This window comes from Lactuca saligna, chromosome 9 (genome assembly GCF_052625555.1).
Source record: "Lactuca saligna cultivar CGN05327 chromosome 9, ASM5262555v1, whole genome shotgun sequence".
NCBI classification, from domain to species: domain Eukaryota; kingdom Viridiplantae; phylum Streptophyta; class Magnoliopsida; order Asterales; family Asteraceae; genus Lactuca; species Lactuca saligna.
Window position 1 is genome coordinate 50,831,171 of NC_136425.1, and position 72,089 is coordinate 50,903,259.

Below are 72,089 nucleotides of genomic sequence, written 5' to 3' on the forward strand. Positions count from 1 at the left end.
GTACCTGAAATCAAACTGCAAACCGTAAGCACAAAGCTTAGTGAGTTCCCGGAAAATACCCCATACCATGCAAGCATATAACAAACAACATTCAACTATGAGATACGGGCCCTGCCTACACTTCGCGCTATCTGGGAGATACGGGCCACACCCACACTCGTGGAGATACGGGCCCTACCCACACTTCACTATTTGGGAGATACGGGCCTAGCCCACACTCCACTGTCGGAGAGATACGGGCCTAGCCCACACTCAACCGCCAACTCATATCATACAAGTATCACACAGACAACAAGTATAGACAGCTCTATCATACTATCATATATCGTAATCACTCAATTAAAAGATACGGGCTCGGCCCACACTCTAATACTAACGTCTCGTCTATACGGGCCGGCCTTGGTGCGTTAGACCCATTACTACTGAAAGGAAACTCACCTCGAAATGGTTGCTGGTGTGTGTGGGAACCGACTGTCTGCTGCTGCTGCTACTCCGGGAATCCTCCAGCTGTATTTCCCACACATACTCAATCAATCACTATTTACTGCCTTTTTGGGTAAAATGACCCTCCCCCCCCCCCCCTGCGACCATGCCCTAAGTCAAAGTCAGAGTCAACTTCCAGTTGTCCCGACTCGCCGAGTTGGCTATCCAACTCGTCGAGTCCATGTCCAAACGACTATCCAGGGTTTTGTTCCTACTCGTCGAGTTAGGCGTTGACTCGAAGAGTTCTCCATCCAAACTGATGTTCAAGTCCTTCATCCTACCCGCCGAGTTGTATGAACAACTCGTCGAGTTGATCTTCATCCGATGAACACTCATTCTTAGACTCGCCGAGTTGTATGAACAACTCGCCGAGTCTGTTCTTGATTATGAAGATTGCCTTGGACTCGCCGAGCCAGGCCATGACTCGCCGAGTCCTACCATGGGTGAGTTCAGCTTCCAACTCACCGAGTCACACCCTGTGACTCACTGCTCAAACTCGATGCAGCAAAAAGGGACAAATTCGGTGACTCGCCGAGTCACATGAACGACTCGCCGAGTCGTCGCCATGCATCCATTAATTATACCGACACATGGGTTCATAAAGCTAACAGATATGAGCTCCTGGAGCTCAATCTTGCCTAGATCTAGAGGCCAAACAACTTATTACGAAACATTATGCACATACTAGCTTGGGGAATGGCTCAAGAATGTCTTAAATGAAACCTTAAGCATAGAAACAGGGGAAAATAGGGTATACCTCAATGAAACCGCTGAAAGAACACAATGATGCTTGGATGGCTCTCCTTCCTCTTGATCTACTTCTCCTTCTTGCCTCAAAGCCTTCAAGAACACGCACAATAGCCTCAAACTCTCAAGGAACAAGCTTAGAACGGGGGTTGGGAGCTCTGGGGGTGAATGGGGGCTGGCAAGGGGCGGATATGAGGTTTAAATAGGGTGCAAACCCCTGAAACTTAGGGTTTCATCCAACAGCGGTGACTCGCCGAGTCCAGGATATGGACTCGCCGAGTCGCCAACTTAAACGTGTCCCGGGTCTCGTCCCTACTCGGCGAGTCGGATCTATGACTCGCCGAGTCCAAGGCTAAAAATGGAAAATACTCAAATAAGATTTACATACCAGGAACCAGGTGCTACAAATCTCCCCCACTTATTTTAAACTTCATCCTCAAAGTCTGCTGCTCGATCCTGAAACAACTCGGGGTAATGCTCCATCATCTCGTCCATCGGCTCCCAAGTCCATTCCGAACCCCTGCGGTGCTGCCATGGCACCTTCACTAGCTCCACCCTCTTGTTCCTCAAATCCTTCGACTTCCTGTCAAGGATTGCGACTGGGCGCTCAATGTAATTCAGACTGTCATCAAGCAGAATATCCTCTAACGGCACTACCGCTGAATCGTCCACTAGGCACTTCCGCAGCTGAGAAACATGGAAAGTGTTGTGGATCTGGCTGAGCTCGACTGGCAGCTCCAATCTATACGCCACTTTGCCCACCCGGGCTACCACCCTGAACGGTCCGATAAATCTCGGGACCAATTTGTCCCGCTTCCTGAATAGAATGACGCCTTTCCAAGGCGACACCTTCAGGAGAACCACATCCCCGACTTGGAACTCCAATTCGGATCGACGCTTGTCGGCGTAACTTTTCTGTTGACTCTGAGCAGTCTGAAGTCTGATCCGAACCTGTTGGATCCTCTCGGTCCTCTCGAGCACCACCTCGGTGCTTCCCATGACTCTCTGGCCAACTTCACCCCAACATATCAGGGTTCTGCACCTCCGCCCGTACAACATCTCGAATGGTGGTCGGTCAATACTCGCGTGGTAGCTGTTGTTGTATGAGAACTCAGCCAAGGGAAGATAGGTATCCCAGCTACCACCGAAATCTAACACACACGCCCGCAACATGTCCTCCAAGGGGTCTGGATGGTCCGCTCACTCTGACCATCCGTCTGCGGGTGAAAGGCGGTGCTAAATTGCAAGCGAGTGCCCAACTCGTCGTGAAACTTCTTCCAAAATCTGGAAGTGAATCGCACATCTCGGTCTGATATTACTGACACCGGCACCCCGTGCCGTGATACTATCTCCCTGATGTAGATATCGGCCAACTTCTTGGCCGAGATGCTCTCCTGGATCGTAATAAAATGGGCGCTCTTGGTCAATCGATCCACGATGACCCAAATCGAATCTACTCTGCGCGCAGTCCTGGGAAGTTTTGTGATAAAATCCATCGTGATGTCTTCCCATTTCCACAACAGGATGTCCAACGGCTGCACCTTACCATGCGGCCTTTGATGTTCGGCCTTGACCTTCCTGCAGGTCAAGCACCGCTCAACGTACCATGCCACATCCCGCTTCATGCAAGGCCACCAATAATCCAGACGAAGATCCCTATACATCTTCGTCGCCCCGGGATGAATAGAGAACCGGGACTTGTGCGCCTCCTCCATCAAAATCTGGCGCACGCCCCCGTGATACGACACCCACACCCTGCGGTGCAGTGTCAATAGTCCTCGGCTATCATAATCGAAGGAGGAAACCTGACCCACCATACGTTCTCTCTTTCGATGTTCCTCCTTGATAGCCTCCTGTTGAGCCTCCCGGATCTACTCCAACAGGGGAGTCACCACAGTCATCCTCATGCACATGCCACTGATCGGCGCCGCCTTGCAGCTAAGTGCATCGACCACCACGTTGGCCTTTCCCGGGTGGTAAAGGATCTCACAATCATAATCCTTCACCACATCCAACCATCGACGCTGCCTCATGTTTAGATTTGGCTGATCCATGAGGTACCTCTAACTCTTGTGGTCCGTGTAAATGGTACAACGAACCCCATAGAGGTAATGTCGCCAAATTATGAGGGCGAAGACCACAACCTCCAACTCCAAATCATGTGTCGGGTAGTTCGCCTCGTGAGGCTTGAGTTGCCTCGAAGCGTAGGCAATGACATGACCCCTCTGCATCAGAACTGCGCCCAACCCTGAAATGGACGCATCACAGTAAACCACAAAATCCTCTACGCCCTCCGGCACGGCTAAGATCGACGCCTCACAAAATCTCTGTCTCAATGTCTCGAATGCAGCCTGCTGCTCGGGTCCCCACCAAAAGACCACGACTTTCTTCATCAGCCGCGTCAGGGGTACGGCTATCTTGGAGAAATCCTGGATAAATCTCCGATAGTAGCCCGCTAATCCCTGGAAACTCTGAATCTCAGATGGAGACTTCGGAATCTCCCATCTCATCACGGCCTCGACCTTGGCCAGATTGACCAGAATCCCGTTCTGGTTGACGAGGTGCCCAAGAAATTGCACCTCGCGCAACCAGAACTCACACTTGGAGAACTTGGCATACAAGCTCTCCCTCCTCAGGGCCTCCAACACCTCTCTCAGATGCTCCTCATGCTCCTCCTGAGTCTTGGAATAAACCAATATGTCATCGATAAAGACTATCACAGACCGATCCAACATCGGTCTGCAAACGCGGTTCATGAGGTCCATGAACGCGGCAGGAGCATTGGTGAGCCCAAACGGCATCACCACAAACCCATAGTGGCCATAACGTGTTCAAAACACGGTCTTCTGTGTATCCTCCTCCCTGACTCTCATCTGATGATAACCCGAATGCAAGTCAATCTTGGAGAACCAAGATGCTCCCTGAAGCTGGTCAAAGAGGTCATCAATCCTCGGGAGTGGGTAACGGTTCTTCACCGTCACCTTGTTCAACTCCCGGTAATCTATACACATCCGATGCGACCCATCCTTCTTCTTCACAAATAGAATCAGAACTCCCCAGGGCGAACTACTTGGACGAATGAATCCCTTGTCTAACAGCTCCTGCAGCTGCGTAGACAACTCCTGCATCTCGGGAGGAGCCAACCGATACGGTGCTTTGGCTATCGGAGCCGCACCGGGGATCAGGTCAATCCTGAACTCCACCTGTCGCTCCGGAGGTATCCCAGGTAGCTCCTTCGGGAAAACATCTGCAAAATCTCGAACCACCGGAACCTTGCTCACTGTCGCCTTACCCGCCTCCCGGGTATCTATCACATACGCGACATATCCTGCGCATCCCTGCTGAAGATAGCGCCTAGCCCTCGCTGCTGAACACACAGTGGGTCCACACTGCAGCCTTTCGCCATGAATCACTAACTCTCCCCCGCTTGGGGTCCTGACCCGCACTAGCTGCTGCGCGCAGTCTATCACCGCCCCATTAGGGCTCAACTAATTCATGCCAATAATCACCTTGTTCCCACGCAATGGAATGGGAACCAAGTCCACCAGGTAACGCTCCTCAAACAGTCGCAGAACGCAATCTCGAAACACCATCGATGCTCGCACCGATCGATCATCAGCAATCTCTACCTCTAAAGGGCAATCTAACTCGCCTGAAGTCTCATGAAACTGATGGGTTTTGGTCATAAGACATCATATGTGCTCATACAAACCCTAATGCTTGGATCTAGGTTTCTCTATTGTACATGCTTTGAATCCAAGACTATAAACCCTAATTCTAGCATTCAAATAATCATATTAACATGAGAATAAGTTTATAATGTTACCTTGATTGTTATGTAGCAATAACAATCACAAATCTCCTTGAATTGACTTTGGAATGCTTAGAGTCACAAGTGTCACTCCTCTAATGGCTTACAAACACCAATAGCAAATGGAGAAGGTATAAAGAGAGAGGAGAGAGGTAGGAATTCGTCCTTAGGACTTCTTGGGAAGGGATACTCGAATTCATGAGCCTTAGGGGGGTTTATATAGGTGTAAAGATTAGGGTTTTAGTCCTTATCCTTATCTAGTTGCTTGCCCACCAAGTAACCATAAGATAAGTCTTATAAACCCTTATCCTAGACGAATTTTAAGGCATTATCTCCTTAAATTCGTTCACCCTATATTTAAGATAATCCTTACCTTATTTTGTAACTATCACATAATTACAAATCAACCCCTATTGTTTAATTAATTACACTAGATTAAAAAAGTTAATTCCTAATTAATTATTGACCAATATTAATTAAACAAATATGATTTCTCCTTTAATATATTATTCTTATAACATATTAATAAATCATATTATCCTCTCTCTCTCTCTCTCTCTATATATATATATATATATATATATATATATATATATATTTCTCCAATCAAGTTGCTTTGGTGAAGGCAACCCAAAAGGACCATGCACCATCGGGTCAAGTACATACCAAAAATAGTTATGGACTTAGACACTAATCCAACAGTCTCCCACTTGGATGAGTCTAATAACTATTATGCGTATGACTTCAGATCCTGATCTGCAATCGTAACTTTCCAAAGCCGCTGTCAACTCTGATCCTATCAGATACGCGTGTCCTTAGATAAGGGATCATATATTTCTCCATTCTAGATATCGTATGAGATATGATTTCTAATCATTCTCTTTGTACTATTTCTCGATTCCCGGTTTATGACGACTGACTAATTGAACAAATCAAATTAGCCCTAGCCCGGCCGAGCATTTACGTTTGTCATCGCTAAATCATCGAGGGGCCCAAAGATATCGCTTTTATTCTACTTTGAATAAAAGGAACGGATAAACTTTGATACAATGCTTGCTTGCACTCACCAACCAAATCACACACAACAATATGTTTTATAACACCAAGTTACTAGTGCGTTTACATATTATCAATGTGCAACCGATTAGCAAGATACAACTCACACATCTCGGTTTCAAGAATATAAGATGTTATCGTCTCACCAATCACTCGTGATACAATTCATGGAGTGATCCAAGTGAGCGTGGGTTTAATCCAATGCTCAAATTCATATTCATAAGCACTCATGAACGTTGCAGCAAACATTTGCTTATGTCTAATACTATTTTAGACAATCCAAACACCAATTCACGACAGTCTTCATTCATACCTACTTCCAACATATGAACGACTGTGGCCCGTTCGAATAATTTAACTATTCTTAATCAATTAAATTATTCAGGAAGTCAAAACATGCAAAGTGAAACACAAGAATAATACTAATCCCATATGGCCTCAAACCTTTGAGTATAAATAAAACTCCTTTTATTTATCACCATATCGATTACTCATTATTTGTCGTTTCGGATAATCAACTTCTTACTTGAATTTCTACACTTATCCCATGCTCATAGCATGCACACAATATTTACCTATGGTTCTTACTTATTGAAATAGATCAAATTGAACACATTTCCAATCATTCTCATTTCACAACTCCAAATCCTTATTCATAAGTAAAAGAATATCAAATTCTCGCTACTTGTAGAATATGCTAGATTCTAACATTCTATGCAACAATCCTTTCGTAATATCACTGCACCAAAGTCACAAAGACTATTGCCAATGATATTACAAAATCTTTTATCGGAGAATGTTACAAGACAATTCCTTAGATATGATGTCTCTCACTCAAAGTACATTCCTTTGAACATCCGTTTGCATAAAAGTTTCTATTCTAGTCAGAGATTTTTCAATATTCAATTTCCCAATATGGACACGCTTCCATATTTTCCATATGACAACTTATTCTTAATAAAATCTTATCTATTCATAATAATGTCGATATGGTCCATTCAATACCATGCTTCCAACTACTCACAAGCAACCAATCCTCGTCAAACTTTGGATTGTCCTTTGATAGTTGTTTAATTATTTTAGTCAAAACCGATTCTAGTCCCTTTTCCCTCTAAATGCGCTAGATATTTGGAAAATTTTAGAATGGTCAAACATTAAAGCATTTGCAATCGATCCTACACCCGAAGCGTATGGGACACGACACATAATGTTTTATTTGCTATGTTCTCAAAATTCGAATTGTGAAGAAGAATGCCGTAATCATAATCGAAATTTTAAGAACACACTATGTACCTTTGACTAAATTTATCAACATTTCTCAACCTAATTCTTTAGATTTGAAATAAAGCATAATATTCTCTCCCTTAATTATAGCAAAACAACTATTCCATCGTTACAACTTTACAAAGAATGACTCTTGTTTTCTATAATTAATATTGCCAACTTGCAATACTCGCCTTAATAATTATACAATCATAACATTTATGCTCCCACTATCATTATGATTATTATAAAACATAACACTTATGCTCCCACTAGCTTCGACATGTATTCATAAACATCTTAACTTTTAGAAAAACAATACCTATTGAATTTCTTAAGTCCATGTTTCTAATACTTAATGCTTTGATAATCTTTTATCAAGGCTTCTTAAGCTTATACACCTTTGCTTTAGATAGTTCATATGTGTGTTTAAACTATTAAGGCTAAATGTCAAACCTCACAATTCAAATCATGGAAAGGGATACCGTAACCATAATTGAATTCAAGAATGCAACTTTACAATCACTATCTTCTTAAAATCTTTCTTAGTGAAAGCATTTCCTCACAATCATTTTCATGAAGGGGGAAATCTTATGACACTTAGATTTTAATGGTGTATATGTTCCTATCCATGTGAATTTGTTAAAAATAAAGTTTATGACAAATTCAAACTCATATGGACCGAACTTTCTTAATCTTGATTTCTTGCCTTATGGTAGCACAGCTGCCACCACGTCTTCCAAGTAGTTAAGCATCTCACCTTTTTCCTATCAATGTACATTTCATTGATCAAGGTGCCTTGCCTTTTATGCGTTCAAAATGAGAACTCATAGAACTCACATACATAATTAACTCAATTGGAAACAACACATAAACAAAATAACCTCAACTCGTGTGCTAGTGATGATCAATAAGGTTTATTTGACTTGTTCTTGAAACCTTTCAAGACCATTAAGGCTCCCACTGACTCCTTGACGTATAAGATTCTTTTGTCAATAACCATTTCTTGACAAACAAATATTCAAGAGTTAGTATAGTTTTTATCAAAACACTTCATAAATTGGTTATAGTCGGTCTTTGTCTTATTCAAGACATCACAACTTTCCACATTTGATGAATGTTATAAACCTTTAATACTTTTCACTCATTGTCACAATCTTAACTTTAAGACTTGTTATTGGAACGAAGTATGATAGACTTCTTGATTTAACCATTTCTTCAATCCTTTATTCCTCTTCTTAGACTCACTTAGAGGATCAATTGAGATATGGTTCTTAATCATTAAGATCTATCATAAAGCATAAGAGCTACTCTCCCTTCTTCTTAGATTGGAGAAACTTTTATTTTTCTGCCTACTTGATTCTTCTTATTTGTTCTACTACTGATCTAAACCCTTTAATCAATTCAGAATTACACTTAATCTTGTAAGTATAATCATATTTACTAAACCTTTAGTAAATCATGACGAATATCTTTGTTACTCTTATGGTGAACTTGATCAACACACAACTTTATGTACTCGATCTCCTAGTCCTTCACTTGACACTTTGTCAACGAATTAGTCTAATTATCAAATATGAAATTTCTCATTCATCATGCAACCAAGTTGCGTGATTCCAAATTTCTGTCCAATTGAAACTTTGGGCGATGAGAAACTCTCCCTATTTGGTAAATTCTCGACATTTCCATAAATAACATAACTAAGAATCATATCTATTCATTGTAGAAATATGCAAACATCAATTTTCATAACGATTTCATTGCAAGGAAGTGAACAAATAAATAAATAAGTCAAAATTTATTTTATTTATAAAAGCAGCGGAAAAACATTTGTCCTTACAATGCAAAATCTATTGAAAACTATGTAAAAGGAAAATTTCTAACAAATCTATCATAACTATCTAAGCTCAAAATCCAATCTTCAAGTCCATGCGATTGAGATCCATCTCTTGTGATTAGATTTATCTTGCTCTCTTATCAAGCTTCCTTTCTTTTCACCGATCCTACAAAAACATTCAAATGCAATCTTATCACATCATGTATTTTAAATCAATGAATAGGAGCTTAACGAAGTTAGATAGTGGATTTTACCTGAAGCGTAGTCATACTTTTGACTCTCCCATCTCTTAGATCTCTTAGGTAAATTGGGCAACTTCGTCTCCAATGCCCCTTCTCTTGGCAATAAAAGCAAATTGACTCTTTTGGAACAACACATGGAACTACTTCAGACATCGCCTTTCTCTTATGATCAAACTTTTTGATCATTGCATTCATTGCCATTGTATACATCCATAGAGGTCTTGAAGGCAGATTCAGCAATCAACATTGCTTTTCTATTGCGCCAAACCATTGCTGATTCAACAGCAATAAGCATATAGGTGAGATCAATAAGGGTCACGTCGTGGTTCATCATATACTACTCTCTTACGAACTCACTATACGAGTTAGGAAGTGACTGAAGAACCCAATCAACAACCATCTCTTCACCGACAACGAATCCCATCATTCTTAACCTATCAATGTGTGAATAACCATGCAAACTTACATGGTGCCCTCACATGTTACAATCACTTATTCGATGTGCCGGTAAACCACACACGCTCCACCTAACTATGACAAACATTGAGTCACCCTTTACTACCTTTGCTTAGAACCATTTAGTGTGCCGGTAAACCACACACGCTCCACTAACGTCTTCGCAAGGGCACAAAGTGTAATTTCATGGAATTTCATCAATTCACTTTTGCCTAAGTAACTAAGATTGGGAATTAGAAAAACATTTAGTTACTTTGTATTTCATTATACTTATAATGGAAGGTTTCGTCCAATCCTACCCGTTCGGCTAACGACTCTCCACTAGTCAAAAGTGCGGTGGGTAAAAGTGGATACCCATTCAATCGCCATTTTATAGGCAATTTCCTTAAACACCCCTTATAGACTAGCTTCGTGAATGAGGCCTACTAACGGTAAGACTGACTTTTACTCATACATATATATAATGTTAGACTTTTAATGTTATATATATATATATATATATATATATATATATATATATATATATATATATATATATATATATATATATATATATACTATAGGGTGTATTTTACACTTTTAAAATACTAGGTGGTCAAATTTAACAATTATACTTTTAATTCAATTAAATTGCGAACCTAAACTTTTATTGATTTATTAAACTTCTTTTAATTATACACCTTAATTAATTAATAAAACCATAAGGGTGTATTTGAACTTTTCAAAACTTGGGTCTTAGAATTTAACATTCCTAATTAACTTTTAATCAACTTTTAAATTCCAAAACTTGAGGGCAAGTTTTGAGACATTTCAAAACGTTAGGGTTAGAATTTAAATATCTATCAAAATTAAACTGATAATTCAAAATTTAAATTCCAAAACTTGAGGACAAGTTTTTAAACCTTTTTCAAAACATTAGGGTTTTAACTATTTAAATTTTAAAGCAACAAAACTTTTGGGTTCAAATTTAAACTATAAAACCTAAAGGGCAAAATATGAAACTTTTCATAACAACAAGGATCAAATAACAAATAATCTAAACTAACATTTAATTACATAATTATCCATATTTGATTTGTTTAATGATTTCTTGCAAAACAATTTATCAATTTACTCAAAATAATTAATCAATTATCTTACAAGGAAACAATTATCTTATTAATTGATAATTATCTTTAATTAGATCAAGAATATAGTCATATATATCATAAAATCGGATTTATATTGATCTAATATAATAAGGTAACTATCCTAATGCAAAAACAGCAAGAAATCCCGAGATAAGCACTATCTGATGAGTTGACTCGTCGAGTCACCCTGGACTCGGCGAGTTCAGCTATGGACTCGGTGAGTCCAGCCTCTAGAACACCAAAAATCGAATTTTTTAGATATGCAATGCATCAATACAATTGAAACCAATCAAGGCTCTGATACCACTTATGGGTTTTGGTCATAAGACATCATATGTGCTCATACAAACCCTAATGCTTGGATCTAGGGTTCTCTATTGTACATGCTTTGAATCCAAGACTATAAACCCTAATTCTAGCATTCAAATAATCATATTAACATGAGAATAAGTTTATAATGTTACCTTGATTGTTATGTAGCAATAACAATCACAAATCTCCTTGAATTGACTTTGGAATGCTTAGAGTCACAAGTGTCACTCCTCTAATGGCTTACAAACACCAAGAGCAAATGGAGAAGGTATAAAGAGAGAGGAGAGAGGTAGGAATTCGTCCTTAGGACTTCTTGGGAAGGGATACTCGAATTCATGAGCCTTAGGGGGGTTTATATAGGTGTAAAGATTAGGGTTTTAGTCCTTATCCTTATCTAGTTGCTTGCCCACCAAGTAACCATAAGATAAGTCTTATAAACCCTTATCCTAGACGAATTTTAAGGCATTATCTCCTTAAATTCGTTCACCCTATATTTAAGATAATCCTTACCTTATTTTGTAACTATCACATAATTACAAATCAACCCCTATTGTTTAATTAATTACACTTGATCAAAAAATTAATTCCTAATTAATTATTGACCAATATTAATTAAACAAATATGATTTCTCCTTTAATATATTATTCTTATAACATATTAATAAATCATATTATCCTCTCTCTCTCTCTCTCTCTATATATATATATATATATATATATATATATATATATATATATATATATATATATATATATATATATTCTCCAATCAAGTTGCTTTGGTGAAGGCAACCCAAAAGGACCATGCACCATCGGGTCAAGTACATACCAAAAATAGTTATAGACTTAGACACTAATCCAACAGAAACCTCTTGCTAAGCGCAAGAGAAACGAACGATCGGGATGCACCCGAGTCGAACAATACCTGAACTGGGATGTCGTTCACATGGAACGATCCTAATTCATATATATATATATATATATATATACACACACACACACACACGGAGCACATATCAATATCATAACATCATAAAACAAAAGATAGAGGGAAAGAATCATACCCGTCACCACATCGGGTGTTGCGCGTGCCTCCTCGGTGGTCAGCTGGAATGCTCGGATCCTCACCACTGGAGCCTCTGCCTTGCCCTATCGGCCATCTGTGATCCGTAGGGTCGCTGGGGCTGGCGCCTTTACCGGCGCTGAACCTGTCAACTGGGGGCAATCGGCCTTCTTGTGGCCCCTCAGGTTGCAGTGGAAACACAGTAACTCAGATGTCCGTATCGCCGCAACGGGAGTAGTACAATCCCTGCTAAAGTGCCCTGTCTTGCCACACTTGTAGCAGCCTTCTGATCCCCGCCGACATGCTCCCTCATGTGTCATGCCGCATTTCCCGCAGCGGCCCGGTTCCCCTTGGCCCTTCGGCCTCCCATCTGATCCCTGGGACTTCTTTCCTGAAGTCCCAATCACTTGACCCGCCTTTGCTTTCCTCTTCCGAAAGTGCTCTAAATCAATCTCCCTCTCCCTCGCCCTGGCGATCATGGACTCCAGGGTAGGGCAAGCTGAAAAACTAACATGCTCTCGGATGTCGGCCCGGAGCATATCATGGTAACGGGTCCTCCTCATATACTCGTCACCTGCATACTGGGGCACCAACAAGGCCCTCTCTCGGAACTTGGCGGTGATCTCCGCCACAGTCTCAGTCGTCTGCCTCATATCCAAAAACTCCCTGGCCAGCTGCTGAAGCTCGACCGTCGGTGCAAACTCTGCCCTGAACCTGGTCACAAAGTCCGACCAGGTCATAGCCTCGATAGCTGAGGCTCCCAACGAGTCATCCACTGACTCCCACCAGTCTCGGGTTCGATCCCACAAACACCCTGCTGCATACCTCACCTTCGACCCCTCGGGGCAGAAACTAGTCAGCTGTGCAGACTCGATGTCTGCAATCCATCGTCTGGCGGCAATGGGGTCTTTCACCCCGTGGAAATCCGGCGCACCACTGCCCCTGAAGTCCTTAAAGGACAATGTGCGAGGTCTCGACTGGCTGGATGCCATGTCGCTCCTAAACGCCCTGAGGCAATCCTCCATCAGCTCGATGATCCCTTCCTTGATCGACCCGAAGATAACGGGGGTCGACTCAAGGATACCCCTGGTGATCTCAGACGCGATGAACTCGCGCAGCCTCTCATCAACTGGCTCGGAACCTGATCCCGAACCCGACCCCTCTCCTGAACTGCCAACCGCTGGCCTCGGGCGTAGTACCACCATTCTGAAATGCAAGAAATAACAATTGTTAGCGATACTAATACCCTTGGAGGGATCCTACTCACTACAAGTTTCCCGGTCTCATCTTGGCCTTCCTTGGTTCGGGTACGGATCCTCTGCTTTCAGTAGTACGGGCCCATACTACCTTCCACATCTATCCGTACCTTCTTCAATGACTGCCTTAGCTCCACCAGGTCCCTTACACTATGGCTGGTCACTACTATACTCATCCCAGGCTCGCCTTAGGGAAATCTCCGGCTCTACTCGATCCAGTCCTCAGCTGCTGCAGGCCTCCTTGTAATGCCAATTAGCCATCACCCGAATACCATCACATGCGACGAGACTCAGATAAGCATTCGAATACCCGACTCGCCCCTACAACGATTGGACTCAAACAAGAGTTGCGCAGTAGGATCAAATCCGGTACTCTAAGATTATTCAATTCTGATCACATGTGATGTGACGTATTCGCCTAATGGCTAATTTCCATTATTCGGAGTCCCATGTAACGCCCCAAAATTTACCGGTTAAAAATTTCATTTTTAATTTAGATGAAAACGTAAAATATCATTACAAACATTCATGATAAAAATCCATGTCTGAAAAACCGGTGACATCATAATCAGAATTTAGAGCACATCCCAGAAAATCTGTAATGCGGAAACAAAAGGCGTATGTGTGATATGCTGCTACCGCACCGGCTCCTTTCCCCTAGCTGAAGAGGTACCTGAAATCAAACTGCAAACCGTAAGCACAAATCTTAGTGAGTTCCCCCAAAATACCCCATACCATGCAAGCATATAACAAACAACATTCAACTATGAGATACGGGCCCTGCCCACACTTCGCGCTATCTGGGAGATACGGGCCACACCCACACTCGTGGAGATACGGGCACTGACCACACTTCACTATTTGGGAGATACGGGCCTAGCCCACACTCCACTCTCGGAGAGATACGGGCCTAGCCCACCCTCAACCGCCAACTCATATCATACAAGTATCACACAGACAACAAGTATAGACAGCTCTATCATACTAGCATATATCGTAATCACTCAATTAAGAGATATGGGCTCGGCCCACACTCTAATACTAACGTCTCGTCTATACGGGCCGACCTTGGTGCCTTAGACCCGTTACTACTGAAAGGAAACTCACCTCGAAATGGCTGCTGGTGTGTGTGGGAACCGACTGTCTGCTGCTGCTGCTACTCCGGGAATCCTCCGGCTGTAATTCCCACACATACTCAATCAATCACTATTTACTGCCTTTTTGGGTAAAATGACCCTCCCCCCTCCCCCCGCGACCATGCCTTAAGTCAAAGTCAGAGTCAACTTCCAGTTGACCCGACTCGCCGAGTTGGCTATCCAACTCGTCGAGTCCATGTCCAAACGACTATCCAGGGTTCTGTTCCTACTCGTCGAGTTAGGCGTTGACTCGACGAGTTCTCCATCCAAACTGATGTTCAAGTCCTTCATCCTACTCGCTGAGTTGTATAAACAACTCGTCGAGTTCATCTTCATCCGATGAACACTCATTCTTAGACTCACCGATTCTGTTCTTGATCTATGAAGATTGCCTTGGACTCGCCGAGCCAGTCCTTGACTCGCCGAGTCCTACCATGGGTGAGTTCAGCTTCCAACTCACCGAGTCACACCCTGTGACTCACTGCTCAAACTCGATACAGCAAAAAGGGACAAATTCGGTGACTCGCCGAGTCACATGAACGACTCGCCGAGTCGTCGCCATGCATCCATTAATTACACCGATTTGTTCGATTCCAGTCCATGCCATTCATAGATCTGAGCTTCTAAGACACGAATCACACGTAAAGTTTCCAACTTTACGTGTAGATATTCACCAATATGGATTTTAGGGTTCAAAATGCCTCAAAAGGGTAGATCTAGGGTGAACAAGCCACATGGGTCCATAAAGCTAACAGATCTGAGCTCCTGGAGCTCAATCTTGCCTAGATCTAGAGGCCAAACAACTTATTACGAAACATTATGCACATACTAGCTTGGGGAATGGCTCAAGAATGTCTTAAATGAAACCTTAAGCATAGAAACAGGGGAAAATAGGGTATACCTCAATGAAACCGCTGAAAGAACACAATGATGCTTGGATGGCTCTCCTTCCTCTTGATCTATTTCTCCTTCTTGCCTCAAAGCCTTCAAGAACGCACACAATAGCCTCAAACTCTCAAGGAACAAACTTAGAACGGGGGTTGGGAGCTTTGGGGGTGAATGGGGCTGGCAAGGGGCGGATATGAGGTTTAAATAGGGTGCAAACCCCTGAAACTTAGGGTTTCATCCAACAGCAGTGACTCGCCGAGTCCAGGATATGGAATCGCCGAGTCGCCAACTTAAACGTGTCCCGGGTCTCGTCCCTACTCGGCGAGTCGGACCTATGACTCGCCGAGTCCAAGGCTAAAAATGGAAAATACTCAAATAAGATTTACATACTAGGAACCAGGTGCTACATATTTCCTCCTTTATTTCTTGGTGAGTTAGATCAACAACAATGTTCCAAATCCCAAAACCTGTATGAGACATGAACATGTGATGAAATTAAGTCCATGTGTTGGACCCAACAATTTGTAATTCCATTTAATAAATAGTTTTCTTTTTTCAAGAGGTTTGTAAAAATTCTCAGATCCTACTTTGAGTTTCTAATCATACGAGTGTTTATCCAAATCCCTCAAACTAAGGCTCTGATACCAACTTGTAACGTCCGATTTTTCAAACCATTTTCTTTCAATTTTTAAAAGGTGCATTTCATTAAAACATTCATTTACGATAAACAAAACCATTGTTTGACAAATTAAGTTTCAAAAATCCGAGTTAGAGTATATAAAATAAACATGCGGAAATTTCAAATCATGATGCCAACGTGTGTGTACAGTCAAGCCAAACGTTTCCAACCATTCGACAATTTACCTGAAAACATTTAAATCTAGAACTGTAAGCTAAGACTTACCAAGTTCCCCAAAACATCACATATACACGGATAACTAAGCATAATAGGAACAATTCTATTTCAACCCAACAAACATATTTCAGCTGACAGACATATATCAACTGACATGTCTATTTCATCCTGCATGTCTATTTCAAACGACATGTTTATTTCAACTGACAAGCCTATTTAAGCCAACAAACTTATTATTATTATTAGGGAAAACTACAATAAAGTCCCTACATATTGACCTCATAATCGATTTAGTCCTTATATATTTTTTTATTCAATTAAGTCTCAAATACCAGTAATCGTATTCAATTTAACCCTTTGACCCGGTCAACAGGTTATCCAACTTTCAAAAATTACATTTTCGCCCAGATTTCAAAATTTATTACAAATTTGATCCAAAATTTACACTTTTGGCCCATATTTTAAGGTTTTTTTTACAATTTTGGTCCAAAATTTACCCTTTTTACCCAAATTTTAGAACTTTATTATGAATTCATCATAAATTTAGTTTTTTTACAACTTTTTTTTTTCTTAAAATTTTGTTTCTAATATGTTTTTTCTTTTTAAACTCATATTTATAAAAAAAAAATATATTTTCACATAAAAATCTTATTTTTTCTATATAAAAACCTTTTTTTAAAGTTTTTTGTATATAAAATATCTAGTTATAAAAATAGGTTTGGATTATTTGTGTGATATCTCTTAAAAAATCAATTAAGAAATTAAAAGTAAGCTTAAATTTTAAAAACAAGTTTGGATTATTTGTTCTTTAATCACATTTATATGAAAGTTTAAACTAGTTACATTATATATGAAAGTTTAAAATATATATAATATAATAATATTATATTTTATTCGTAAGAATTTTTTAAAGAAAAAAGTTAAAATCATATATTTTTTATAACTTTTTAATAAATATATTATCTAAATAAAACAAATCAATTCATGACACGTGTCCGATCTAGGTTGTGATTTTTTATTGCCAATCAACCTCTTCTTACTTGGATTATTTATGATCTTGTATTTCCTATATTTTTTTAATGTCTGTTATACGGAATACCGGTTGCAATTTATTATCGATAAACATGTTTTTAGGGGAGTGAGAAATGAGCAAAAATACAATAGCAACATAAATATATAAAATATTATAACTATCAATAACACAATATAATACTTTAACTAAAGTTCTAAAGAATTTACACATGAATTTGGTTAAAAAAAAATTACTCAAACACCTGAAACATGCTTGAACTGAGCTTCACAAGGAAATTATTACAACCTACTAAAAAACATGATGTCAATTTTTTTTAATAAAATGGTATTTTTCTATGAACTGCAATTAAGAACTGATATTATTTTTCCTATAAATGTGATTAAAGAACAAATAAATAATATTAAAATGAGTGTAACTAGTTTTTGACAAACTATAATTTGATAGTATAATTTAGGGTTACTTTTAATTTCTTAATTGATTTTTTAAGAGAAATCATACAAATAATCCAAACCTATTTTTTTAAGTAGAAATTTCATATACAAAAACTTTTAAAAAAAAGTTTTTATATAGAAAAAATAAGATTTTTATGTGAAAATATGTTTTTTTTTGTATAAATATGAGTTTAAAAAGAAAAAACATATTAGAAACAAATTTTTAAGAAAAAAGTTGTAAAAAAACTAAAGTTATGATAAATTCATAATAAAATTCTAAAATTTGGGCAAAAAGGGTAAATTTTGGAGCAAATTTGTAAAAAAAACTTATAATCTTGGCCAAAAGTGTAAATTTTGGACCAAATTTGTAATAAATTTTGAAATATGGGCAAAAAATGTAATTTTTGAAAGTTGGATGACCTGTTGACCGGATCAAAGGGTTAAGATGAATACGATTACCGGTATTTAGGACTTAATTAAATAAAAAATATATATAAGGACTAAATAGATTATGAGACCAACATGTAGAGACTTTATTGCAGTTTTTCGTTATTACTATTATTATTATTATTGTTATTATTACTATTAATATATATATATATATATATATATATATATATATATATATATATATATATATATATATATATATATATGAGTAAATTACACGAATGGTCCCTATGGTTTAGGGTAATTTGCGCGTTTGGTCCCTAACTTATTTTTTAACTCGGAAGGTCCTTACTGTTTGTTTTTGTTACGCGGTTGGTCCCTATCTTACCTAAAAAGACTATTATGCCCTTGATTCTTTTAATTTATCTAAATAAACACACCCCATCACCTTACCTCACCTACCCCATCATTTTTTTCTCTTTAAATAATAGTCTTTTTAGATAAGATAGGGACCAAACGCGTAACAAAAATAAACAGTAGGGACCAAACGCGTAACAAAAACAAACCATAGGAACCTTCCAAGTTAAAAAAATAAGTTAGAAACCAAACATACAAATTACCCCAAACCATAGGAACCATTCGTGTAATTTACTCTATATATATATATATTAAAGTTGTGATAGATTTTAACAGTAAATTGTTGTCTTTTCACCAAGTTCCATGTAATATTATAACTATTTTAGTCTTCGAACCTAATTTATTTGGAGGGGGGTTTTGGAAAATGTGGTGAAGAGTCCCAACGTGGCGAAAAGTGGTTACTTTATTGCTAATATCGAAGCTACGTGTCAATTTATGCTGAGTTGCTTCTGTCCGCTTCCTGTTAATATCGGTGTTCATTGCTAAACTTTATTTTCCTTTCTCATGCGCTTCTCTTTCTTCGTGGTAACTGGTTTCGTTTATCGACCTCCCTCTTGCTCTGGGCAACAGTCTTGAAGAAACCATTTGCAGCTTCAAGGTAAGGGAGAACATCGATAACCCCGCCCACACCGACTTCGTAAACCCACAGGCCGACAGGATTTCAAACCTCAACAGATTCAAATTCCCCGTTCTCCAAGCCCCGATTTTACTACCATTTTCCCTATTTTCTCTTTTTCTCTTTGGAGAACCCTAAAATGCTTCATCTTTCTTTGCATTTGCTTTCGCCAACAACAGATTGAGGATGCTACGGGACCAAAGGTTTCGATTACGGATTAGTCGCATCTCCCTCTTTATGAAAATTAGAGCTTTCATCAAGAAACCTTCAATTATAGTCGATGACTCAGGTGAATTTCATCAACTCTTTTTTTTTTTTTTTGTGTGTGTGTTCTTTCATAGTCATGAAACACACATGCCATTGATGCTTCGATAAACCCCCAATTTTGGTTTAAGTTAGTCTATCACGAAGCATACAGGGTGATATGTATGTTATATATATGATCAAAATTGAATTTAAGAGAGAATATCAATTGATTTTCGTGTGGCTTTCGTTTTCATCTACGAAGACGAACCATTGAGCTTCAACAGGTAATACATGAGTTTACTGCGTTTTTTTTTTAATGAACCATTTCAGCATCTTATGGGGCTTTTGTACATGCTTCATGATTACTTGGACCAGATTTTGTATTCTGAAACTTCACATGGTTACAGAACAAAATAAAGCTTGGTAATATTTGTTTCTTAACAAACCAAATAATAGCAAAGAATTTAATAAAGATGATGTTGCAGTAAGCAGAATCCGTAGGGATGAGTCTCAATATGGAAATTATGGGTTTGTAAGTTTTGAACATTTGATTATTTGTTTGTTTATTTTTGTTTTAGATTGTTACTGCTATTTATTTATTAAAATAGTTTGGATTTTTTATTTGTTTGTGGGGATCAAATAAGTAACGGTGTTGCTGTCAATGTTGTTCAGATTGCAGAGTTGTTGTTGTAGACCATGATGTTTCCTTTATCCAAGTGGGCGTCCATTAATCTTGATCAAAGAATGTAATGACTCATTCAATTACCTTAGTTATTACATACCCTATATTTTGTGATTTTATTTCTCCGTTTCAGGTAACTTAAGATGAAAAATTGTTATGGAGAAACAGATAAAATGTTGATTTTGGTTTCTTGAAGAGCGATGGATACAGACAAGGTCTTTTATTTTCTTACAAGCATCAGAGGTAATTAATTATTAACCAATTCATTATTATTTTCTTAAATTTGATATTGTTTTCATGAATAATTTGTAAAGTTGGTTGCTTTATTGAGTTTTGATTATCTATTAACAGATGATCCTGATAGAAGAAAGGGTAACCATTTGGAGCAAAGAGAAAAATTGGGACTTACAACAACTCCAAATAAGGGAGCTTCGCGTTCAAGGGTCCGACTTCCTGAATCCGCTGATGCAATGCAGAAAGTTGAGGTATCATTTAACACTAAATGACTAATATACCCCTCCCATGAAATGAATAATTTACCCCTTCTATCTTAGTATGAAAAGGAGAAGAAGAGGATGATGGGCTCTCAGAGTTGAGTAACATATTGGGGGAACTGAAGGAAATGGTTGTTGACATGGGTTCTGAAATTGAAAGGTTAGTGTTTATAATATGGATTTTATGATTTAAACGATTGAAAAAATTAATTTTTTTTTTTTTAATTTTGTAGGCAAGATTGTTTTTCCCTTTTTGTTGTTTGTTACTATTATTTGTATTGTTTTCTTTACGTTTTGTATGCTTCTTTTCTCTTCTATTGTCTGCTATTTCCTAAGAGATTCTTTCAATCGTTAGCATCATCTTCAGTCGGCAAAGCCACCTGCGACCCGGCAGGACACATTTACAGGAAGTATTTTGGGGAGACAATAAAATGGAACAATCACATGATCCCTGTCATTTTGGTGTTACAATATAACTCTTTTAACAGGGTAGTAAAGTCTCTTTTTTCTAATGTTTGTTCATTGAAAATTTTAAAAAAGTTATTAGTTACAATAACTTCATCATAACTCTTTTAACAGTGTAGTAAAGTCTCTTTATTTTGCACACCGATTGCTCGACTCTGATTCATGCTCATGAGATCTTTATGGTAAGATCCCAATTAACCATTATATATATATATATATATATATATATATATATATATATATATATATATATATATATATATTAGAATGTATGTTTATGTTATATGGATTAATCAGGTATGCTAACTCTATTCTTGATACAGGTAAAATAGATGTTGGGAAGAGGGAGCTAGAAGAAAAAGAGTTTGACTTGACAAAAGAAAAACGGATTGAAAGAATCAAGGGATTGAAAGTAAGTTATTGATATTCCAAGTCCAATGAAACATGGCACCGAACACGAAGGAGGAACACGAAAGAATAAAAAGATTCACAAAAACCCTCCCGAATCGAAAGCTTCTGACCCCCTCGTAGCGGGATACCTATCTAGTTATTATTATTATTATTATTATTATTATTATTATTATTATCATCTAGTTTTTTAATAAATATAAAAAGTTATTAAATACTTTCTAACATTTATTTATTGCACGTATCTTTCTAGTTGTATAATTATAGTTTTCATTTGTTAAATTATCTTTATAAAAAAAAAGAAAAAAAAGACGTTATTACTTATATGGACATTTTGAAGGTCATTACCATGTGTTGATTAGTTATATATTTGGTTTGTGTAAATTGAATATTGCTTTGCATATTTTTATTATATGAAGTATTTTATAAGTATTAAGAGCTTATATTTTGGTAAATATGAGATTTTAAACAATGAAATTGTTTTAAGAGATTTTCTTCTAGTATGTCCAAAGGGTGTTTCACGGTGCGAAAAAAGACCAAACCGTTTCGAGACTGATCTAAACTACTAATATGCAAGTCTAAATTTATGGATGGTCTATATATGATATGGAGTTGTGTAAGGAAATTTTCTTGACATCCAAAAATATTTTGAAAACAATTTATTAGAAATTTTGAATACATCATATCTTCTCTTTTCGAATATTATATGGATCCTCTAGTAATTAATAAAAATAAAAATAAATAAATAAAAACGGGTATTATCATCAGATTTTATTCATATATTTTAATGCAAATTTTTATTCGTAAAAAATCAAATTTTTGGATACTACGATTTTGGGAGTAAAAATAATTTTAAAAACGTCCATATATCCATTATGTAGTCGTTTATTGCCCTTTGGGTCCCAAAATAAACATTTTTCCCTTCAAGAATTGATATAAATTGGTGTTGGTTCATTTTGTTTCAACATACTTTGAAAAATGTTTTCCATTTTCAACATTTTTCACAATCTTGTACTCTCTACTTGTTTCTTTGTTTTCCACTATGAAAATGACATACTTACAAGCTTTTGTTTGCACTTCCATCGGTACTATATTGATGTAACCTCAAAAAACTATATGAGTGTCAATGTTGCGGAAGTTCGTCCATCTAACCCAAATATTTGCCTTAATTTTAATTTGTGCATTATGAACGACATAGATGAAAATGTTCGATACAAAAAATATGGTAAGTTTTGTAACACTAATAAAAACTCCACGTTGAAAAATCACGTGAATACAACTTGCAAAGTGGTCTAGCAATGTATTTTCAAAGTGACGCAAACGAATACCAGTTTAGATGGTCGGTTGTCTATGTACGACCATAATGATGATTGATGGACGATTCACCTATACAAAGTTTATCATCTAAAAAGTCATTTCATTCAAGCACTTTGGCAACCCATGATTAACGAAAATTATATGTAATTAATAAACCTTGTGAACGATTTTGCAAATTGGATTAGGAAATTAGCATTCTCTTTATCTATCCAAAGATCTAAAATTGAATGATTTGGATCATTTTAATGATGGAAATTTTTTATCTGAACTATCTACAAGTACGTTGTTAAGCAACTCGAGGACATCAATGCTTCTTAATGAAGTATATTGGTTTCATCAAAAGTCAACATCCAACGGTAACTATATTTGATTAGATAAGTGGATCATTAGACTTTTCTTCTTAACTAACATATTTGATTAGATTTGTGGTTCGTTAGACTTTTATTCAACTGAGTGGACTACAAATCACATGTCATGTACTTGGTCTAAAATGCAACGTGTTTGGAGCATTGGATATTGAATGTTGATATGATTTAATGGAGTGTGTTAATGAGTTCTAAAGAAAAATGGGAATAAACTTGGATACCTAGATGGTAAGATTGTCATTAAGTTGTATCACTGATACAAACCTTCAGCATTGTCGAAAGAATTCTTGATGATTCCAGTCTAACTATATGTTTCACATTGCATGTGACATCAAATAGAGTGAATCACTCTTAAGAACAATATGAGAAATCTGGCATGAGATATTCGAGCATAGCCCACATCTTTCAAATTCGTTGTAGAACCATATGAAATTGAAAGTTCAAGTGTCCTAAGAAAACCAAGACGTAATCAGAACAACTGAACCTTTTGAAACATGTTAGACAATTGAATCTGTGGCATTCAATGTGAATTAGATCAACCAAATGTAATGGGTATTGAACGGTTCACTTGGGTGAAATACAAACCCATGGTTTCAGGACTATGTATTTTCTTCACAACATGAGGTCGTTGAAGACATTGAGGATGTCGGGTTGAAAAGGTGAAAATATTTGTTTAAGAATTTGGTATCCAGATATTAGAACCTTAAGCAGTCATATTATATATTCCATCCGTCCTATATTAATAGTTCAAGTTTTTTTTTGTTTGTTTTAAAATAATAGTTCACTTCAAAAAAATAAATATTTTTTACCATAATACCCCTTATTATTAGTTAAATTAACATGAAATTAAATGCAATAAAAAGGTTACATGTCATTTCATTTAATAAAGTTAATGGTAATTAATGTTTCCTTAAATTATATATTTTATCTGACAATTATTTTGGGAGAGAAGGGATATCATTTTGAATTAATATACGGCCATGGGGTACATTGTTTTCATCAAAACATTATTGTGTTCCATGTTTGCATCTTTAATCCTAAAAAATGGTATGATCTGTTTTAATCGGTGGTCCTAGCTTCACGAGTGGTTATAAAGTAAAAGATTTGTGACATTCATGAGTTTAGAGGATCTTAGTGGAATCACATGTATCCATTGTTGGTGAATATTAGAACGACACACTATGAAAGATTACAGAATCAGATGTATCCATTGGTGTATAACAAACAGGATGACCCACTGTAAGACGAGACTTCACGAAGCAATGTGACGGAGTTAATCTTGAATAAACGTTTTCTGAAGCTTTATGTCCTTTAACATGAGGTGTCTTATAGGCTTTCGAATAGGTGTAGTTTTGTAACTTTACGTATGTCAAACGATGCTCTAAAACATGACAATTATAAAGGTTACACTCACATATGACAGTGAAAGGGGGAACATATAAAGCATTAATGCAATATAGGATTCGTTCCATCAAATTGCTAAGCTCTACTCTGACTCTGTGTTCATAAATCAAGAAAACTACATGTGAAGCACATGTAATTTGAATGATTCCAACAAAACCAAATTCTGTGGGAATGCAGTCGCAAGAACTAGTAGAGGGCAAATCAATTTTAATCCATTAAAATCATTCTTAAATAACCAACAGAACATGAAGCCCACACTGCTGCAAGTGTAAGTTAAAACAGACACCCACTCACTCAGGAGATACATTTTCCCAACAGAAATTAAGTAACAAAGTTTCAATTCCAGCTCCAATTTCTATATCCGTCTTTTCCTTCATTACACTTGGAAGTTTCCTCGACTCCTGTCACAGAAACAAGATTCTATCAACCATAATCATATAAACTACTGTAATACACAACTTTTGTTTTATATGTTGAAAAAACAAAAAAAAAAAATACTAAAAAAGTATTACCTGACCCCCTGCTGCTGCTGTTTCCCATTGTAATTTGGAGTGGTTGTAGCTGTGGGCCTCCCGTTTTGTCTCATTTGATCATTCTGTTTGGTGACAAGTCTTACACCAACACCAACACCATTAGCATTTCCTCCGTAACTGGAGGTGACAGCTGGCAGTGGGCCCTTCTTCAATCGGGTTCTTGCCATGGGCGTCACAGCAACAGAAGACAGCAGTGACAGATTCGAAGAGGTTGCTGAGTCAGCAACAGCAGCCGCACGCACTTTCGCATGAGCCACCATAGCCGCAATGATTTCCTGTGCACCCTCCCTCACCTGAATAAAATCCCCTTCAATCACAAACAACTGAAACACAAAGAAAAAGAAAAATGTTTAATTTTAACTCATTTACACACACACACACACACACACAGAGTATATAAATTTAACTCACTTCAGGATGACTTCCCAGAAAGGCAACCAGCTTTCCATGCCTGTTCTCATAATCAGACCAACGAAGAGGTGCAAGCATTTTTGTCAGTCTGCTCAACAGCTGTCAAAACAGTAAAAGTTACTAGCTTCATCCCATAAGAAACCAAGTATGTTGCTATTTATTAGCCTACAAACCGATAAGAAATAGAGCACATATTTTTATTAAAATAAAAAACTGAAATGAGGTTATGGGAAACCAACCGTAGAGCTGATTTGTATTCTTCCTCCAGGAGCAGGTGGAATTGTACGAACAACACAAGCCAACAATGTTTCTTCATCAAAAAGACCCTTTTTTGTTTCAGAAGCAGCAGTGGGGGTATATCTTTCTGGCACAGGGGGGGCACTACTGCCTTCACTCATCTTCGCTGACTGAATCACTTCAGACGCAATGCTACCGAGCTGTTGCTGTTCTGTGGGTGGACTTTGAGCTTCACTTCCATGACTAGACAAAAAACTTGCATTCTTTCCCTGTTACTCAAAATTCAAAACTTATTCTTAAAACAGCGAGCTTGAGCTCTAGGAGACTCCTGGTCTCTTAAATATCAGTGGAGGAGTCTGTAACCATTCAGTCAATTTCCCTACAGAGACTTCTGTTCGATTTCAATAGTCTAGTCTATAGAAAAAGCTAACCTTGTGTAAATTGCCATTGTCAGAATCATTCAACCTTAGAGAATCATGAAACTGAGACGAGATTTGCTGCAAGCTCTGCTGTGAATTTTGATCATTTTGGGAAGAATACTGTTCATGAATTGGGATTTGTAAACTTTCTGAGATAGCCTGTAAAAAAAAAAGTAGAGAATAAGTATACAGCAAAATTCTTGTGAAATCACAAATTATAATTCACCTGTTGATTCTGCCATGTGGGGACAGAATGGAACTGGCCAACATGAGACTGAACAAGATGTGAATTCACATTTTGAGGATGGTGTAGAATATATGGATGCAGAGGTGCCAGCTGTCCAGGTGAAAAGAAAGCTGGCATTCCATGCATTGACTGAGGAGCAACTTGAACAGCAGGAACATTTTCATTCTGAAATGCAATAGATTATTATTATTTTATGTAAATGATTTTCTATATACATATTGATAAATGAAAGATACCAACATCTACCTGTGAAGAGACAATTTCTGCATCCCCATTTTGGACACCTCTAGAATCGCCAGCAGGGCTGTTTCCCCCTCTACCCTCCAGCTGGCTTCCATTGTTATGAACAAAATGAGAAACATCCTTCACATGACTAGTGCGGGTCCCATCAGAGATAGTGCCATTTCTTTCTCTTGCCTCAGACAATTCAATTTCAAGTTGTTGCAGTGTGTGCAAATGAAGCCTCTCCATCTCAGCAAACTGACACATCATCCATGTCAAACATGTGAAACTAGAATTGTCTGTATAAACTATTTTTGTAACTTAAGAAGAAACCTGTCTCTGACAACCAACCCAAAGTTGGTTGTATTGTTCAGTGCGTTCTCTGAGTTCAGCTTGCAATGAGTGATTTGTGTTTGACTGCAAGGCATCCATCTCCTGAACTCGTGCAATCCAAGCCTGTGCCTCTCTTATTTGCTCATCTTTATAGATGAGAGTTTCTTGAGCAACTCTATGCTGAAAAAATGGCACAGGTCATAACATTATTCCACAAAGGGCAAAAAAATTACCATTTTCTATGATGGAAGGAAGCAAACAGCATAGAAATTATAAACATGTAAAAGTAGAGTACCTGTTCCTGTAGTTCCAACAACTGCCGCTCTTTTTCTTGAACATGTTCTTGTAAGTCGTGGATTTTTTGAAGATGTTGAGCCCTTTCAGCTTCAGCATTATCACGCTCTCTCCTATAAAAATAATTCATTAAACAAAAAACTGTCACTATTCACCAATATATATATATATATATATATATATATATATATATATATATATATATATATGTATATATATATATATATAAAGAAATACCGGAAGGTTGCCAATTCTTTGTTTTGCTCTCGTAAGAGGTCCTCTTTAGCCCATGCCTGTAACAATGGAGAATAGCAGTTATATAAAATAATGAGAGACGAAATAAAAAGAATGAAATGAATGTTTACAGGTTACACATACTGCTTCATGATCCAATCTAATTGCATGAAGTTCTTTATCTTTATCATCCAAAGTCCTTTGCAATTCCATTATAGCTTTTTCCCTTTCATGTAGTTGCTCCTTTATACAACCACATTCCAGTAAGTGAAAAGTAATTTATGGCGAAAAATAAACTATAGGATCAAAGACATTCTTACTAACCTGCAGTTTGACAGATGCGGTAATGTGCTCTTTGATCTGAGAATCAAAGCGTTCCTGCATCCCCATTACTTCTGATCTGGCTATAAGTCGAGCTTTGAGATTAACTTCTAAATGTTGAAGTTGTTCTCTTTGTTTCACAACATCATCAAGACGCAGTTCATGATCGGAACCTCCATTCACAGATTCTCTACCCTGATGAACACAAATAACACTCCTTTACACCCAGCTTGAATAAGAGAAAACCTAAAAACACTAACTCAAACGAACAAGTATCATACCTCGTATACCAGTCTCTCGTCACCCTGCCCTAGCTTCGAACGGTCCATGTCCTAATAATCGAAACAGATAACATGTACTAAAACCCTAACATTGTGAGGGAAAAAACGAAAAATGAAAAAAATATCAGTTAATAAAACTTACGTCGTTGCCGGAGTTTTGAACGGGATGGTCTGAAACAACACGCCATTCTTTCCGAGAAGATTGAGACTGAGAGGATGGCATCGTCAGAGAAACACCTCGCGCTGCGACGGCGACGCTAGCGGCCGCCTCCATCGAAAATCGAACTAATACACACCGTCAACCCCAATTGGCTCTTTTGTTCTGGTGTCGGAAACCCTAACAGGGTATCGAAAAGGAAAACGAGAAACTGGAATAATTTAACAGAACAAAAGATCAAGAACACGAAAACCCTCCTAGTTAAACGAGTCAATAAGAGTACGAATCGCGTGAGACTTCGACAAAATCTAAACAATCAATGCAGTACCCACTGTGGATTAGGGAAAAGGGTGCTCGATTTAGCGATTGAATGGGTATGTTTGATTGGATTGAATGAAAAGATAAGAGAAATAACCCAAAGTTAAAAGAATGGACAAACTAATGGAATAAATGTATATTTAACTCGATTATTACCATTATATTGTTCTCTTTGGTTACTATACTCGAATGAAATAACTCATGAATCCATATTGTTTGGTAGTTGAAAAAAATGTCAATAATATAAGACTCGTATATACGAGTTGATTAAAACAAAACGTTAAATACGAATGAGTAAATGGAAAATTTATTTGTATATGAAATTTGAAATAAGCGAAAATTATGAGAAAAAAAAATAAACAAATTAAAATTAAGTGTTTATTTGTCAAACTTGTGTATTATAATGATTAATTATAATAAAATGTAAAATACGAAGGTTAAACTGTAGTTTATTAAAAATTGGAATTGAAATTTGAAAATTATACATCATTATGATATATTTATTTTATGGAAACTAAATTAATGATTTATTGAAAAATTAAAAATAAATAAATGACAAGTGAAAAATAAATATATTTAAATTACCACAAATTGACATTTATCAAATTAAATGAAAAAATGACATGTAACAATAAGATTCTTATTTATTAGGGATGATTAAGGGTGAAAAAAAAATTGACAACGTTATTGGTATCATACAACTATTTCATATCGGTACTTAGTTCCCTTAAGTTCTAACGAATATACGATCCAGGTAAAAACGAATCGGGATTTCTTAGTTTGTTTATTGGATACATATTAGACTTGTAACTATTTCTTATGAGTCGTGAATGAGTTGATTCTTCAGCCTATATTTTTTATGTCTTGGCTACATCTTAAGTTTCAGAATCTACTAATTTGAACAAGTATAATCTAAGTTACATAATCTTAAATATAGGTACTTTGAAGACTTAAACTTAAGACTTGGTTATTTTTTTCTTACCATACATGTGTAAAAAAAATCTTCAATTTTGTACATTTATAACTCTCTCTTATGAACTCGGATTTGATTGGTTCTTCTTCCGACATCTTCTTCCTTGTCTTAGGCTCAATAATCAATTGATTTGGATAAGTATAACATGAGTTACATAGACCAAAACATAGGTACTTGAAAACTTAAATTTTTCAGAGTTCATCATTTTTTTCTTACCATACATGTGCATAATTTATCCTCAACCTTGAACAATAATAACTCTCTCATATGAACTCGAATTTGACCGATTCTTTCTATAAGTGTTCGATGGATGTGTATTTTGTGACATTCTCAATTTCACGATCAAAAAAATACCGATTTGTTTATACCTATTAAAAATTCATAGTATCATTTTTGAAGAATAATATTGCAGAATTTGTTCCTAGAAAAAATAATAATCATATTATCAAATCATCCGAAGAAATATATTTTATTTATATTAAAATATTTGGATGTCATCGTGAATATAGAAACATAAGCATAAAGAAATATTACAAGTCTTACAACAATTAAACTAGTGGCCTAGTACTCATAAGGAGATACTACTCGATATTTATCTTAATTAATTTTGGTTTCTTTTGTAAGTCCTAAATTATCTTATATTATCATATATGCTCTTAACACATATTTCAAGTAATATCAAATATCTCACACATAATAATATATTTAATATTTTAATTAATATTTGTATTAAAATCATGTTCATAAAAAATGACCATGCACTCACCTATTAAAGTGACGACTCGAAATTCGGACAGCGCTTCGCTCTTAGCAACTGTCTTTTTCCTTTGACGTAATCTAGTGTCATTATCATTAAATCTTAGTTTAATATTTATTGCGACTAATTATTAGTCTAGATTCATCATTAATTCAGACTCTACTGATCTATAACTGATAAGACACAACAAGTTAGGATCATATTCGAGATAGGGTTCGTTTGGTATACAAAATATACTGTTTGGAAATTTCACTTTAAACACCTCACTAAATTAAGCCTAGACATCATCCCCACAAGTGGATTAATCAGTATAACGACTTGGAATCACTGACAAGTCTTGTTTATAGGTTCATAATAACAATAATGAACTTAAACATGAGTTATACTTAAAATATGGTAAACATAACTTAACTTACATGTGGTTTAGCGAGAAATCGGAAAGCTCTACTTCTCGGGGCTTTCTGATGCTCCAGAGCTTCGCTACTAACACCTGGGAAGTGCTAGAGAAAGGCATTGAGGCCTTGGGGTAGGGGAGGGGGAGTTGGGAAAGAGTATGATGGAATGGTGTAAAGAATTGAGTGATTTGCGACTTCTATTTATAGACAGAAACTGTTCAGTATAGTGGGTGTACCAAAACATTACATTGGGTGTAATGTGCCACGTGTCACAATCTGGTTGACAGTTATGGGGAAGAAGGTGTGGTGCTAAATCGTGCCACGTGTAGCCTTATTATTAATCTGAAAATTAATTATCTTGTAAAATTCATAACTTTCACATACGAGCTTTGTTTTTTATGTTCTTTATATATCCACGCATAGCTATTGACGTGATATACAACTTTCTTTTAGACTTTGTTGGATAAATTTGACTTTATTTTTAAAGTTATATTTTAATATGCTTAGACGGTTAAAATCCGTTAAAAATTCATAAATTTGTCATTCGACATTTTTGATTGTCTTTATATCTTTGAGCTCCTATGAACGATATATTTAATTCTCATTTATATCTTTTGGCTAAAAATCGACCGATCTAAAATTCGATTTCCAAGCTGTACACTGCTACGATGAATCTTAAAAAAATCATAACTTCCTCAAATGAAGTCATATTTGGACGTTCTCTATATGCACACTCTCGGTTTAACATCTACTACAAATTTTGTTTATATTTCTAAGGCTAAAAATTATTTTATCAAAAATTTACTTTTTATGATACACGGAGTCGTGTCGGTTTAATCACGAAACTTTAACAGACCATAACTTCTTCGTTATAAATCAGATTTCAACGTTCTTTATATGTACGGAATCCTTGTGACATACACTATAACTTTCGTTAAGATATTTATTCTAAATAATCTTCTATCAAAATTTCATTTTTAATTCTTGTTACCTTTAAATTGACTAGCCCGAATTTGCGGACGTTACAATTATCTCCCCTTTAGGATGATTATGTCTTGGAATCATCAACAAAACAAGGCTTGTATAATGACTCCAGACGTTATCTTTTCATCATATGTAATAACCATAAACCTTATATCATTTCAAATGAGTATCTAACTCTTGGACTTATTGACTACTGACGGTGGTCAATCATGCACCCACTCTTCATACTATATTGGACTTTCAATCATAACCTTCGACTTACAAACTCAATCCTTACTGGAGACTCCGACTCATTCTTAAACAAACTTAACTTAAGATAAGTTATTTACTTCAATTATCGTAACAGGTCAATGGGTCATGTTCTAATGACCTCTCATCATATGATGCAACACTTAGACTCAGATCTTTTCGAGTCAGATTCCAAAATGGAAGATACCTTCCTTCACGTTTTAATGTGATATAATCACATTATATGATGTATCACTTCTATCTACAAGCTTCTTACTTTAAAGTCGATCGTAATACTTCTATTGATCGCTTCGATTGTCTGTTTCTTCAATCTTTTGGCTTAAGTCAGATGATACATTGAACTTGGTTCTTTGAACCACGTAACATACTTATCTTATTCGGACTCGATTTGATATGACCACTAGGGTCAGAATATCAATCATCTTCTTAGTTATTACCGAAACAATGGTGACGACAAGCATGAACAAAACATAATCAATTACAAGTGCCTTGGTAACCTTGTGACTTTCCCTAATCCAAGTGTGAGTCATGTGCTTCTGGTAGTATAGGCCTCTACTACTTTTCACACCTACTCATACTCGACCCAAGTATTGCCTCTCAGTTCTCCAAGTCACCATACAAGAATATCACATAGTCATTTAATACATCGGATAACATAACTAAGGTTTATATTATTTCTTGAAACGATTACATAAATATTCAAGTTCACCCTATACTATGCCTCTTATATTGGGCTACGCCACATTATACTATCTATATGGCTAATTTATATCTCAATCTTCAGATATATAAATCCTTACTCCTAATCCTTTGCATCGTCACTTGCTTTATCATGGATCCTTTGGAATGTTCTTGCATTTGTCTTCGGCGGTACATTTGGCTTTGTAGCTCCTTCCCTCTTTGGGTAATCTTACTTGAAGTGTCCTTCGCCGCACTTAAAGCAGACTTCTCTCTTGGACGTGCATTCGTTGGCATAGTGACCAGTCTTCCCACATTTGAAGCAGGTCACCTCTTTAAAGCATTTCCCAATGTGTTTCCTTCTGCACTTGTCACACTACTTTTCTTCATTGCTATCCCCATACCTTGTATTGTTGGGATCATACTTCGGGAACCTATTTTCCTTGTCGGATCTTAAAGACCCATTAAACTTCCTCTTCTCCCCTACCCCAACTCTTTCTAGACCCTTTTCCCAAAGTTGGGTGTAACACCGTAAAAATTTGAACAATTTTCACTCTTGTAACCCATAAAATTTCACTTAAAATCATAAATAAGACATTGTATCAACATTGTATTAGTACAAAACCCAAGATCAAAATATATATAAAAACTCTGGTGTGCGCGTGTACGAATCATGTCGGTGCCTTCCCGCGTTCATCACTGGTACCTGAAACACATAACACATAACACTGTAAGCATAAATGCTTAGTGAGTTCCCCAAAATACCACTCTAACACATAATAGCCACTCGAGGCTGTAACTCTATTGACCCTCAGGTCTATGTGTCTCAGTGGGGCCCTCCAGCCCCAACTCTCCATGGGCCCTCTAGCCCTAACTTTGTGGATCCGAAGGTCCTAACTCTGTGGCCCCGAAGGTCCTAACTCTTAATCATACATAACACGTATCACAATAAATCATAGCACATAAATAACATGAAATCACATTGGCATATAACTCTAAAATACTCTATCACAACTCTGTTACCACACTAGGTAAAGTATAGTGAGAAGACTCACCTCAGGCGTCTCGGTAAATCTCTGACTCAGTAGAAATATTGTCTAGTTTTCGCCTATTCACATGAAGTAAATACTCTTAAAGATATAACTCTCGAGACTAGACTCAACCTGCCATTGGCACCCTCATGAGGGAAAAAAGGCTATTTTACCCCCCTCTCGACACAAGTACTCCATTGACCAAACCCTAAAGGTCAACGGTCACACTTTGACCCTACTCGCCGAGTGCACCCTGGTGAATCGGCGAGTTCACACATGTTCTTTAACACTTTGTCCCGCTTGGCATGCTGAGTCCCTCTGTATGCTTGACAAGTCATACTAGGCATGAATCGCGGGGCCACCACGACTCAACTCGCTGAGTCTCAAGAACACTCGGCTAGTACCGCCTTGAACTCCAGTCCTCTAACTCCCTTCTGACTCACCGAGTCATCCCCAACTCAGCAAGTCTACTCACTGAGCAATTTACGTGAAACCCTAACCCTACTCGCCGAGTCTCAGGAACAACTCGGCGAGTTCATGCCATGCACAAACTCTACTGGCCTCCTGAGGTCAGATCTGTTTCCCTAAATCAAATATCTGGCATTCCCAAGCATGAATGTCACGTAAAGCTCGAAACTTGATGCTTGTATAACAACAAGGCATCAAAAGGAGATTTAGTCCCAAAAATGGCAACCTAAGTCCAATAACCCCAAACTGATCCATAAAGCTCCAAGGGTTAAGGTCTCTGGACCTCTTTGAGTCCAGATCCAAGGCACAAACTTGAAGAGGGACCATTTGCTCCACATAATCACTCTCCAAAGGGGGTTAGAAAACCCTAACTCTAATGATCAACACCAAAACCGAAGGAGGTTCGATATTACCTCAAAATGAAGTCTCTGAATCTATGGAACTGCTAGAATCGCACCTCCCCTTTGCTCTTGTGCACCTGCTTCTTGCCAAACCAAAGGTACAAGGATCAAAAGTAACTTCTTCTTCCTTACAACGATTTGGCTCACTTAGGGTTCTCTCAATGGATTGGTAGCTGCAATGAGAGGCTATAAGTGCCCTTAAATAGGCTCCAAACCCGGGGAATTTAGGGTTTCATTAAACAGCGTGGACTCGCCGAGTCCACTCATGGACTCGCCGAGTCCAAAATGAATCCGGATGAACAATCACGGCCCTACTCGGCGAGTCTATGCATCAACTCGCCGAGTTCCTCCTCATAATTCAAAATAAATAAATAAAATAATATACCTGGAAACCCGACTGTTACATTGGGTCTCCACATTCTTGGCTACTCTGACAGCTGTCTTCAAAGTAGTTTCCATTTCTAACGTTGCACCAAAGTCCGCTGGTAATCCGTTAGCAAACGTATTTATCTTTCAGAGTTCAATAGGCACCAAGTAGGGGCATAACTTCATATTCTTAGTGAATGTGGTGGCGTACTCATCAACACTCATCTTCCCCTTATTTAGGTTCTGAAACTCGTTTTTTAGGTCTATTAGATCTACCTCTAAGCAGTACTGCATTTTCAACTGCTCTAGGAATACTTCGCAAGACATCCTCATGGCTTCTCCTTGTGACATTGTATCTGCCAACAACTTCCACCAACTTAAACCCCTGGTCTTCAGTTATCTGACTACAAAGATGATTTTCTGCTTATTGTTTCAGTTAAGAAAAGGATCATCACATAGTTTTGATGGGGCTTTGAAAGTTTCTTCAGAAAAATCCAAGAAGCTAAAGTCAAATGCATCATCATCGGAGTCAGAGTCTGAAAGGTATGTCTTCTCAGGGAGCTTAGGCTTCTTAGTTCCAAAAGTAAAAGCCATCTGTTTCATAAAAAAACTTGTTAGTTCAAACTTGGAACTCCATACTCCATAGACGAAAACAACCACCCTCAGAATCATCAATTTCTTGTTTCCATACACGTACCTTTCTACTCCACCTTACTTCACCAACGATTTCAGAGCTTCAAATTGGCAAAATTGGGGACTGTGAAACCTTTCTCAACGTCAAACTCTTCTCGAATGCATGAAACCCTTTATCAGTGATGGCTCGTGAAACGTGATGACTAAGGAATAGGTTAGTGGTGACCGGATAGGAACATGTTTCCTGCTCGTCACCAGGTATTAGCTCTCAAGTGATAATTTCACGAAAATATCATGTCTATAGTCAACCAAAAATTAAAACCAGATCTTTATTAAATTTAGTGGTAAAAATATAGGACTTTTATAATATTAATCCTAAATTAAATTAAAAAATATCTATTGATTTATATATAATCAATGTTTAATTTAATGTAATCTATTAAAGATTTAAACAACTTAGACATTTGACAAAACAAACATTAAATTAATCATCATTTCTTTGTTTCCACATCAACTCTAACTCCCTTCAACCCAATATCCTTGCAGTTGATAAACTAACATCACTAATCGTATAACCAACAACTTAATGAATATATGATCATGTTTGTCTTTGATGATCAGGTTAAATATGTGTTGTAATTTCTCACAAGGCTCGTCGTATATCCTTAATGATAATACTCGACAAACAAATCTATGTATGCCACGATACAGTAATTCCATTATGAATACCCATTTTTCAAATGCTTTGTATTTTTTCCCTTGGTTTACCAAAATTTCAAATTTCATTTTATATTATTCACGTTCCTCTTAAGTTTATAGTCAACCATATAAGAATTAAGAAAAAGAACAAAGTTCTTTTTAAAAAAAAAACGAACAATGTAAAAGGCATTACATAAACAAAAGGGACTAGCCGAGTTAGATTCAAAATGATGCATAGTTGTGTGGTTCATGACTCCATATAAGAAAAAAAAAATACTAACAATTAGTACTAATTAACATAAAAAATACAATAATTAGTACTCACTAACATAAAAAAAAATACAACAATTTATACTCACTAACAAATGTAGATAATGCATACATTCGTAACAACAATGAAAACAACTTCATATCATAAAATGTCAAAAACAATACAATAGACATTGCTGGTTGTGACGTAAATCGACTATTCTAACAATCTAATTTGCTTATATTATAACTCGAACAAAACACCCATTAAAATAATCTTATTGTATTGTAATCATGAATATTTGTTCAATAAAACATAATTCATAACAATGTAAATTACAAATTAAAGCATCCCCTCACATGAGATACTTAAAAATAGTTTAATAAATCTAATTATAATGTTAAAAAGTTCAATTGCAGTCAGAATAAGATGTTTGAATGTTTGAGTTGTCAAATATTGCAACATCATAACAACAATTCATGCACATAAATAAAGCAAATAACTTTATAAAACAATTTTTTCTAAAACTCCGAACTTACCATACATCTTCATAGGCGATACTGTTTAAAATAATAATACCTAGTGTAGTGCCCATGCTCCGCATGGGTCAGAATAATTTTTTTTTTTTTTTTTTTTTGTTAATTGTTGAAGTTATTTTGATTGGATGAATGTCAATTGTCAAACATTCATTAATTTTAATTGTTTCAAATTTCACAAAATGCAGCCTCCCTCTAAGGATATGAATGCTCCTCCTGCCGTTAGTAACTCCAAATCTCTCTTTCATGGACTTCTTTCTTTTGTCATTAAATAATCTATCCTCACGTCTTGTAAAATAAACTAACCTTATGAGAGACCCTGATACAAATCGTTGAAATTAGATCATATTTACAACTACAAAGGCATTCAAGAAACACAAAAGAGCAATCTTGTAAAATTACAACTAAATTAAACTAAAAGAAGAAAATTTACCTCCAATGTCAAAAGCCAATTGTGACGTATCATCAGATCGATTAGGCAAAAGAATGGTGAGATCTCTTTCTTCAAAATCCCCTTGAATAGCTACACCACAAAGATCAAGCTTTGGCCTTGAAGTTGATACGTGAATTGAATTTGCAACAGGTGGAATCATTTCTTTTCATGTATCTTCTACCTCTTCTGAGCTATTTTTCTCATATATGTTCTTGGTGGCTTCATTTATATTCATTGCTAAATTCAATGTTATCACTTTCTCCATCTAACCACCTCCTAAACAGGTCAATAGCAAATTGGATTCCTTTGTTGCTTCAATTCATATACTGACACACAATTCAAAAATAAATTATTCAAAAAGCTACACATGCGAAGGCACCAAAGAGGTAAAACCAAACGAACGAACAAACAAACAACAATCAATAATTGTTTAACACTGCATGCATATCAAATCACGTTATCAGTACAAAATTTATCATACCCACAGGGAAATTCACCTAACCAACACGTTATTCTCATTTGCATAAATTCTATTTTCAACAAAATAGTGTTCCTTCGACAAAATTTCAACTTCAAAATTAATAACAAAATGAGTATTAACTTAACTGAACCTTACACCACATATGACGAACAACCTACAAACATAGACATCATAATTGCAATTTGCGACAATTAACAATTGAGAGAACCAGAATTGGGAATTTCGTCGATTGCGATGGTGGTAGAGCTTACTGCGGCGCATGAAAATAAACGTATGAGATAGTCGACCAGGACGGTGGACCGTGACGGTAAGAGGAGTCGATGGTGGTGATAGCCGACATCCACGTATAGGGCTGTAATCGAACCAAACGAACACGAACAAGGTCTTGTTCATGTTCATTTATTTAAGTTAGCCGAACAACAAACGAACACGAACGGATAAACGAACGAAATTTTCTTATTCATGTTCGTTCGTTTAACAAATTACTTTGTTCGTGTTCGTTCATTTATGTTCGTGAATATGCTAAACGAACATAAACGAACAAACATAAACGAACAAAGATTAAAAAAAACACAATTGAACATATATGAACATAAACGAACATATAATATAGCGATATAATAAAAATTAATTGAATATAGATGAATATAAATAAACTTAAACGAACGAACGTAAACAAACATCATAAACGAACGTTCACGAACATAAATGAACGAACGAGACCATTGTTCATGTTCGTTCGTTTAACTAAACGAACGATAATTTTTGTTCATGTTCGTTCATTTATTAAATTAACGAACTTCCCGCCGAACAGTTCACGAACGGTTCACGAAACGTTTAGTTCGTTTACAGCCCTATCCACGTATGTTCTGGCTTCTGCCATTGTCTCTTATGTTCTATTTTGGGTGAAGCTGAAGGGATGGTGGTTACGAAGGTGGAGGTTGATAGTTGTAATGAATGAGCATAGGAGCGGCAGAGAAGCGAAGAAGACGTGAACCATTGAGATTTCATATTTTTTAGAACAATTTGGGATCAGACGTAATCTGGCACACCAATCAGGTTTTCATGAAGCGGTGGATATCACACGTAATACGTAATTAGGCACACCACTCTTATTCTGATTGGGCGGTAGGATCAGAAATGGGCTTACCTACTGAACCCGCAAGCCTCAGCTCCAACATCAACACTAAATCTCGAGCCAGTAAAAAAAACTCAAAGCCGATAAAAATTATTAGCTTCCAAAACATTTACCCCACGGCTAAAAAAACACTGTAGCTAAGCCTGTTGGAAATTAATTGTATGTATAATAATAATAATAATAATAATAATAATAATAATAAGTTGATGTCACAAACGGTTTTTTCCAACATAACCATATAATACAAAGACAAAAATACGACGGGTCGGGTCGGGTCGGGTCGGATAGATCAACATTGAATTCGTCTTTTGTGGGTAGAGGCTTGTTTTAATGTTAAGCAGCTTCAAAAATTAAATGTCTTTGCTGTCGATGATAAAACTCACATTAAAATGGCATCTAGATTGGAATGTTTCTGTATCTCCATTGAAATCATCTACATAAAAAATGCTATAAATGTATGCATACGTGATGTTCTATGTTCGCCGTTTAATGATCCTGAAATTGTTGTAAAAGTTCAAAAGAATCTTTCGCCGGACGGAGTAATTGTTGCCAGTAATGGGGCATTGCTGCAGCAAAGGCACCGTCGCAGCCTCAGCCCTGAAAGACGATGTTAACCTTGGATCAACCGCCGCTGGCAGAAACCACATTCAACACAAACCGCCGTCTCTAAGCGGCTCGGTTGGTAAAGTGAGCAACGGTGCTTCCAGTAGCGACACTCCACTTCATTCTTACACCGGGAGTCCAGGGCAGATCCCGTACCCGGAGGGAGTTGGGGCGACTCCATCGCCGGCGGGGACACCAAGGAGAACGTTCAAATGGCCGTTCCCACCTCCGTCCCCGGCAAAACCGATCATGTCGGCGATACGGAAACGGCGGGACACTAAAAAAGAAAAGCCGGCTGCCATACAAGAAGACGACAGGAAAGAGAGAGAGCCACCGCTGGATAAACATTTCGGGTTTCCGAGAAACTTCCGGGCCAAATATGAGTTGGGAAAGGAAATAGGAAGAGGGCATTTCGGCCATACTTGTCGAGCGAAGTGTAAAAAAGGAGCTCTAAAAGACCAGTTTGTTGCAGTCAAAATCATCTCCAAATCTAAGGTACTTCGATGAATTCTTGGCTTTACGCACTTTAATTTCGTATCAAATTCAATGAATTGCTGCACTTTATTGAATGTTCTTGATGAATTCACTCCCTTGTTCACTAAATTATTGCTAAATAATTGCCTACATTGTACAGATGACAACGGCTATATCGATTGAAGATGTACGTAGGGAGGTAACATTATTAAAAGGCTTATCAGGGCATCAACACATGGTCCAGTTCTATGATGCATTTGAAGATGATCATAACGTATACATAGTCATGGAGTAAGTCAAATTAACACCTCTTTTTTCATGGCCTTATACATGAACATATTCTGCAATAATTCCCACAACTTGATTCCGATCTATAACAATACTTTCGTCAAACAGATTGTGCCAAGGGGGAGAGCTTCTAGATCGAATATTATCCAGGTTAAGTACTTGAATCTATTAATTCTTGTTGCTATTCCTACAACTAATCTGCATATGGATTCTAATTTTTACACTTTTCTTTTCGCAGGGGTGGAAGATATATAGAACATGATGCTAAATCAATCGTCATGCAAATACTGAATGCTGCTTCATTTATTCACCTACAAGGAGTTGTACACCGTGATTTAAAGCCAGAGGTATCCGTTATATATACATACGATTATTATTATTATTATTTTTTAATTTAATCTCATTCGGAACAATCAAATGTTGTTTTTTAGCTTCATTCTAACACGATTATTGGGTAGAACTTTCTTTTTAGTACAAAAGACGAAGATTCTCCAATGAAGGTTATAGATTTCGGTTTATCCGACTTTGTTAGACCCGGTAAGTTACTTTTTTTTTTTTTTTTAAATAATAAAAGACGATTAAATTACAAGTTATAACCTAAAAACAAGTGTGTAATTTGGTTTCTATTTATCTACAGATCAACGTCTGACTGATATTGTTGGAAGTGCTTACTATGTTGCGCCTGAAGTGCTCCATAGATCATATAATGTCGAAGCTGACATGTGGAGTATTGGTGTTATAACATACATATTATTATGTGGAAGTCGACCCTTTTATGGTAGAACTGAATCGGGTATATTTCGTTCAGTGGTAAGAGCAGATCTTAATCTTAATGGTTCACCTTGGCCTTCTGTATCGCTAGAAGCCAAAGATTTTGTCAAAAGATTACTTAACAAAGACCATAGAAAACGAATGACTGCTTCCCAAGCTTTGAGTAAGATGTATATATATTTTGATAAGTTTTGTTAAAAATCGATCATCTGAAACATTAATAACATGTGTTGAATTGTTCATATGGCGTTTGCAGCTCATCCATGGTTGAAAGAAGAAAAGCATGGAGTGCCATTGGACATTATGGTGTATAAATTGGTCAAGTCTTATGTTCGAGCTACACCTTTAAGGCGTGCTGCATTAAAGGTATATAATTGAAGATCAAATTTGAATTGTGACAAATTGCGTAGTGTTTTTTTGTTTAGTTCTTGATGATATGTTTGTAGGCTCTCTCAAAAGCTTTAAGTAAGGATGAGTTGAGATACCTAAGTGCTCAGTTTGATCTATTGGAACCAAAAGATGGGTGTGTTTCCTTGGACAATTTTAAAACGGTTTGTTCTTTATGAACCCGAAACTCTAAAATGAGTCCAAATTGATTCTATTTCAACAAATATAAATAAATTTGGCTCTAAATGTGTAGGCTCTTGTGAAACATTCAACTGTTGCCATGAAAGAATCACGGGTCTTTGATATCTTAGATAAGGTAAAACCGTAAAACAACATTTGGGCTTATTACAATAAAGAGTTTGACTTTCTTGCATTTGACACATGATAACAAGATAATGGGTTCTATATATGATTGCAGATGAAGCCATTATCTTACACTCAAATGACATTTGAAGAGTTTTCTGCTGCTGCAATAAGCCCATATCAACTTGAGGCTCTTGAAGAATGGGAAATGATTGCAAAATCGGCTTTTCAGTACTTTGAACTTGAAGGAAACTGTGTTATTTCAATAGATGCATTAGCACAGGTGCTTATTTTTAAGTTTAAACCTCTTTGTTTATACTACTCTCTTGATTGTTGGTTTCTTGAGTATGGTATTGTGAGAAATTTGATGCAGGAAATGAATGTGGGGGAATCTGGTTATTTGATACTGAAGGATTGGATAAGAAGTAGTGATGGAAAGCTTAGTTTTCTTGGGTACACAAAGTTTTTGCATGGTTTGTCGATTTATAGTTCCAATATGAGGCAACAACAATAACACATACAATGGATTCATAAATAAAGAGAAAATGTATTCTACAACTGGCCAATGATTAAGTTGGCTGCTCATTAGTTCATTCAGGGGTAGTTTTGTCTTTACTTGATTTTGGTTTTACAAGTTATACATGGAAAATCGTTCTTCACAAGGAAGCGTTGTGCTTATGTATGTTTACAAGGCAAATGAGCAAATGTTGCACATAAATTAAAATCATGCGTTTAAAGTATAGGGAAATATATGTTCTTATTGTGGAAAAGAATACGAGAGATTGGTGGAAGAGTTTTCCGTTTTTCATATTTTCTAATTAGGTTACAGGATAACATATTTATACAAGAGATTTCTACCAAACTATCAATTACTTAGCGGTAACTCTAGGATCTGGAACAACTACAACAATTATCTACACATGTATGACTTATCTTCTCCTAGTAGCCAACTCTCCCCCTTAAGATGGAGAATGTATGTTTAACGTGTTCAGCTTGCTAAGAGAGCAATGGAATGATCTTCCACACACCGCTTTAGTTAGCATATTCGATAGGTATCATATCTCTAAATGATCATTTATGAAATGCCTGTCCATCTCAACATGCTTCGTCTTGTCATGTTACACCGGATTGGCTGCAATCTTCACTGCAGCTTCATTGTCGCAATACAAATTCATTGGAAATCTTTGTTCAATTCCAAGATCACGCAAAATCCTTTTGATCCAAAGCAACTCACAAATACCATGCACCACTCCTCTAAATTCTGCCTCAGCACTCGACCTCGCCAAAACATTCTGTTTCTTACTTCGCCACGTAGTAAGATTTCTGCCAACAAACGTGAAGTAACCAGATGTAGATTTTCCATCATTTCTATCTCCTGCCCAGTCTGCATCTGAGTAACCAAATACACCACTGCCTTTATTTTTTTTCCAAAAAACAAGTCTTTTCCTGGAGAAGACTTGAGGTACTTCAAAATTCGATACACTGCATTCATATGGTCTTCACTTTGTGATTGCATAAACCGGCTAACTACACTTATTGCATAGGCAATATCCGGTCTTGTGTGGGATAAATAAATTAACTTCCCAACCAACCTTTGGTACCTTTCTTTATTTGTCGGGACTTGTATTGATGAGCTAGAGAGTTTGTGATTTACTTCTAGAACATATTTTCTTTGACACATAGAGATTCCATTTTTAGATCTTGCTACTTCAATTCCAAGGAAGTACTTCACTGGCCTGAGGTCCTTAAGCTCAAATCCCCTCTCTAGAAGTGATTGGAATTTGTTTATTTCATCAAGATCGTTTCCGGTGACTACCATATCATCTACATACACAATCAAGGCTGTAATCTTTCCGATGCTCTTCACAAATAGAGTGTGATTGGCATCACTCTGTTTATACCCTATTTCTTCATAAAATTAGAAAAACGTCCAAACCATGCATGAGGTGACTGTTTCAAACCATACAATGCCTTCTTGAGCTTACACACTTTCCCATTATAGTTTATTCCTGGAGGCAAATCCATATAAACTTCATCTTCCAAACACACATTTAGGAAGGCGTTTTTCACATCAAATTGCTTAAGTGGCCAATTCTCATTTGTTGCAACTGATATTAAAATTTTGATTGTATTCATTTTTGTGACAGGTGCGAATGTATCCTCGTAATCTGAAACATCCCAAAAATACAAGCCAAAAATTTCATTTGAAAACATTACTAAAACCATAATATCAAAATATCATATAACAAAGCCATAAGTCATGTATCTCAAAATGTCATAATAAATGTATCAAATCAAATATGATGTCATGATCGTGTCAAAATATCATAGTCTAACTCCTAGGCTAAAACTGTGGTGTGTGCCATGCCATCAACCTGAGCCCTTCCCCTTGCTAACTGAAGTGCCTGAAACCAAAAATGAAAACTCTAAGCACGAAGCTTAGTGAGCTCCCCCAAACTACCACATACCATGCAATAACAAATAAAGCACATACCGGGCCTTGCTCACTGCATCGGACCGAAGTCCGGAACTGACTATGGCCTTGCCCACTGCATCGGACTGAAGTCCGGAACTAACTAGGGCCTCGCCCTCTGCATCGGACCGGAGTCCGGAACTGACTGAACATAACATAACATAATCATAACATATAACAATAACTCATAAACTGCATACTGCATCGGACCACAACACGGAACACATAACACATGGACATGCCTGAATCACAAAGACATCAAGCATACTGAACTACTGCTATCTAAACAGGTCGACATTGTGGCCGTAGACCCGTTCCCACTGGAAGGAAACTCACCTCGTAAGGCTAACTGCTGAAATGTTGATCGGGAACTGTCTGTTTGCTGCTCCGGTAACTCCTCGGCTACAATTCCCATAAAGACACTTAATCAAACACTGATAACAAATCCTAGGGTAAAGTGACTATTTTATACCTGGTCAAAGTCAACTTCTATTTGTCCCGACTCGCCGAGTCCTTATCCTTTCTTCTGCCCCTTACCCGGCTCTACTCGTCGAGCTTAGCAAAGACTTGACGAGTTCTCCTTCTATAATTCCTCGAGTCAATCTTCATCCGACTCGCCGAGTTGTATGAACAACCCGTCGAGTTCATCTTCATCATATGAACACGTCCAGACTATGCCTCATCGAGTTGTATGAACAACTTGTCGAGTCTGCTCTTGTGGGTAAGAAGATTGTCTTGGACTCGCCGAGTGTGTTTTAACACTCGTCGAGTCCCATGGTTTCAAGATTGAGGCCATATCTCAATATGTCGAATCACTCCTCTGGACTCGTCTAAAAGCTTGCTATCCCTCAGCTGGGTCCCTTTGAATCACAACAGATTGGGGACTGAAGCCTCGGACTCGCCGAGTTCCAAGAACAACTAGTCGATTCGCCTATTGTCCAAGTCTATAACTCGATTTTTGGCGTACAACTGTAACATCCCGGAATATCAAGAGTAGAGTTGAAGGGCTAAAAGAGTAAATTGGGAAAGAGCGACTCGGCGAGTCCATGTGTGGACTCGGCGAGTAGAGTCGCGACTTGGTCGCGTGTTAAGTGGCCGACTCGGCGAGTCAGAGTATTGGACTCGGCGAGTAGGCGCTGAGTGGAGAAAACCCTGATTCTCGGGGTTGAGCCTTATATAATGATCATTATGTCTTCCTCCCAGCCTCTTTATCACCCCTTGAGCCCCAGAAAACCCTAAATCGCGGAGAAGCACCATTTTTGAGTGGATTGGAGCTTGGAGAAGTAATGGTTGAAGGAATTTTGGGAAGATTGAAGGCTTGGAGCAAGGGGCTTTGCTTGGATTCGAATTGCATTGCAGTTGGGGCATCACTTAGAGGTAGTATCTCGTTTTTGACCTATTGATTATGTTGTTTCTTCATTTTGGGGTTTGTGAGAAATTGTCTATGGATGAAATGGGAAGTCTAGAGGTTAGATCTGAGGTTGCTACCTCAGATCTGGAAGGGAGAAGAATCAGAGAGCATGAAAGTCCCTGTGTTGGAGTGTTTAGTGAAGCTTGCATGTCCCAAACCCTAGCCCCAATGTGCAAACGGCTTAGATCTCTTTGGATTCACGTAAAGTTTGCCACTTTACGTGATGGATGAGTGGTAGGAGGCTAGATCTATGTCTTGGAGTAGTTGCATGGCCTGGAATGCTTCGGAATGTATTCAGACCGGCGGTACTCGGCGAGTCACATGGGTGGACTCGACGAGTTGGATGAAGATGGTCTGGAACTCGGCGAGTTGTATGAACAACTCGGCGAGTAGGTTGAAGATAGCCGTAGACTCGGCGAGTCTGTTCTTGGACTCGACGAGTCTTGATGAAGAGTCCCAAATATTTCCTGGTTGAGTCGAGAATCGGTGAGTCAAGGGATGACTCGGTGAGTTGGGTGTGAGTGGACTCAGAGTTGTGGGACTCGGCGAGTCTCGTGGTGACTCGACGAGTTGAGTCGCGATATGGGGAAGTTCTGATTATGGGAACTCGACGAGTCACAGGGTTGACTCGGCGAGTAGAGTCAGTCAAGGGTTGACCTAGACTGAGGACTTTGATTTCGACCAAGGGTTGGACGTTGAGTTTTAGGGTTTGGACAGCGATGTGGCCTTTGGGCCAAGAGAGAGGTAAAATAGTCTTTTACCCATAAGAGGGTGTTATGAGAGGATTTATTCTAGCCTCGAGAGTTATATTCATGAGAGTATTTGCCTTACGTGTTAGGCGGTGGCGAGTTTGAGATTCAAGTGTGGGGATATCTGCTTTCTGCTTGCCAGGTGAGTCTTCTCACTATACTTTACCTTGAGTAGGTAACCAGAGTTATGTGATTAGAGTATTTGTATGCTATATGTACGTGATGTGTTGTACTGCATTATTTCTATGTGATTTATGTTGTGCATGTTTATAGAGTTGGAACCGGAAGGTTCCCAGAGTTAGAACCTGAGGGTTCACAGAGTTTGGGTGCACGGACCCACAGAGTTATAGCCTCGAGTGGCTAATATGTGTTATGTGTGGTATTTTGGGGAACTCACTAAGCTTCGTGCTTACAGTGTTTTGTTTGATGTTTTACAGGTTTCTTTCAGTATCACGGGACGGCACCGGCTTGATTGTACACACCAAAGAAAGAGTCATATTTTGGAGGATCTTGGTTTTCTATGCAAGTGAAAATGGAGTTATGTTTTGTAAATCGACTATGAATAAGATTTTAAACAAGTGTTTCTAAGAGTAAAATGATTATTTTAAATGAAAATTTTGTCTTGAAATTTACGGTGTTACAACAACTCTCATCCAAAAGGTAGATATGGGCTTCTAATATCGATCTAGCACGTAAAGTTATGAACTTTACGTGCATGCATGGAAGTATAAGCTTTAAGGACCCAAAATAAGGTCTAAAGGGGTGCATGGGCCAATATGGCCATAAAGCTTGCATCTTTATGCCATGAACTTGGTTCTAGAGTCTAGATCTGAAGGTGAATCGACTTGGGACATCCAAGTCTTAAGGATCAAGCTTATCGACCCCAAAACTCTATAAAGGGGCAAAGGAGAAAATCTATAAAACACAAGTCAAGTTTTGAGATTGATTACCTGAAAGTGAAGAGAAACTGATGTTGCTCCTAGATCTAGTCCTTCTCCCTTGATCCTTCTTCCTTCCAATTCTTCTACTAGATACACAATGCACCAAAAACCCTCCAAGTCACTAAGAAAGCTCAAGTTTGCCAAAAGGGAGTTAGGGTTTCGAAAGCAATGCTCTGGAGGTGATGGAGGTTGGACCTGAAGCTCATAATGTTGTTTACATAGGGTGCAAACCCTTTAATTAGGGTTTCATCCAGACCGGCCTACTCGTCGAGTCCAAGCACGGACTCGACGAGTAAATTACCTAAACCCGCGTCCCAACCTCGCACCTACTCGACGAGTTAGGGATGCCACTCGTCGAGTCACTTAATACAAATTATATAAAAGTAGATCAATTACGTACCAGAAACGGGGGGTTACATAATCAATATCGTATTTCTGCGTATAAACCTTCGCCACAAGTCGTGCTTTTTACCAATCTATGTTCCCTTTTTCATCCAACTTTATCGTGAATATAAACCTGCATCCCACCGTCTTCTTTCCTGGAGGGAGTTCCACAAGGTCCCACGTATCATTTTTTGTAATGCCTCCATCTCGTTGTTCACAACAGTTTTCCACTTGGGGTCTTTCAAGGCTTCTTGTATGTTTGTAGGAATAACGACAATTGACAATTCCTTCACCAGCATGGCATGTGAGCTTTCTAATTTCTGTTGTGAAACAAAGTTACTGATTTGGTACTTTGACTTTGCTCTCACATCAGGTTCATATTGTTTCTTTGGTACTCCTCTATTAATACGAGGAGGCAATCTTGATTCCCATTCTGTTTCAATTTCCTGCACAACATTATCAACAAAAAACTCATTATTGTTATCATTTGTCTCTTCTTGTGACGGTTCTGGCATGGTGGTGGTTGTATTGTCTTGTACTCCTTCTCTTCTTCTTCGATTAAGGTTTCTCCTGATGGAGTTTTGATTTGGGTTTCTCCTGGAGTATCTTAAGATAAATAAATTATAAACCATATAGGAAAGATCATCTAAGCTAAAACAATGTATCAAGTATAGATAATTGAAAAAACTTACATAAGATTCGAGATATATCTCATCTATGTCTACCTTGCTTTGATGTGTGTTCGCTTCATCTATACTCTCCCCCTGATGCGGAGACACATCTCCAAACTAGGGTTCAGATTCATGGAATGCAACATTCTGTGTTACATGCACTGTACTAGTCTTGGGATCGTAACATCTATACATTTTTTTGTGCATATCCAATAAACATACATGTAACAACTCATGGTTCAAGTTGACCAATATTTTGGTGAACATACGCACTGTAATCAAACACCCGGGGTTCTAGTTCATTATGTATAGGCAAATTTGTGAGCTCTTGTAACTTTCCTAATGGAGTTTTAAATTCAATAACACTCGATGGTGTTCTATTCATTAGGTAAGCTGCCAATCGAACCGCTTCTCCCCAAAATTTATGTGGTACTTTCATGTCAAACAAGGGAGCCCTTACAATTTCGAGTATTTGTCTGTTCCTTCTCTCGGCTAAGCCATTTTGCTGAGGTGTTTTTGCACTTGAGGTTTGGTGTTGGATATTATTTTCTTTACAGAATTGTTGCATCCTGTGGTTTATGTATTCGCCTCCGTTATCCGATTGAAGTATTCAGATTTCTTTTTGATATAAGGTTTTCACAGTATGATGCAGTTCTTGAAAAGCCTTGAAAACCTCATATTTAGTATTTAGAATAGATACCCAAATCATTCTTATGCATTCGTCAATAAAAGTAACAAAGTATTGGGCACCATTTGGTGTACGCACTTTAGCGGGTCCCCATACATCAGAGTGGATCACCATAAATGGAATAGAAGATTTATTATCATTAGAACCATATGAGATTTGTTTGCTTTTAGCTAACTCAAGATAGTATAATTGTCCATGTTTAGTACCAAAGCCACGAATCCGATGAGTCACTATATCCTGAAATACACATTCATTCGGCCAAAAAATCACATAACAATTCAAAGCTTCTGTAATCTGACTAACTAATAATAAATTCGAGGATAGGGATGGAACCACAAGAACTTAATCGAGATCCATAGACCTTGTCAATCTCACTGGACCTTCACCAGTTACCTGTGCCACATCACCATTTGCAGTGTGTATTTTTTGTTGTTTTGGAACATGTGAAGTGGCTAACTTAGACAAATCGTTAACCATGTGATCAGTGGCCCATGTATCTATAATCTAAGTATCATTCTTTATAAAATTATGTGGGTACATACCAGTGGATGTGTGAGCAACAACTGGGATATTCGTTTCATTGGTAGGGGCTGTAGTGGCTATCGTGGCTTGACTGATTTTCTTCCTTGGCTTCTTTGTAAAGTTCCACCAATTTGGGTAACCGATAATCTCGTAGAATTTGAGTTTAGAATGTCCATCTTTGCCACAGTGGGTACACGAGAATGTGTTTTTGTTATTCAAGGTTCTTCTTTTTTGAGGCCGATTTTGAGTAGCCAAATGAACCATACCATCAGGCTCAGGTATCTTTTCTTCCATGGTTTGTCTTTGATTCTGATCCTTTTGTATGTAGGCGTAACATGCATCTAAAGTTAATGGTGGATCCTTCCTCAGTACTTCACTTCATAACTGGTTGAATTCTGAGTTCAATCCTGCCAGAAAAATATGGACCCGGAATCATGACATGGCTTTATTTGTAGAGACAGCTTCATCCACAGTTTCTTCCTGAGTAGTTAAACGAGCATCAATTTCTTGAAAGATGCTTATGAGTTTGTTTTAGTATGTTGCCAGGGGATGTCTAGTTTGTCGCGTGTTGAATCATTTCCTGTTCAATTTAAACAATTGAGTTTCGTCAAATCCATTGTAAAAAGTTTGGGATACACCTTCCCAAATTTTTGCTGCAGTTTGGAGGCGTATGAACCGGTGAATGAGCGATGGGGACATCAAATCAATCAACCAGCTTTTGACTTTGTTATTTTCGATCAGCAAGGTTTCAATCTCCTTTCCCCTTCCGTGGGTTTCGTTGTTTTGACCGTAATGTAGCCAGATTTGTTTCGAGCTCCGATTCTCATCTCCATTAATTACGACCATAGGTGAAAATTTGAGTCATCAAGAATAACTCGTCCAGTGGGAAATGGTGCATCGGTGTGAACGATGACTTGAGGAGAGTTTGAAGTTCCTGCTTTATCACTCATGTTCTACGAATTCGGTATGGTTTCGAGGGTTTCAATAGATTGTTCGAATGGATTAGGTATGCTCTGATACCATGTGGAAAAGAATATGAGAGATTGGTGGAAGAGTTTTCCGTTTTTCATATATTCTAATTAGGTTACAGGAGAACATATTATACAAGAGATTTCTACCAAACTATCAATTACTTAGCCGTAATTCTAGGATTTGGAACAACTACAACAACAATTATCTACACATGTATGACTTATCTTCTCCTAGTATTGCTCTTGCCAACACTTATATTTAATTAAAATCTTGATATAAAACTGTCATTGTTTTGATTATATGATAAAAGTGATATTTATTAACAAATTGGAAGCCAAAAAATTATAATAGTTATAATGAATAAATGTAATTCACCGAATAAAATTTAAACTAGTATGGTTTGAGATAAATGTTTATTTTTAACTACACGATATCATTAGCTTCTATATGTAGGTTGTTTAAAGGATAAACGTTTGTTGTATGCTAGATTAGGGTTTGTAAGTCTTGGACAAATTGTTGCATGTACAAATAGAAAAACTAGATCCAAGCATTAGGGTTTGCATGAACACCATATGAATGTTGTTTTGCTCATAACCCAACACAACCTAGCTGCATGCATAGGCTAGAGAGGATGGTCGATGGTCCACATTTGGCATGCACCCACTATTGATGGGTTTTGGTCATAAGACATCCTATGTTCTCATACAAACCCTAATGCTTGGATCTAGGTTTCTCTATTGTACATGCTTTGAATCCAAGACTATAAACCCTAATTCTAACATATGGAAATCGACATTAACATATAATTAGGTTTAAGAACATACCTTGATTGTTATATAGCAATAACAATCACAACTCCACCTTGGATTGACTTTGGAATGCTTAGAGTCACAAGTGTCACTCCTCTAATGGCTTACAAACACCATAAGAAAATGGAGAAGGTATAAAGAGAGAGGTGAGAGGTTAGAATTTGTATCTAGGACCTCTTGGGAAGGGATACACGAATTCATGACCCTAGGGGTGTTTATATAGGTGTAGAGATAGGGTTTCAGTCATTATCCTTATCTAGTTGATTATCCATTAAGCAACCAATAAGATAATCCTTGAATCCTTATCATACTCGAATTCTAAGGCTTTCCAACCTTAAATTCGTCCACCATATAAATAAGATAATCCTTACCTTATTTTGTAACTATCACATAATTACAAATCAGCCCCTCTAGTTTAATTAATTACATTTGATCACAAAACTAATTCTTAATTAATTATTGACCAATATTAATTAAACAAATATGATTTCTCCTTTAATATATTATTCTTATAACATATTAATAAATCATATTATCCTCTCTCTCTTTATTCATTTCTCCAATCAAGTTGCTTTGGTGAAGGCAACCCAAAAGGACCATGCACCATCGGGTCAAGTACATACCAAAATAGTTATGGACTTAGACACTAATCCAACAGTCTCCCACTTGGATAAGTCTAACAACTATTCTGCGTATGACTTCAGATCCTGATCTGCAATCGTAGCTTTCCAAAGCCGCTGTCAACTCTGATCATATCAGATACGCGTGTCCTTAGATAAGGGATCATATATTCCTCCATTCTAGATATCGTATGAGATATGATTTCAAATCTTTCTCTTTGTACTATATCTCGATTTCCGATTTATGACGACAAACTAATTGAACAAATCAAATTAGCCCTAGCCCGGCCGAGCATTTACGTTTGTCATCACTAAACCATCGAGGGGCCCAAAGATATCGCTTTTATCCTACTTTGGATAAAAGGAACGGATAAACTTTGATACAATGCTCGCTTGCACTTACTCACCGAATTACACACAACAATATGTTTTATAACACCAAGTTACTGGTGCGTTTACATATTATCAATGTGCAACCGATCAGCAAGATACAACTCACACATCTCGGTTTCAAGAATATAAGATGTTATCGTCTCACTAATCACTCGAGATAGTGATCCAAGTGAGCGTGGGTTTAATCTAATGCTCAAATCATATTCATAAGCACTCATGAACGTTGCAGCAAACATTTGCTTATGTCTAATACCCTTTTAGACAATCCACACACCAATTCACGACAATCTTCATTCATATCTACTTCCAACATATGAACGACTGTGGCCCGTTTGAATAATCCGATTATTCTTAATAAACTCAATTATTCTGGAAGTCAAAACATGCAAGGTGAAACACAATAATAATACTAATCCCATATGGCCTCAAACCTTTGAGTATAAACAAAACACGTTTTATTTATCACCATATCGATTACTCATTATTTGTCGTTTCGGGTAATCAACTTCTTACTTGAATTCCAACACTTGTCCCATGCTCCTAGCATGCACACAATGTTTACCTATGGTTCTTACTTTTGTGAAGTAGACAAATTGAACACATTTCCAATCATTCTCATTTTACAACTCCAAATCCATTTTCTTAAGTGTAAGAATATCAAATTCTTGTTACTTATAGAATATACTAGATTCTAACACTTTATGCAACGATCCTTTTGTAATGTCACTGCACCAAAGTCTCAAAGACTATTGCCAATGATATTACAAAGTCCTCTATCGGAGATTGTTACAAGACAATTCCTTAGATACGATGTCTCTCACTCAAAGCACATTCCTTTGAACATCCTTTTGCATAAAGGTTTCTAATCTAGTCATAGATTTTCAATATTTACTTCCCAATATGGACACGCTTCCATATGACAACTAATTTCTTAATAGAATCTTATCTATTCGTAATGATGTCGATATTGTCCATCCAATATGGAAACATTTCCATAATTTCCAATACTATACTTCCAACTACTCACAAGCGACCAATTCTCGTCGAACTTCGAATCGTCTTTTGATAGTTGTTTAATTATTTTAGTCAGAACCAATTCTAGTCCCTTTTCCCTCTAAATGCGCTGGACATTTGGAAAATTTTAGAATGGTCAAACATTAAAGCATTTGCAATCGATCCTATACCCGAAGCGTATGGGACACGACGCACAATGTTTTATTTTCTATGTTCTCAAAATTCGAATTGTGAAGAGGAATGCCGTAATCATAATCGAAACTTTAAGAACACACTATGTACCTTTGACTAAATTTATCAACATTTCACAACCTAATCCTTTAGATTTGAAATGAAGCATAATATTCTCTCCCTTAATTATAGCAAAACAACCTTTCAACTCTTACAACTTTGCAAAGTATGACTCTTGTTTTCTATAATTAATATTGCCAACTATGCAATACTTGCCTTAATAATCATACAATCATAACATTTATGCTCCCACTATCATGATGATTATTATAAAACATAACACTTATGCTCCCACTAGCTTCGACATGTATTCATAAACATCTTAACTTTCAGAAAAACAATACTTATTGAATTTCTTAAGTTCATGTTTCTAATACTTAATGCTTTGATAATTTTTTATCAAGACTTCTTGAACTTATACACTTTTGCCTTAGATAGTTCATATGTGTGTCTTAACAATTAAGACTAATTGCCAAACCTCACAATTCAAATTATGGAAAGGGATGTCGTAACCATGATCGAATTCGAGAATGCAATTTTACAATCACTATCTTTTTAAAATCTTTCTTAGTGAAAGCATTTTCTCACAATCATTTTCATGAAGGAGGAAATCTTATGACACTTAGATTTAAACGGTGTATGTGTTCCTATCCATGTGAATTTGTTAAAATCCAAAGTTTACGACAAATTCAAACTCATATGGATCGAACTTTCTTAATCTTGATTTCTTGCCTTATGGTAGCACAGCTGCCCACCACGTCTTCCAAGTAGTTAAGTAGCTCACCTTTTCCTATCAATGTACTTTCCATTGATCAAGGTTCTTGCCTTTTATGCATTCAAATGAGAACTCATAGGACTCACATGCATAGTTAACTCGATTGGATTGGCACAGAAACAAAATAATATCTTCACGATAGGTTGTAAACCTCAACTCGTGTGCTAGTGATGATCGATAAGGCTTATTTGATTTGTTCTTGAAACTTTTCAAGACTATTAAGACTCCCACTGACTCCTTGACATATACGATTCTCTTATCAAAACATTTCTTGACAAACAAATATTCAAGAGTTAGTGTAGCTTATATCAAAACAAAACACTTCATAATTTTGGTCTTAGTTGGTCTTTATCTTATCCAAGACATCACAACTTTCCACAATTGATGAATGTTATAAACCTTCTTAATACTATTCACTCAGTGTCACAATCTTGACTTTAAGACTTGTTTTGGAACGAAGTATGATTGACTTCTTGATTTGACAATTTCTTCAATCTTTGATTCCTCTTCTTGGACATACAATTGTACCAAGACTCATTAGAGGAACAATTGAGATATGGTTCTTAATCATTAAGACCTATCATAAAGCATAAAAGCTACTCTCCCTTCTTCTTAGAATGGAGAAACTCTTATCTTTCTGCCTACTTGATTCTTCTTATTCGTTTTGCTATTGATCTAAACCCTTTAATCAATTCAAAATTACACTTAATCTTGTAAGTGTAATCATATTTACTAAGCCTTTAGTAAATCATGATGAATATCTTTGTTACTCTTATGGTGAACTTGATCAACACACAACTTTGTGTACTCGATCTCCTAGTCCTTCACTTGACACTTTGTCAATGAATTAGTCCAATTTCCAAATACGAAATTTCTCATTAATCATGCAACCAAGTTGCATGATTCCAAGTTTCTGTCCAATTGAAACTTGGGCGATGAGAAACTCTCCCTATTTGGTAAATTCTCGACATTTCCATAAATAACATAACTAAGAATCATATCCATTCGTTGTAGAAATATGCAAACATCAATTTTCACATAACGATTTCATTGCAAGGAAGTAAACAAATAAATAAATAAGTCAAACAAAATTTATTTTATTTATAAAAGCAACGGAAAAACATTTGTCCTTACAATGCAAAATCTATTGAAAACTATGTAAAAAGAAAATTTCTAACAACTCTATCATAAATATCTAAGCTCAAAATCCAATCTTCAAGTCCATGCGATCAAGATCCATCTCTTGTGATTAGATTCATCTTGCTCTCTTATCAAGCTTCCTTTCTTTTCACCGATCCTTCAAAACATTCAAATGCAATCTTATCACATCATGTATTAAGAATCAATGAATAGGAACTTAATGGAGTTAGATAGTGGATTCTTACCTAAAGCGTAGTCATACTTTTGACTCTCCCATCTCTTAGATCTCTTAGGTAAATAGGGCAACTTCGTCTCCAATGCCCCTTCTCTTGGCAATAAAAGCAAATTGACTCCTTTGGAACAACACATGGAACTACTTCAGACATCGCCTTTCTCTTATGATCAAACTTTTTCGATCATTGCATGTCTTTCATTGCCATTGTCTATATCCATAGAGGTCTTGAAGGCAAATTCACCAATCAACTTTGCTTTTCTATTGTGCCAAACCATTGTTGATTCAGCAGCAATAAGCATGTAGGTGAGATCTATAAGTGTCACGTCGTGGTTCATCATATAGTACTCTCTTACGAACTCACTATACGAGTTAGGAAGTGATTGAAGAACCCAATCAACAGCCATCGCTTCACCGACAACGGATCCCATCATTCTTAATCTATCAATGTGTGACTTCATCCCTAAGACGTGTGCACACACCGACTTGCCCTCTTTATGTTTACTTGCCAAAAGGGCTTGAGTGATATTGAACCTTTCAATTTTACAATCTTGTGGGTTAGGGAGAATAATTAGAGGAGGAGGAGGAAGTGAAGCATGATTTCTTGTTCCTCGATCGAATCGTGGAATATCATCTTCATGTGGAATGCTTGTTCCACGGGATTTGGGAAGACCATAGTTGTCGAACTTTGACATCGGGAGAAAAAAACGAATTCAAGTTAGTTGATTGATTGATTCCTTGGTAAATCACCCAAATGAAATTCCAAGGCTAGGACCCAACACAATATCCTACAACTCGGGAGAGGGATGTCGTAACCCAAATTGCAGAACATTTGAAGGTAAGTGAATGACGATTCACTAGTTTCCACCATGAAAAACGAAAAAGAAATTTAAGTTTTAAATCTATGAAAACTCCTAGATCCTTTGAGATTCATTGAACATTTCAATGGCATGTTTAAATCTCGATATGCCCCTCTAGTTTGTGACTGGGATGCCGAGGATCACAAAACGGGTGTGAATAACCATGCAAACTACATGGTGCCCTCACATGTTACAATCACCTATTCGATGTGCCGGTAAACCACACACGCTCCACCGAACTATGACAAACATTGAGTCACCCTTTGCTACCTTTGCTTAGAACCATTTAGTGTGTCGGTAAACCACACACGCTCCACTAACATCTTCGCAAGGGCACAAAGTGTAATTTCATGGAATTGCATCAATTCACTTTTGCCTAAGTAACTAAGATTGGGAATTTGAAAAACATTTAGTTACTTTGTATTTCATTATACTTATAATGGAAGGTTTCGTCCTATCCTACCCGTTCGGCTAACGACCCTCCACTAGTCAAGAGTGCGGTGGGTAAGAGCGGATACCCATTCAATCGCCATTTTATAGGCAATTTTCTTAAACACCCCTTATAGACCAGCTTCGTGAATGAGGCCTACTAACGGTAAGACTGACTTTTACTCATACATATATATAATGTTAGACCTTTAATGTTATATATATAGTATAGGGTGTATTTCACACTTTTAAAATACTATATGGTTAACTTTAACAATTACACTTTTAATTCAATTAAATAGTTAACCTAAACTTTTATGGATTTATTAAACCTCTTTTAATTATACTCCTTACTTAATTAATAAAACCATAAGGGTGTGATTTGAACTTTTCAAAACATTACTAGGGTTTTAGAATTTAACATTTCTAATAAACCTTTAATCAACTTTTAAATTCCAAAACTTGAGGGCAAGTTTTGAAACCTTTTTCAAAACATTAGGGTTTTAACTATTTAAATTTCAAAACTCCAAAACTTTTGGGTTCAAATTTAAACTATAAAACCTAAAGGGGAAAATATGAAACTTTTCATAACAACAAGGATCAAATAACAAATAATCTAAACTAACATTTAGTTACATAATTATCCACATTTGATTTGTTTAATGATTTCTTGCAAAACAATTTATCAATTTACTCAAAATAATTAATCAATTATCTTATAAGGAAACAATTATCTTGTTAATTGATAATTATCTTTAATTAGATCAACAATATAGTCATATATATCATAAAATCGGATTTATATTGATCTAACATGATAAGGTAACTATCCATATGCAAAAACAGCAAGAAATCCCGAGATAAGCATTATCTGACGCTCGAACTCGCCGAGTACCGCACTGTACTCGCCGAGTTGAGGTCTACTCGCCGAGTACACTGTGGTACTCGCCGAGTTCCTCAGCTATAAAGCCCAAAAAACGATTTTCCAGTTATACAATGCATCAATACAATTGAAACCAAGCTAGGCTCTGATACCACTGATGGGTTTTGGTCATAAGACATCCTATGTTCTCATACAAACCCTAATGCTTGGATCTGGGTTTCTCTATTGTACATGCTTTGAATCCAAGACTATAAACCCTAATTCTAACATATGGAAATCGACATTAACATATAATTAGGTTTAAGAACATACCTTGATTGTTATATAGCAATAACAATCACAACTCCACCTTGGATTGACTTTGGAATGCTTAGAGTCACAAGTGTCACTCCTCTAATGGCTTACAAACACCATAAGCAAATGGAGAAGGTATAAAGAGAGAGGTGAGAGGTTAGAATTCGTATCTAGGACCTCTTGGGAAGGGATACACGAATTCATGACCCTAGGGGTGTTTATATAGGTGTAGAGATAGGGTTTCAGTCATTATCCTTATCTAGTTGATTATCCATTAAGCAACCAATAAGATAATCCTTGAATCCTTATCATACTCGAATTCTAAGGCTTTCCAACCTTAAATTCATCCACCATATAAATAAGATAATCCTTACCTTATTTTGTAACTATCACATAATTACAAATCAGCCCCTCTAGTTTAATTAATTACATTTGATCACAAAACTAATTCTTAATTAATTATTGACCAATATTAATTAAACAAATATGATTTCTCCTTTAATATATTATTCTTATAACATATTAATAAATCATATTATCCTCTCTCTCTTTATTCATTTCTCCAATCAAGTTGCTTTGGTGAAGGCAACCCAAAAGGACCATGCACCATCGGGTCAAGTACATACCAAAATAGTTATGGACTTAGACACTAATCCAACAACTATACCATGCTCCGGGCCCTAACACCCATGCAGATCGAGCACTACCTCTGATTTTACCACGAATGGCCCGCTTAGACACTTAGGTTCAGGCTCTCGATCACGAGGTAATGGAGGTCAGTGGCGAAGCCTGGAACGCGACGGTGCGAATTTGACGCATCCACGAGTAACAAGAACACCATACGAATGCCATGCTGAACCTACAAGTAGAGTAGGAGAACAATAAGGACCGCCTACACTCCTTAGAGGAGGAGATGGCCGCCATGAGATAACAAATCCTTGCAGCTAAGCTACGACAGTCACAGGGGGACAGAGAGCGGAGGAGGCCACTTGCGAGATGATTGAGATAGCAGGGCACATTGTGCATCATTTTGGTAGATAATAGACTAGTATAGCCTAGTGAGTAAGTGATTACACTACTTAAATCTCGTGTTAGGCTTATTGTACTTCTTTACGTCTAGTAGTATTGAAACAAAATCTATGTGTGCTTTCAAAGAATATTGAAATTCAAGTCTATGGAATATTCTTATCTTATTGCTTACGAGACGATTGTACATTGTGTATAAGATACTTAATAATACTACTACTTACAAACCTAAATATGTCAATGGCAATGTTGGTCAAGACATTAGGAATCATACAGCAACAATAACACGATGTACTTATGGCATACGATTGTTTCAAACCTTAATACTTGTAACAGAGTCATGCCACCCAGGCGAAGCACAAGACTCCATTCAGGACCAACCCCAACACCAACACGGCCACCAACACGAACTCAAATACCAACATCAATGGAAGCGGATGCAATCAAAGAAATGATCGCATAAAGGGTGGCGCTTGTCGTAGCAAACTTTAATACCAAAAGGCATGAAGGATAAGTACACAATAACCATAACTCTTAAAGTGACAGCCGAGGAAACTCCCAAATTTGATCATACAAGGACTTTTACAACTTTAAACCCAAAAACTTCTATGGAAACGGGAGAGTGATCAAACTAACACGCTGGTTCGAGAAGAATGAATAAGTGTTTCAGATAAGCTCCTACACGAACGAGTGCAAGGTGAAATTCGTTGCTTGCACATTCATGGATTCCACCCTGTCAAGGTGGAACGACCATGTAAAGACTATGGGTCTCACTACTGGAATTCCATGAGTTGGGAAGAGTTGAAAGTCATGATGATAGAGGAATACTGTTTGAGGAGTGAGATGCAAGGCTTAGAACAAGAACTTTGGAATCTCACCATGAAGGATTCCAAGATAGCGAATTACACAAACTGCTTCAATGATCTGGATATCTTGTGCCCGGGAATGGTTACTCCTAAGTACAAAAAGATAGAGAGATACATCTGGGGCTTACCCTGCAAATCCAAGGTATGGTCATTTCTTCTCGACTAACCACCTTTGACAGCGTAAAGTGTATCGCTCATCAGTTGACTGACCAAGGCATCTTCCAGGGAACCATGATTCAGAAAGCTAACCCTCCCAAAGGTAGAGATAGAAAGAGGAAATTTCAGGATAAGAAGAAGGAACGACCCTAATAGGGTCCCCGTAAAAACAAGGGACAATGGAAATTGTTGCCGCTAACACACCTGCATCCACCAACCAAACGAATCAATACTCTGGGAACCTCCAAAAATGTGACAATTGTCCCTATCACCATACCCGCGCTTGTAGGGAAATGTATTCCTCCAATTGCAGATAAAAGGGGCACACTACCAAGTTCTTTAGAGCCCCAATCCAAGTGGCCAACCAACCTTCTAAATTAGGAGCAACCCGCTCTTGCTATGGATATGGAGAGACAGGACACTTCAAGAAGGACTGCCTAAAAACAAAGAATCCAAGTGGAGGAGGACAAGGTAGGGCGTTGACCATGGGAACAAGAGAAGCAATACAGGAGTACGTTCCTGATAGCTTCATTTTATTTACTTCTTTTTATAGTTTATTTTAGTACATTTCATTCTCATTTTAGTTAACTTCCATGCATATTTTCCCTTTTGTTATTTTTATGACCATTTCGGGGTACTTTCTAGTTTCTTGAGCATTATTGCAGATTTTCTTGGAAACTAGCGGGGCGGCACTCTTGGGAGGCGATTGGGCTTGAAGGGAATTGGAGATTTCGTGCTTGATGGCTACGAAGGTGATTCATGGGGTGGACTTGTCAATTGCTTGAAGGCTTGGAAGAATTGAGCTTTAAATTTGAAAGGTGCGGGAGAATTCTTGAGTGTGCAAGATCAATATTTGGGAGTTTGCGGAAGTTTCGAGTGATGTGGATAGACAAATTGGGCTTTAATTGAAGAAATATTGATGAAAAATGGGCTAGGAGTTGATTGGATTCGAATTGGGCCAATGGATTAGCTGTGGGGGCCCAAGACTTGAAGAAGCCCAAAATTCCCATCAGAGCCTGCGGCCCGCGTAAGATTCCCCGCGGCCCGCGTGGATTCCTGACAAGGGCAATTTTGGGATTTTACTTAGAGCTCTATATTGGGAAGGTTGGTGTGCCTCTTCAGCCTTATCTTGGAGGTCCGATTTTGAGACTTTCTCTCTGGAGTTTGGAGCACTTTTGGAGGCCAAGAACACTTGAAGAATATCTTCTTTTCACCTCTTGAATCTTGTCAAATGTTTGGTACAATCTTATCTAACTTTGTTCATTTGAGTTTAGCCATGCTTGGCTAAACAAATATTGGGTGACTTTTTGTTGAATCCTTTGAACTTTTGTTGGATGTTGAAGAATCTGTGAACTTGTTCTTGAATCTTTATGGAAATGTTTTGTGTTTCATCATATTATCACTACTAGTATGTTTTTATTCATGAGTTTAAATATGTTTGTGGTGATTAGTTGGCTAATTTCTTGATTAAGTAAATGATCCTCAAATTAGCAAGCAACAAGTGATTTTTGTGTTGTTTTTGCTTTACACAATCATAAAAACATTTCCTCCAACATGGTAGTGAAAGCAATTGACTCCTCTTGGATTTGGTGACTTTTTGGTTCTTAATGCTAGTTGACTTTCACTAATTACATGCTATTTGGAATTAGTGACTTTGACTAAGGAAATTGTTATGAGCTTCTCTAGCCATTTCAACAATTAAGAAAAGTCTAGGTAATCTCAAGCTTCTTGGATTACTATAGCCAAATTAAGGATTTAAATCAAAGTATTGCACTATTGGATTCTAATGATATGTTCATCAAAAGTCAAAGTGAGGAAACTTTAAGTCAACCATCTCTCCCTTATTGATTTTACATCAAACTCTTATTTTTGTTGCATTTGTCTATTTAAATCATAGTTAACTCTAGTTTGTTTCAAGTATTTCAAAACACCAAAACCCTCCATTTTATTTTTATTGTCATTTTACAAGTATTTTTACAAAGAGATTTTTCATAGAGTTATAAATTGAACCAATCTCCGTGGATTCGATCCCTTTACCACTATACACTATTTTAGTGTGTAATATTTAGGGTTATTAATTTTGTTGGCCTCGACAACCACCAGTTCCCTGTCAATAACTCCTATGCCTACGTAATTTTTGATAGTGGTGTCGGGAAAAGATTTGTTAGTCATAAGTTCAAACAACTACTAAATCAAAACCCACAAACACTTAAGGAAATCTATACAGTAAAGATGGCTAATGGTTGAACTGAAAATACTAAGGAAATTTACCTAAACTGCACCCAAACATTAAACGACCATGCCTTCCAAATCAATTTCATGCCTATGACTATTAGGAGCTTTGACATAATAGTCGACATGGATTGGTTAATCGCTCAATGTGCCAACATCATGTGTCACGAGAAATTCGTACAACTCAGCCTACCAAACAATATAACCCTCATGGTATATGGTGACAAACAAAGCAAGGGCCTCCGAATCATCTTGTGCATCAAGGTGTAGAAGTAATTGCACAAGAAGTATTATGCATTTGTAGCACATATAGTGGACCAGAAGAAAGAGGTGAAAGACATCATGGACATACCAAAAGTCCGTGATTTTCCTGATGTGTTTCCAAAAGACCTCTTGGGGTTACCACCTGTACGACAAGTCGAGTTCAAAATCGACTTAATCCCAGAAGCAGTGCCCATAGCAAAGTCTCTGTATAGATTGGCCCCGACGGAAATGAAAGAATTGTTTAGTCAAATACAAAAATTATTAGAGAAGCGATTCATTAGACCAAGCTTCACACCATGAGGAGCACCAGTCTTATTCGTGAAGAAGAAAGATGGATCCTTTAGAATGTGTATTGACTATCGGGAACTAAACAATCTGACCGTTAAGAACCGGTACCCGCTTCCCAGAATCGATGATCTATTCAACCAATTACAAGGATCCGAATACTTCTCAAATATTGATTTGCGATCAGGGTACCACCAACTTAGAGTTCAGGAAGAAGATGTCCCGAAAAAGGCATCCAGAACATGATATGGCCACTAAGAATTTGTAGTAATGCCATTCAGATTGACCAATGCTCCAGCAGTATTCATGGACCTCATGAATCGCATATGCAAACCATACCTAGACAAATTCATGATCGTATTCATCAATGATATATGGATATACTCACGTAGTGAGGAGGAGAATAGGCAACACTTGCGATCAATACTAGAATTACTACGAAAAGAGAGACTTTACGCAAAGTTCTCAAAGTGCGAGTTATGGTTATAGAAGGTAGACTTCCTAGGATATGTAGCCAGCAAAGAAAGAATACATGTGGACACATCCAAGATAAAGGCGGTAAAGGACTGGAAGACACCAAAGACGCCGACAAAGATACGCCAGTTCTTGGGTCTTGCGGGTTACTATCGGAGATTCATCAAAAACTTCTCCAAGATAGCTAAAACCCTTAAAACATTAACCCAAAAGGGGTGAGTTTTGACTAGAGACACAAACAAGAGGATTCCTTTCAGACATTGAAGCAAGCGTTGTGCAGCGCACCAACCTATCCCTTCCGGAAGGCACGGAGGACTTCGTCGTGTATTGCGACGCCTCGAATCAAGGGTTGGGATGTGTGCTTATGCAAAGAGGAAAGGTCATCGCTTATGCTTCTAGGAAACTCAAAACACACGAAGTCAACTACACTACCCACGATTTTGAGCCTGGAGTCGTAGCCTTCGCCCTGAAGATTTGGAGACACTACCTGTACAACACTAAGTGTACGGTATTTACCAACCACAAGAGCCTTCAACACATCCTCAACCAGAAAGAGCTTAACATGAGGCATCAAAGATGGGTCAAATTTTTGAACGATTACGAATGCGATATTCGTTACCACCCGGGCAAGGCAAACGTCGTAGCAGATGCCTTAAGCCGGAAGGAATACTCTGGACGTCGAGTAAAATCGTTAACGATGACCATACACTCACACCTACCCGCACAAATCAAGAATTCTCATCTTGAGGCCCTGGAAATGGAAAACGCCCCAAAGGAAGTACTGCGGGGAATGGATAAGAACTTTGAGCTCAGAGATGATGGAATATAGTATTTTATGAATTGAATCTGGACGCCAAATTTCAGCAATCTTAGAGCCAGATTTGATCATGAACGTGGCACACAATACAAAATACTCCATTCACCCTGGGGAAAAGAAGATGTACCATGACCTGAAAAGGTTGTATTGGTGGCCAAACATGAAAGTAGATATTGCCACTTACGTAGGTAAGTGCCTAACCTGTGCTAAGGTCAAAGTAGAATAGTAGAAGCCCTCTAGGCTGTTACAACAACTAGAAATACCTGAATGGAATTGGGAGTGGATTACATTGGACTTCATGAAAAAGTTGCCCAAGACTACAGGTGGACACGATACCATCTGGGTGATCGTAGACAAACTAACAAAATCCGTACACTTCCTACCAATCAAAGAGACAGATAAGATGGAAAATATGACAATAACGTATCTCAAAGACATCGTAAGGCTGCATGGTGTGTCATTGTCCATAATCTTAGATAGGGATAGTGGGTTTACTTCACGTTTTTGGCAATCATTGCAAAAATCATTGGGGACCCGAATCGATATGAGTACAACCTACCACCCACAAACAGATGGTCAGAGTGAGCGAACCATTCAAACATTGGAAGATATACTTTGTGCCTGTGTGATGGACTTTGGAAAAGCTGGGACACTCACCTACCACTGATTGAGTTCTCTTATAAAAATAACTACCACGCCAACATCAAAGCCACTCCATTTGAGGCACTATATGGACATAAGTGTAGATCACCATTATGTTGGGCTGAAGTTGGAGACACCCAAATGGCTAAGGGTCAAGCGACCAATAGCACCCTCACCAGCCCAGAGATCATACAGGAAACAACAGAGAAGAATCGTTCAAATACGAGAACAACTGAAAGCATCCCGAGATCGACAAAAGAGCTGAGCAGACAGGAGACCTAAGCCTTTGGAGTTACAGTTTGGCAGTCGGGTACTATTAAAAGTATCGCCATGGAACGGGATGATACATTTTAGAAAACAAGGTAAACTTAATCCACATTATATTGGACCTTTCGAGATCCTTTCAAGGATAGGCTTTATAGCCTAGAAGCTCCGATTACCTCAAGAACTCAACAATGTACATTCCACCTTTCACGTATCAAATCTCAAGAAATGTCTATTAGATGAAACCCTTGTCATTCCATTAGATGAGATCGAGGTTAATGAAAGCTTAAATTTCATCGAAGAACCGGTCAAAATCATGGATAGAGAGGGAAAACAAACGAAACAAAATCGCATTCCGATAGTAAAGGTCCTTTGGAATGCTAAGCGGGGACCTGAGTACACTTGGGAGCGTCAAGATCAAATGAAACAGAAGTATCCCCAAATTTTACCAAATCCCTAGGAACCCGATATCTAAGACTAATTTCTGGACGAAATTCCTTTCAACGGGGGGATGATGTGACATTCGTCAAATTTTGGTCAAAAAAGACAACAAGGATCAATAAAAGTCAATTATGCATATATTAGGTCAAAAAGAAGAAATGTGATCTTCGTAACATCCCTAATGTATAATTGAATGTTATAATACTACATGCACTATTTTGAATAAATTATCGAATAAACGCTTTAACTGTGAGCAATAAACTACGTTAAAAGTAGCAATTCGATAAAACACACAAATATTGTCGGGTATTGGGTAATAATTATGACATGAGGTTAACGTGTTCACAAAGCCATAAATATGTTGCAAACATCATATGATAGCTTGATACTCCAGTTAATTAACAGAGAAAGATCATACATCTAGAAAACGAAAGTTATCATGTTTAACGCTCACATTTTATACAACGAATTTGAGAAAAACAATTTAATAATAAGGTGTTAATATTATTGTTAATAATATTAAATAGCAATATTTTTATTAGTTATTAAACCTTACCAATTCTTAAATCCCACCACACTTTTATAGAAATGACAAACTTTTATAAAAAGGGCTAGGTTTTTATAAAAACTATATGAGACAAATTATGTCTCTTCTCTCCCAACATATCTCCCCATATCCAACATCACTGTATCATCTACATAATAAAGAAATCAAGAAACCATACCATGAATATAATAATCCAAATGCTTTACTTGATTATTTTAATCAAAGGACCTTACATGAATAAAAAAAATGGAGAAAGCTTACCCTAAATTAAATATTCACAACACCTTACCTCTTCCTTTCTGCATGCAAACCACCACCACTGTTCTTTCTCCCTCTCCTTCTATAAATTCGGCCAAGAGGCCTCCCTCTCCACCATTTCATCTTCAATCTCACTTTTGTACTCTCTAAACTCTCCAAGAATTCTCTAGTTGATTCAAGGCTTTTGATAAGTGTTTTTACAAGTCTTTTGGTAAGTGTTTCTCCTAATTTTCAAGATTCACCACCATCCATCATCATCTTTTGGTTATTTTTAGTCATAATCTTGAATCAAAAACTCTAGGCAAGATCTTGAAGTTCAAGGAGGTGTTATCTTCCAAAGCTCGAATTCTACCTCAACTTTCTCACAATTTCTTGCCATCTTCTAGGGAAAGCACAAAAAGTGAGTTCATAACCCCTTTTCTACTAGTTTTCACTCATTTTATACTTTCGGGGGAGGTTACATGCCATGCAACCAAAATACATTTTGGACAATGACTTTACACAAAGGTCCTATATCTAATATATGATGGATAAAATGTTTAACCTTTGGGTAATACTATTACATGCGTGTTTATGTTTTTTTTTATGAAAATGTATACATATATTCATGTTTTCAAATGAAGCACACAAGTCCTATTCTTTCATATGCACAAGTTTCTCATATTTAAGTTATTGTATGGTGGATAATATCTTTATCCATTGGATAATATTATTACACATGGGATAAACACAAACAAACATTTTACCAAAAGTCTAGTTTTAAAAGATTTGAACTTTGTGTTTACATATTGGATAAAACCATTAACCCTTAGATAATACCATTATCCAATGGGTATTACCATTTTACACCGGGTAGCCATCACATATTTGGAACTATACATTGAACATTGAAAAGCTCTAATTTCATTTACAACTAGAATTACATAATTTCAACGGGTTATGTGAGACATTTCTTTAACCATTACGCTGAGTCCCGACCTTATAATCGTTAAATCTTAAATGAGTGGGACAATTATGTATAGATCTATATGGGATTGACAACCTGCACCTAAGCTGCTAGCTACAGCTGGACTGGTAGGTCTGGGGTGATAATTGTATTAACATTTCACGACATCCGAAGAAGCGTCGTGGCGGGCAACATTACAATCGATAGCTCAATTATAGGGGCTCACTATTACATCGAATAGTAAATTCTAGTGCATGATACACTATAAATATGGTTATTTACTTATATACAACGTTTATAAGTATGATTATTTACTTATACACAACATTTATAAGTATGATTATTTACTTATATACAACATTTATAAGTATTGTTATTACTTATACACAACATTTATAAGTATGATTATTTACTTATATACTACATTTATAAGTATAAATATTTACTTATACACTTGATTTTTGGATAATAAAAATCGCATGACAAGTCACACTTTTATAAGTTTAGAAGTTATGAGAACTTTTATTTTATAAATACTTTTGGATACATACTACAAACATACATTATTTATTTTTTTACGCTAAAGGCATACAAATACAAAACTCTTTACAAGACGGAGATACGATTTTCATCTATGGAAAATATCAGATTTTTCTACAACCGAACTCTTATGAATTCACAAACTTTATGTTGACTTTTAACGACATATAATCTCATGAAACAATTAAGCTCGGATCAATGGAGCTACTTTTGAAGACAAGACACCAAATATCATTACGAGAACTATTTTATTTGATAACATGCAAACCTTGTAATGTATTTTGATACTATGTAACATTTGGTACATGTAACTGATATAATCATATGGTATGATGGTTGTTTATGTATTTGTGTTTTCATGTATAAAATTATTGTGATACAGTGATTCTCGTTCCACACTCGAATGTTCCCGCGGTTTGGGGGTGTAACAATAAAGTGAGTATCACAAACTCTTTAAAATGAAAGTTCCACACATGGTGGCATGTGATATTCTAAAATTACAACCGAAATGGTTAGCCGTCGAAGTAATGAGTGAGAATCTCCCTCCTCTATAAAAAAAGACCAAAACGTCCGACTCTAACACATACACAACATCTTCAAATGCATACATAGACTATGAAAATGGAAGAAAGCGGCATCCACATCCTCACAGTCTCTCAAAATAACAGAGCTCGTCACTGAAATAGGTCGCGTTGCCTATACAAACAAAGAAGATGTGGAAAGAAAGCAATACCAAGATGATAAATTAAGTGACATGGAAATAACCTAGCAAAAGAAAGTGAAACTATTTGAGGAGGTGTTACAATTGATCAATGAAAAAAAGGAAAAATATATGTGGTTGTTCCTTCAAGTGCATGATCAATTGACCATTGAATGGAGGATGTGAGTGCGGTGCTAGCTCGCAAACGGCAAATTGGAGCGATTTATGATTGAGACTTTATATTTCATATTAGAATTTTAATTATCCTTTAGGAATTTAATTGTCATTTTATGAATTTAATTGTCATTTGTAGTAGTTTACCTTTTTTAATGAAATGTTATTTTTAGTTTTAATTTTATTTATTAGTTTTGCTAAGTGTTTTGTTTTAAAAAATGATTTATTGTGTGTTGGAAAGAATGCAAGACATGGAGTTTCATGTGTTGTAAGTTGAAAATGTTGGAAAAGAAAAATAAAACGATGATGTACATTGCGAGAGGGACCCTAAGAATTTTCAGTTACTAACGAACTTGATGGAAATCCCCAACTTTCCGTTCATACTTGTTTAACTCGAGGAAAACATGACTATATCTTAAAAATCAAACAAAGATGGCAAAGAAAGTAATACTTTAGCTTGTCAATTACGTTAACTAATCATACTAATCAACGCACTACTAAAAATCCACGTAAACACAAGAAAAGCGTTTTAGTGTTTCGGTATATTTTTGTTCGTTGGAATATGCTCAAACAATATACTTATCTATATAAACCATTAATGAATTGACTATTCACCAAAAGCTGAGAGTCCACCCATATAGGCGATGTCTTATTTCGAGGGATCAAGTTTCATTCATCAATAAATTAATTTTTCTGTTTAAAAAACAATTAGTGACTATTCATATTAAACCCATAAACACCAGCTAAGATAAAAAAAATCTTAAAAATGATGTTTAGCATATATGTCGGTTAAAATTTATTTTACATTTAAGCAATTTATGAAGTTCATAAATCGATTATTTATAAAAACAATATATAGAGGATCATGTGATTGTTATCATAAATAAGTTTTCTGCCATTAGAATCATAAGAAAATAAACAAGTTAGCATCTTTTTTACGAAACAAATAAATAAATCATTATATAATATAAAAATAATATGTGTTATAAAAAATGACCGCAAAACGCCTTGATAATTCATATTTTTAGTGAAAGTGATATTCACTTTTTGGGCAATTTTAATGATTCATTCCAATAAATAATTATTCATTATTTTTTTTCCTGGGATTTTATTTTCTGAATCATATATCTTATAATCATTTAATGATTCAATTTTTTGATGCGTCAAAAGAACATGCACATGATTTATTTCTCATTTTCTAACAGTAATTTTTATTTCTTATCGCATATATATATATATATATATATATATATATATATATATATATATATATATATATATATATATATATATATATATATATATATGTTGAGATTTCTTTTTCATTGTTTTGTGGTCTATTAATATATATACATTTACAAACCTAGCACCAACGATCAAGAAAGATACATAATTGCAGCAAGAAGTATAATCAGTGATCAAGAATGGAAGCTTGATCAATCTTTGAAGCAACAAATAGGATGATGGTGGTTATGATGGTATAGATGATTATGATCTTGATCAATCAATCCTCGAACATTACAGAAATCTTTAACATGGCAAGGAATGGTAATGGGACCTTGATGCTGGAAACCATACTCCTCTTCAGCCTCCTTTAAGAGCTCCATGAACAATGGATGGTTCATGTACATAACTGGTATTACAAACCTCTTCTTCTCTTCACCTTTAAGTCCCACAATCACAGAGACACAACCTTTTGGTATGTTCATCTTATGATCATCTTTCTTCATCACATCATGATGATGATGATGATAGAGGCTCATGAATTGTTCTCCAGAACCCATGATCAATATTCACTACAAGAGAAAGGCCGATGATAAGAAGAAGATGTCGCAAGTAAGAATAAAATTTTAACAAGATTCTGTCTAAGACGAGTTTATTTTTGGTTTCTTGGAATTGCGTGCATCATTTCAAGAATTAGAGGTGAGTGGGTATATATATACGGGGATAAGGGCAAAACTGTAATTATATTGTTAGGTTGGGGTGTGTCAACCTCATATGATGTTTGACTTTAATTACACGCGAAGGAAAGAAGGAAAAGGGTCGGTTTATAAACCGCTCACGGAACGAGGCCCGGACCAGGTGGGTAATTTGGTACCTTTTAGAAAAAGATTAAAAAGTCAAACATAAATTTTCGACTTCAATTACAATTTGCTAAACTGGAATCTGTAGATCTCATACATACATGTATTATATATATATATATATATATATATATATATATATATATATATATATATATATATATATATATATATATATATATATATATATATATATATATATATATATATATATTTTATATTTAATTATATTGTAATTATTTCATTTTTAATGTAAAAGATCAGATTGTTCGGATAAATACATAGTCGAATCGCCTATATAGATAAAACTTCCAGATGCTAAGCTATCCAGGCTCATGTAGCTTAAGCTATCAAGCCAGCAAGTTGTCTTGGTTAGCCTAAAAGTTGATTAAGAACGTACTCAGCTTAGGCTGACAACAAATGGAAGCTTAGAAACATCGTCTTGATCATCATCATGTTTAACGATAACATGCATCATTGTCATCATTTATCTCTATAACACCAAATAAAACAACCGGGAAGTGTTTATACATGAGGGAAAATATAAATCGTAGTTCAAACATTTGGCCTAATATATTAAGTTTCACCATTTATTGATTGTTTTGGCCCTGTAACACAAAGAACTACAAAAAAATCTAATAAGCTTATTTTGGACGAGAAAAAAAAAGTTCTTTCAAGTGTTTGTGAATATTGTGTGAAGACTAAGCTGAGTACTATGAAACATGGGAATGATAAAAATGGTATAATATTTTGTGTTAGATTTCATAATGGAC

At 36.9% G+C, this 72,089-nt stretch overlaps 2 protein-coding genes, 1 long non-coding RNA gene and 1 pseudogene across 9 annotated transcripts; 2 read left to right on the forward strand and 2 right to left on the reverse strand.

Moving 5' to 3' along the window:
* The first annotated feature begins 19,190 nt into the window (after positions 1-19,190).
* Positions 19,191-22,062, forward strand: LOC145014099 (uncharacterized). 7 transcript variants are annotated; one of them, XR_013665405.1, is made up of 8 exons: positions 19,195-19,405; positions 19,603-19,712; positions 20,342-20,415; positions 20,485-20,594; positions 20,703-20,836; positions 20,906-21,005; positions 21,201-21,492; positions 21,634-22,062. It is a non-coding gene; the product is annotated as an uncharacterized LOC145014099 (long non-coding RNA). The 7 variants fall into 7 exon arrangements; XR_013665404.1 differs by having other exon boundaries at positions 19,198-19,712; positions 21,201-21,334; positions 21,425-21,492; XR_013665406.1 differs by having other exon boundaries at positions 19,191-19,712; positions 21,182-21,492.
* Positions 22,063-24,994: 2,932 nt separating this feature from the next.
* Positions 24,995-28,913, reverse strand: LOC145014969 (uncharacterized). The gene is made up of 14 exons (XM_078973414.1): positions 28,479-28,913; positions 28,337-28,387; positions 28,059-28,250; positions 27,879-27,977; positions 27,738-27,793; positions 27,502-27,613; positions 27,207-27,386; positions 26,898-27,131; positions 26,631-26,816; positions 26,417-26,563; positions 25,988-26,254; positions 25,749-25,847; positions 25,317-25,660; positions 24,995-25,205 (listed from the first exon to the last, which is right to left on the reverse strand). The coding sequence occupies exons 1-14, from the start codon at positions 28,608-28,610 to the stop codon at positions 25,181-25,183; spliced, it is 2,124 nt and encodes a 707-aa protein (XP_078829540.1). The 5' UTR covers positions 28,611-28,913; the 3' UTR covers positions 24,995-25,180.
* A 10,743-nt stretch (positions 28,914-39,656) lies between these two features.
* Positions 39,657-42,791, forward strand: LOC145017526 (CDPK-related kinase 4-like). Its single transcript, XM_078975547.1, has 11 exons — positions 39,657-40,381; positions 40,521-40,651; positions 40,757-40,798; positions 40,887-40,995; positions 41,107-41,185; positions 41,286-41,582; positions 41,676-41,785; positions 41,866-41,970; positions 42,060-42,122; positions 42,225-42,392; positions 42,483-42,791. The coding sequence occupies exons 1-11, from the start codon at positions 39,839-39,841 to the stop codon at positions 42,621-42,623; spliced, it is 1,788 nt and encodes a 595-aa protein (XP_078831673.1). The 5' UTR covers positions 39,657-39,838; the 3' UTR covers positions 42,624-42,791.
* Positions 42,792-70,668: 27,877 nt separating this feature from the next.
* Positions 70,669-71,016, reverse strand: LOC145016334 (auxin-responsive protein SAUR32 pseudogene; annotated as a pseudogene).
* Between the last annotated feature and the right edge of the window lie 1,073 nt (positions 71,017-72,089).

What these genes read in the sequence shown, in the direction of transcription:
- LOC145014969 (XM_078973414.1), bottom strand. Translation starts at nt 28,610, where the DNA reads ATGGAGGCGGCCGCTAGCGTCGCCGTCGCAGCGCGAGGTGTTTCTCTG. An exon ending in ACGAGAGACTGGTATACGAG is followed by an intron (nt 28,251 to 28,336) that starts GTATGATACTTG and finishes TGTGTTCATCAG; the next exon opens with GGTAGAGAATCTGTGAATGG. An exon ending in GGGTTGGTTGTCAGAGACAG is followed by an intron (nt 27,132 to 27,206) that starts GTTTCTTCTTAA and finishes ATGATGTGTCAG; the next exon opens with TTTGCTGAGATGGAGAGGCT.
- LOC145017526 (XM_078975547.1), top strand. Translation starts at nt 39,839, where the DNA reads ATGGGGCATTGCTGCAGCAAAGGCACCGTCGCAGCCTCAGCCCTGAAA. An exon ending in CCTTGGACAATTTTAAAACG is followed by an intron (nt 41,971 to 42,059) that starts GTTTGTTCTTTA and finishes CTAAATGTGTAG; the next exon opens with GCTCTTGTGAAACATTCAAC. An exon ending in CAATAGATGCATTAGCACAG is followed by an intron (nt 42,393 to 42,482) that starts GTGCTTATTTTT and finishes AATTTGATGCAG; the next exon opens with GAAATGAATGTGGGGGAATC.